The 72,089-nt window shown below is 42.0% G+C and overlaps 2 protein-coding genes across 3 annotated transcripts; both read right to left on the minus strand.

Moving 5' to 3' along the window:
- Window positions 1-430: 430 nt before the first annotated feature.
- On the minus strand, window positions 431-48,785 carry Dhx40 (DEAH-box helicase 40). Of its 2 annotated transcripts, none has more exons than XM_045159253.1 (18): window positions 48,680-48,785; window positions 47,549-47,716; window positions 43,286-43,431; window positions 41,037-41,156; window positions 40,609-40,836; window positions 40,356-40,422; window positions 39,061-39,192; window positions 33,006-33,105; window positions 29,519-29,605; window positions 29,202-29,384; window positions 24,372-24,452; window positions 21,837-21,994; window positions 13,367-13,481; window positions 11,966-12,074; window positions 8,834-8,928; window positions 4,603-4,672; window positions 3,820-4,048; window positions 431-1,934 (listed from the first exon to the last, which is right to left on the minus strand). In XM_045159253.1, the coding sequence occupies exons 1-18, from the start codon at window positions 48,729-48,731 to the stop codon at window positions 1,795-1,797; spliced, it is 2,280 nt and encodes a 759-aa protein (XP_045015188.1). In that variant the 5' UTR covers window positions 48,732-48,785; the 3' UTR covers window positions 431-1,794. The 2 variants fall into 2 exon arrangements, with proteins under 2 accessions (XP_045015188.1, XP_045015187.1); XM_045159252.1 differs by having other exon boundaries at window positions 48,620-48,784.
- A 14,847-nt stretch (window positions 48,786-63,632) lies between these two features.
- Window positions 63,633-63,920, minus strand: LOC123463582 (prothymosin alpha-like). The gene has a single exon (XM_045159738.1). The coding sequence runs from the start codon at window positions 63,917-63,919 to the stop codon at window positions 63,641-63,643; it is 279 nt and encodes a 92-aa protein (XP_045015673.1). The 5' UTR covers window position 63,920; the 3' UTR covers window positions 63,633-63,640.
- Between the last annotated feature and the right edge of the window lie 8,169 nt (window positions 63,921-72,089).

The raw sequence follows: 72,089 nt of genomic DNA on the forward strand, positions 1-72,089 counted from the left end.
AAAATAAAAAAAAAGAGCTTTCACCCACATCTACTTCTAAGGAAACACATTGATAACATATACCTGAGAAATAAAAATGTTGGTACTAAATAATTAAACATTAACAAATTAGCAATACAGGAAATAAGGAAATCATCATGACTTGCCCTCAATTAAAAGCTATGGGTGCCAAGAGTAGAGGTACATGCCTTTAATCCCAACACTCGGGAGGCAGAGGTAGGAGGATCGCCATGAGTTCGAGGCCACCCTGAGACTACATAATGAATTCCAGGTCAGCCTGAGCTAGAGTGAAGCCCTACCTCGAAAAATCAAATAAATAAATAAAAATAAAAGATTTGTTTGTGATTTTTCAAGAAAGTCTTCAAGTTTCTAATTATTGAACTTAGTAAGACCATTTAGATCTAAAGGAAAGAACTGGAAAACAGTTACCTATAGTAAATGTAGAGTTTAATTTTTACACAAAATATCTAAAAACACACTGCAGGGTATGGTGGCATACACATATAATCCCAGTATCTGGGAGGCAAAGTTTAAGGCTATCTTGGTCTACATATCAAGTTTCAGGCCAGGCAGGGATACATAATAAGACCCTGTCTCAAAACAACACTAATAACAATAACAACAAAAGGAAACACTTCAAAATTCACATGTCTTTTGAGCTTTAATGACACTAATAGCTTTATTTAACATTGACTACTATGTGCAAAACACTATGCTAGATGCCATGAAAGATACAAAGGTGAAAAAGATAGTTCCTGCCCTCAAGGAGCGCATAATCTAATGAGAAAGACAGACATACACATAAATAACTACGATACAAGGCAATAAACAAGAGTAGGCAAGTGCTGAGAGTGGCCTGAGTTTAATACTAACTAGGCTCAAGGTTCCGATTTGAAATACTAATGAAGTGTTGGCTGCTTTGAAAAGCCTGTCTCAGGATGGGCATAGTCAGCATTTAAATAGTCCTACCCAAGCAGCTGTAGGCAAGAGACTAAGCCAGGTGGAAGGCTGCTTCAAAGCACTGTCACACCTACATACATGGGCTGATACAAGTATGTAGGAATAACTAAAAAAGAACTTTATATATATAGATATATAGATATATCATCTGTCCTTTGGTTAATGGCTATAGCTACTGCTTTAAACAATATACTTTTATATAAAAAGGAATTTGTATAATCCCAGAAAAAATCAATTTAAGGATTAGGATTAAGTCAAGAAAGAATCCCATAGGCAATTTTATTTACTAATTGATTCTTTTCTCTAAATATCTATAAAGCTTTGTAGCAATTGAATGGTTAGACATCTAAGTATTGCTGAGTAAAAACCTCTCATGTAAGTTCAGCCTTCTGAAGGAAATGGTCACATACCTGATATAACACTATTCTAATAGTAGTAAGAAGGCCTTGAAGAGATTTAAGGAAAATAAACTTTAATGTTCCAATGTAAATGGAATACACGCTGATCAAATACAATTCAATAATTTGAAAAATATCTCAATGACAGCGTTTGATACCAGTTAAGGCCAGTAAAATAGAAGTGAGGAATATTGTATCGTCTTTCATTGGTTTCATGTACCATCACCTATGACTATGTAACCAGTCTTTTCTTTCCCAATCCCACTGGTTGGTACTGATGAGCTTTGATTTATGAACTCCGAGTTACTTTTAGCTCACGGGTTAGTAACAACAGCTGCTGACCACTTCCTCTCGATAATACTGTGTGCAATAACTGGTAAAACAGAAGCACATTTCCTGGCTGCTTTCCTACTTCCTGAATTGGAGGGTTCACTGCTTAGCCTGTTTCCTTCAGTGTGTCACTATGGTCCTGGGTCCTCTGCTGCCTTCTCTCAAGGAAACGAGCCCGTGCATCTGATATGGATTTGTCATCATTTCTTCTTTGCATTTTCTTTAAGACTTCTTTTGATATTCCACCTGAAAACATTACAAATTAAGCCAATAAAACTTTATTCTATTCACTACTATTTATTTATTCTGTTCACTACTAAAAGGGTTTCGAGAAAGAGATACCCTGATTTTTCAACATTAAGAAAAAGAATAAAGAGGAGCCGGGCATGGTGGTGAATGCCTTTAATCTGAGCACTCAGGAGGCAGAGGTCACAAGATCGCTATGAGTTTGAGGCCACCCTGAGAATATACAGTGAATTCCAGGTCAGCCTGGGCTAAAGTGAAACCCTACCTTGGGGGGGTGGGGGAGGAAAGAATAAAGAGGAAAGAGGAAATTTAATTTTCCAAATCAGAGGAAATGGTGAAATCTATGGTCAAAAAGTAAGAACACACAGCTGGGCATGTTGAGCTCAGTGGTAGAATATGTGTAGCAAACACAAGACCCTGGATTCAATCCCCAAGATCACAACAAAAAAAGTGTGTGAAGGCCAACCACCCAGAAACAAACTGGCCCTAATTTCAGCACATAGGGTAGTATTATAATAGCCTCCCTTCCCTTTCTTTCTGCCTCCTTTTTTTTTTTTTTTCCTTTTCTTTTCTCCTTTTTTTTTCCTTGTTTTTTTTTTTTTTTTTTTTTTTTCCTAGGTAGGGTCTTGCTCTAGCCCAGGCAGACCTGGTATTATTCACTCTGTAGTCTCAGGGAGGCCTCAAACTCATGGTGATCCCCCTACCTCAGCCTCCCAAATGCTGGGATTAAAGGCATGTGCCACCATGCCCGGCTCTTCTTTCCTTTTTAAAAAAAAGACAGGGTCTCCTGTAGCCAAGACTGGTCTTGAACTCACTATGTAACTGAGGATGGCTTTGAGCTCCTGAGTCCTGGGATTACAGGTGTGCACCCATAATTTCATGGGCAGTTTTTTACCATTCTGTTTTCCAGTGATGTAAATGAAGATACTATATTGTGAGCCACCATTCTACCTCAAAAAGTTGTATTGGTTTTATGTGAAAGTGCAACTGAATATGACTCCTATTTTGAGTCCTAATAGTTTAGGGGAAAACCCCCCAAAAATGTAAGTTCTGAGGTAATAATTCACAAAATTTTGTAAACAAACAAAAATAGTGTAGGACTACTGGGGGAAAAAAAAGAGAAACAAAAAACAGTCCTAGTAGTTAAGAGTAGAAAGCCTATAATCTCACCACTGAAGTAAAAGGTTTGCCACAAGTTTGAGGCCAGCCTGGTCTACAGGGTGAAATACTGTCCCAAAAGGCTAAAGAGTATGTGGCTATGGGGATTGCTCAGTGGATACAGTGCTCACCACTCAAGTATAGGAGCTAAGTCCCCCAGATTCCACATAAAAAGCCAGAAGCAAACAGGTGTGGTGGCACACTCGGGAGGCAGGGAGGTAGGAGGATTGTTGTGAGTTCAAGGCCACCCTGAGACTACAGAGTGAATTCCAGGTCAGCCTGGACTAAAGGGAGACCCTACCTTGAAAACAAGAACAACAAAAGCTAGAAGCACACCACTGGCAAGATATGAGGAAATTTTCCCAGTATGTTATGGCAAAACAGCAGCAGAGTGGGGCATGGTGGCACACACCTTTAATCCCAGCACTTGGGAGGCGAGGAGAATGGTTTGAGGCCAGCCTGTGACTAGAGAGTGAGTTCCAGGTCAGCCTGAACTAGAGTGAAGTCCCACCTTAAAAAAATTTTAAAAAGAACAAACAAAAACCCCTGCAGCAAAATGAGAACCCACAGAGTTCTACCCTGCATCAAATGAGGTGGAAAAGTAAGAACAACCCAAAAGTTGTCTTCTGACCTTTACACATGCACTATGGCACACATGTACTCCTCACATCAAAGCAATAAGAAAATAAATATAAATTTTAAGTCAGAGTAGAACTGATTCACTTACCCTTCAGCTGGTTCACGTTTTCCTTGTTTGTCCATTTCCTCCTCGCATCTTCCCTCACTTCACGTCGAGCCACACTGCTCAAATCATGTGCATTAAATTCATGTAACTTGGGTAATAAGTCTCTTACCCATTCATAACGGATTGGACACACAATTCTAGCGTAGACTTTGGTGGTAACTAATACTTCATGAAAAATGATCCATTCAAGTTTGGTTTCCTGTTCATGAAGCTATACAAAAAAAAAAAAAAAAAATCATTTAAGATTGACCATTAAGTAACCTATATTCCTATATTCCACATTAGACCAAGCAAACATTAGCCCAAACTCTGAATTAATTCCTGTCAAGCAAGAGACATGGGCCAACCAATACCCTTATAGTTTGATGTAATAAAGATTTTTAATATATAAACATATATATATTTCAAAGTGAAAAACAGAAGACATTTGTATATTACTTATTTGAATATACTTAATGCTACACCTTTACGTATGTCTTCCCTTTACTAAAAACTGTAATTTAAGAATTAAGGATATAGTTCAATGATAAGATGCTTGCCTATTATGTGCAAGGCCCTTCGTTTAAACCCCAGGACTGCAAGGGGAAACAAAGGTATTTGTCTGCCTGACACACACTTGTAATCTCACCACCTCGGAGGCAGAGTCAAGAGGATTGTAAATTCCAAGCTAACCTGGGCCATATAGTGCGTTCCAGGTCAGCCTGAACTATATATTAACATACAGAAACCCTATATCAAAGAAAAAAAAAAGCATAAAGTTCTTACTGCTGAGGAAGGATGAATATGAACTGGGCTTCCTCGCCCATCCATTGTGCAAAATGTTCTTCCAACAGATCTAACAGAGAAAAGCCAAATGATAAAAGACCAAAACAATAAAGCAATGAGGTATGTGGGGGAAAGTCCAATAATGACCAATTAAAGAACAGTCTACAAAAAAGCAGGGTTTTTTTCTGATATTTATTTATTTACTTATTAGAAAGACAGAGAGTGAGAATAAGTGAACCAGGGCCTCTAGCCACTGCAAATGAATTCCAGACACATGCACCACATCTGGCTTACATGAGACCTGGAGAATTGAACCTGGGTCCTTAGGCTCTGCAAGTAAGCACCTTAACCGCTAAGTCATCTCTACAGCCCAGGTTTACTTTTTTCCCCCCCTTTCTAAAACAAAATCACTTTGTGACTCACAAACAGTAATAATAGCAGGCTTAAGGAAGCCATATAGACACCTGGCCATCTTCAAATTCAATACTACTCTTTTAAAAAAATATTTATTTCAAAGAGAGAGAAAAAGAGAAAGAGACAGAGACAGAGACAGAGACAGAGAGAGAAAGAGAGAGAGAGAGAGAGAGAATGAATGAGTGTGCCAGGGCCTTCAGCCACTGTAAATGAACTCAAACTCTATATGCGTGCATCACCTTGTGCAGCTGGCTTACATGGGTCCTGAGGAATTGAACCTGGGTCCCTTGGTTTTTCAAGCAAATGCTTTAACCACTAAACCATCTCTCCAGCCCAAATTTAATACTATTCTTGTGAACTTATATTCTCAAACTTAGCAAGATCCTATCTCAAAAAAACAATTTTTTTTTTTTATTTGTGCGTGTGCATGGGGAATAACAAGAAAGAAAGAGGAAGGGATGGAGTGGGGAGGGAAAGCACACACTTATGGGAGCGCTCTTGCTGCTGCATACAAACTCTAAAAGCGTGTGCCATTTTATGGATCTGGCTTTACATGGGTACTGGAGAACTGAACCCAGTTTAGCAGGCTTTGCCACACAAGTGACTAACTGCTGAGTCATCTCCCAGCTCCTAATGGACTTCTACACAGCTCTAACACCCTCTTTCACTACTGTTCTGAAGAAATGCAGCCATTCATAATCCAGAAGAGATTTAACTGATGGGTTTACAATGTACACTTTAATCATATTTTCATGCTGAAGTATGAGAGCCCATGTTCCATGTACCTAAAAGAAACTCTCAAAGAGCTTAACACTACCATGGTTCTGTGTACCCTACAAAAACTTTTATTTACGAATCAGGCCAAACTGCTCTTGCTGCTGTACTGGCTGAGACTGCTGGGGAGTGATTATCAGGTCTTTGAAGCCTTAGTATTACTTCCTCTGCTGAAGCACGACCCCCCTCCAGTGAGGCAGGACCTGGTATGGGCCCCGAAGCAGAGCCATAAACAGCTATAGGAGAGCTAATAGCAGATGTGAAGCCATGAAGCCATTGCTAGCAGATGAGCTGCTATTGTTGGCCTGGGTACAGCTGTCATCTAACGTGCCTGACTGGCAGCAGAGGCCATGAAGGCAGCTGTGGCTTTGGCTTCGTGTGGCATGGCAAGTACTCAACAGCTGGTTATCTGAGTGCCTAGAATTTCTACACTCTACAGAGTGAGTTTCAGTGATGATGACCTTGAACCTGAGATCCTCCTGCTTCTACATATCACTACACACAACTCTACCAATGCATTTTAATAACACAAGTCAGATAGTCATTTACTTAAGTATAAGCATTTGTCTTAAATAAGTAGTAACATTAATAACCCAACTGTGCTTAAGAGGTTACTTTCAGAACAAGACCTCATGCAACTAATGAGCTTTGACAGTGAGATGTCCCATTAAAAGGTCAAAACTTTTCAGGACTCAGGAGGCAGAGGCAGGCAGGAGGACTGCTGTGAGTTCAAGGCCAGCCTGAAACTATAGTGGATTCCAGGTCAGCCTGAGCTAGAGTGAGACCCTATCTCAAAAACAAACAAAAAAGTCAAAACTGAGGGCTGGAAAGATGGCTTAGCTGTTAAGGTATTTGCCTGCAAAGCTAAAGGATCCTGGTTCAACTCTCCAGGACCCACGTAAGCCAGATGCACAAGAGGGCACATGCATCTGGAGTTTGTTTCCAGTGGCTGGAGGCCCTGGCATGCCCATTCTCTCTCTGCCTCATTCTCACATAAATAAATAAAATATATTAAAAGAAAAAGTCAAAACTGAGATTTAAATAAATAATTGTTTAGCATTCTTTTTTTTTTTTTTTTTCTTAGCCTGTGCTACATGAGGGTCTCAAACTCTTCCTTCTGCCTCCCAAGAGCTGGTTTGTTTGTATTTATTTATTTATTTACTTTTGGTTTTTTGAGGTAGAGTCTCACTGTGGCCTAGGCTGACCTGGAATTAAATAAGTAGTCTCAGGGTAGCCTCAAACTCACAGCAATCATCCTACCTCTGCCTCCCTAGGGCTGGGATCAAAGGAGTATGCCACCACGCCTGGCTTAAGTGCTGGGTGTTTTTTTTTTTTTTTTTTTTTTTTTTTGGTTTTCCAAGGTATGGTCTCACTGTATCCCAGGCTGACCTGGAATTCACTCTGTAGTCTCAGGGTGGCCTCGAACTCACAGCGATCCTCCTACCTCTGCCTCCCGAGTGCTGGGATTAGTGTGCACCACCATGCCCAGCGAGTGCTGGTTTTTAAATAATTTATTTGCAAGGAGAGAGAGGGGAAAGGGGAGGGGAGGAGAAGGAGAGAAGGGTTGTGGCAGGGCCTCCAGACACAGCAAAAGAACTTTAGATAAATGCTCTAGATGCATATGCCACTGTACACCTGGCATTATGTGGGTACTGAATAAACCCAGGTTGTTAGGCTTTGCATGCAAGTGTTCTTTAAAACAAAAAAAAAATCATTCATTTGGGAGAGAGACAGAAAGAAACAGAAATAGAGAATGGTACTCCAGGGCCTCCTGCCACTGCAAACAAACTCCAGAGGAGTGTAGCACTTTGTGCATCAGGCTTTATGTGGGCACTGGGAAATTAGACCAGGGCAGCAAGACTTTGCAAGCACGCCCCTTTAACCACTTAGCCATCTCTCCAGCCCACATATATCAGTTTTCTAATTCAGATTCTTAACTTCAAAGGCTTACCCCTTTTCTTTCTCTCTCTCTCTCTCTCTCTCTCTTTTTTGGTTTTCCGAAGTAGGGTCTCATGTTAACTGAGGCTGACCTGGAATTCACTATTTAGTCTCAGGGTGGCATCAAACTCTCGGCGATCTGCCTATCTCTGCCTCTTGAGTGCTGGGATTAAAGGTGTGCACCACCACGTCCAGCATCTTACCCTTTTCTGTACTTCCTTGCATCAATAGTATTCCAAAAAAATTGTCAAAGTAAGAAAAAAAAATCCTGCCACAGTAATAGCCTAGTTAAAATGTCACAACAAACGGTTTTTGTAGGTGTGGTGTTGGGATTTTTGTTTGTTTGGTTTTGGTTTTTCAAGGTAGGATTTCACTCTGTCACAGGCTGACCTGGAATCCACTATGTAGTCTCAGGGTGGCCTTGAAGTCACAGCCATCCTTCTACCTCTACCTCCCAAGTGCTGGGATTAAAGACTTGTGCTAGCACACCCAGCCCACGTATGCTTGTCATGCACCAGATGAGAAGGCATTACAATTTATTGCTTACCTAGTTGTATCCCCTACTAGATTTAATTAAGTACCATCAAGAATGTCAGGCCGGGCGTGGTGGCGCACGTCTTTAATCCCAGAATTTGGGAGGCAGAGATAGGAGGACTGCTGTGAGTTCAAGGCCACACTGAGACTACATAGTGAATTCAGCCTGAGCTAAAGTTTGACCCTACCTCAAAAAGAAAAAGAAAAAAAAGAATAATGTCAGAAGCATGGTGTACTCATTTTCTCTTTCTCTCTTTTTTTCTCTCCAAACTAAACAAAAGTGAATGAATGAATAAAAAACTCTTGATAGTTGCTTCAAGTGATGATACCCTGTGCCAGACAGAAAGCTGCTCTATATGCACTCTCTTCCTACTCTGCCTGAGCTCCAACACCCTATTTTGGATCACTGCAGCTAGCCTTGTGCAAGTAACAATTATAAAGAGGTGTGTCATAATTAGTATCATCATTACAGATTTTAAATCATACCTTTAATCTTGAATATTAAATAGGTTAGCACTATAGTCAAATACATAACTATTTCTAATCTATCCCTCATGTCCATATTGCTTACCTTCGAGCAACATTTTTGAAATAACCTGCACAAAGACATCGTCGTAGTACTTCATGTTTAGGCCCTTCAAAAGTCTCTCTTGGGAAATCACTTTGCTGTAGAAAGAAAATGTATTCAATGATGAATCTTACAGTACAATTTAAACTAATATTTATTTTTAAAAATTAACATATCAAGAGCTGGAGAGATGGCTTAGCAGTTAAGGCACCCATGTCCCACTCAACATATCCCACATAAGCCAGACACATAAAGGTGAGGCAAGCACAAAGTCGTATATGCCCGTTAGGTGACACAAGCGTCTAGAGTTCAACTGCAATAGCTGAAACCCTGATGTGCAAATTCTCTCTCTCTCTCTTTAAAATAAAAAATAAATTAATTAATTTAAAAACTTAACATATATAAGCTGGGAGTGGTGGCGCACATCTTTAAACCCAGGCCTTGGGAGGCAGAGGTAGGATGATCACCATGAGCTGGAGGCCATTCTGAACCTACAAAGTAAATTCTAGATCAGCCTGAGCTAGAGCTACCTACCTCTAGAAAAAAAAAGAAAAAATTAACATATTAAGCCAGTCATGGTTGCGCACGCCTTTAATCCCAGCACTTGAGAGGTAGTAGTATCACTGTGAGTATGAGGCCACCCTGAGACTCCATAGTGAATTCCAGGTCAGCCTGAGCTAGAGTGTAGTCTTAGGGTTGCCTTGAACTCATGGCAATCCTCCTATCTCTGCCTCCTGAGTGCTGGGATTAAAGACATGCACCACCATGCCTGGCTTTTAAAAATATTTTTGTTTATTTGCAAGTAGAGAGATAAGAGAGAATGAATGGGTGTACCAGGGCCTCTTGGCACTGCAAATGAATTCCAGATGCATGCACCACTGTGTGTTTGGCTTTATGTGGGTCCTGCAGAATTGAACCCAGGCTGTCAGGCTTTGCAAGCACATGACTTTTTCTGCTGAGCCATCTCTCTAGCCCCAAAATATATGCAATTTGATGTATGTCAATTATACAGCATTAAAACAATTTTAAAATATCTTCATTCCGGACTGGAGAGATGGCTTAGTGGTTAAGGCGTTTGCATGCAAAGCCACAGGACACCAGTTCGATTCTCCAGGACCCAAGTAAGCCAGATGCACAAGGGGGTGCACACATCTGGTGTTTGTTCGCAGTGGCTGGATCCCCTAGCTTGCCCATTCTGTCTCTCTCGCTCTCAGATAAAAAATAAAAAAATATTAAAAAAAAAATCTTCATTCCTGCAGCTATACCTTATTAACACTAGGAATCATTCACTGGGGCTGGAAGATGGCAATATTGCAGATGCAAGCAGAAAGGGAAGGTGGTAGGTAAGAACGGGTGATAAAAGTACACCAATAGGGCTGGAGAGATGGCTCAGCAGTTAAGGCACTTGCCTGCAAAGCCAAAGGACCTCGATTCAATTCTCCAGGACCCATGTAACCCAGATGGTCAAGGTGGCACATGCGTCTGGAGTTCATTTGCAATGGCTAGAGGACCTGGTGTGCCCATTCTCTCTCTCTCAAATAAATAAATAAAATATTTTTTAAAAGCCAGGCATGGCGGCACATGCCTTTAACCCTAGCACTTGGGAGGCAGAAGTAGCAGAATCACCACAAGTTTGAGGCCACCCTGAGATGACATGTGAATTCCAGGTCAACCTGAGCTAGAGTAACACCATACCCCGGAAACCCAAAACAAATTAAAAAAAAAAAAAAAGTACGCCAATAAAAAATCATTGCAACAGCCGGGTGTGGTGGCGCATGCCTTTAATCCTAGCACTCGGGAGGCAGAGGTAGGAGGATCGCCATGAGTTCAAGGCCACCCTGAGACTACAGAGTTAATTCCAGGTCAGCCTGGACCAGAGTGAGACCCTACCTCAAAAAACCAAAAAAAAAAAAAAAAAAAAAAAATCATTGCAACAAAGCCGGGTGTGATAGAATACACTTTTTATTCCAAATCTGGGAAGGTAGAGGTAGGAGAATCACTGTGAGTTTGAAGGCAGCCTGAAATTACATAGTGAATTCTAAGCCTGGGCTAGAGTGAGACCCTCCCCCACCCAAAAAAAATTACAGTGTAACATATGTAACCCAAGGTGCTATTCAAGAAAAAGGAGGGCTAGAGAGATGGCTTAGAGGCTAAGGCATTTGCCTGCAGTGTCAAAGGACCTTGGTTCAATTCCCCAGGACCCATGTAAACCAAATGCACAAGGTGGCACATGCGTCTAGAGTTCATTTGCAGTGGCTGGAGGCTGTGGCCCACCCATTTTCTCTCTCTCCCTCCCTCTATTTCTGCCTCTCTCTCAAATAAATAAAAATAAATAATTAAATAAAAAAGAAAAAGAAAAAGAAAAGGGACCCGGGCATGGTAGTGCACAGCTTTAATACCATCACTCAGGAAGCAGACGAAGATGGAATGTCATAAGTTTGAAGCCACCTTGAGACTACATAGTGAATTTCAGATTGACATGGACTAGAAAGCAAAACCCTACCTCAAAAATAAAAAAAAAAGGAGGGGGGGGCTGGAGAAATAGCTTAGCATTTAAGGTGCTTGCCTACAAAGCCAAAGGACTCAGGTTCAATTCCCCAGGACCCACATAAGCCAGATGCACAGGTGGCACATGCATCTGAAGTTGGTTTGCAGGAGCTAGAGGCCCTGGCATACCCATTTTCTCTTTTTTTGTCTCTCTCTCAAATAAACAAACAAATAAAAGTAAAATATTAAAACAAAAAAAGAGGAGCTGAAGATATGGCTTAGCAATTAAGGCACTTGCCTTCAAAGCTTAAGGACCCAGGTTCAACTCCCCTGAACCCATATAAGCCAGATGCACATAGTAGCGGATGCATCTGGAGTTCATTTGTTACAGGCCCTGGCCTGCCCATTCTCTCTCCAAATAAATAAACAATTTTTACAGAAAGAGAGAAAGAAGAAAGAAAAGAAGCTGAAGAGATGAGTTAGTGGTTAAGGCACTTGTCTGCAAAGCCTAAGGACCCAGATTTGATTTCCTAGTACCCAGGTGAACAAGGTAGCACATGCATCTGGAGTTCTTTTACAGTGGCTAGAGGCCCTGGCATATCCATTCTCTCTAAAATAAATAAAAAAAAAGAAAACTACAGCAATCACCTGTTTAAGCTTCCTGATTAGTTCTCGAAGTTGAGCTTCCACACGAAATGCAGAAAATAAGCACCTCCAATGAATCCAGTGTTTTTGGCACCAAGAAGCTGGAGCTCCACTACAAAACAAAAATTTCTTGAGAATATCTTCTGTACATTCTTATTTTATTACAAAACTGGGAACCCATAAACAATTATCTGCTCTTTTAGGAAACCTGTCCAAGTACTAAAAAAGTCATTTTAGGCCAGGTATGGTGGCACATGCCTTTAATCCCAGCACTCAGAAGGCTAAGGTAGGAGGATCACTGTGAGTTCTAAGCCAGCCTAAGACTAATTCCAGGTCAGCCTAGGCTAGAGCAAGACCATACCTCAAAAATAAGTAAATAAATAAAAATAAAATAAAATAAAGGAGAAGAAGAAGATAAAAAATCATTTTAGGAAATTTGAAAAACAATTAGACCGAACATGGTAGCACACACCTTTAATTCCATTACTTGGGAGGCAGAGGTAGGAGGATTGCCATGAGTTCAAGGCCATCCTCAAACTACAAAATGAATTCCAGGTCAGCCTGGGCTAGAGCAAGACCCTACCTACAAAGATGCGGGGGGGGGGGGGGGGAATTTCGTATCAGTTCCAATGATTAAATTTTTAAAATAACTTGTAAACCCAGGTATGGTAGCACATATCCTAGTCGGAAGGCTGGGGTAGGAGGACAGTCATGGGTTTAGGACTAGATTGGGGCTACAGAATGAGTTTCAGGCCCTGCCTCAAACCAATAGTGGTTGTACATGCCATTAGTCCCAGTACTCTGGAGGCAGAAGTAGGAGAATCACTGTGAGTTCAAGGCCAGCCTGGAACTACTACAAAGTGAGTTCCAAGTCAGCCTGGGATACAGTGAAACTTTACCTCAAAAAAATAAAAATAAAAAATAAATAAATAACTTATAAATAGGATTCTTTTCACATACACGAATTAGCGTAAATCTAATCTTTCTTCTGAAGTAGCAGTATAGAAGACAAATTATGCAAAATCATTTTCAGGAAGGGCTTAAGAAGAGAACAAAGAAACCCAAGGGCTGGAATGGCTCAGTGTTTAAAAGCACTTGGTTACGAAACCTGCCTATCCCGGTCTGATTCCCCAGTACCCATGTAAAAGCCAGATGCACAAAGTAGTACATGTGTCTGGAATTCATTTGCAGTGCCAAAAGGCCCTGGTGTGTGTACACACATGCACACACACTCTCTGTTTTAAAAGAAAGAAGTCCAGTATTATACAATTAATGCCTAGTAAGTACATAAGTACCAGTGACCTGATCTAATCTCAGGGATGTTAAAAATACCTTGAAGTCACATAATGAGTGTAAACTAGATCTGCAGATTAAACTGACATTTCCCAGCACACAGCACCATACCTTGATTTGCATTGTTCAAAGATGACAGCTAAAGTTGCAAAGTCATTAAATCCTCCAGCTTTTGCTGCCAGTTCTCTATGTCTCTGTTCTGCTTCCTTCTGGTATTCTGGATCAACTGAAAGGGAAATCAGAGGCAATTAAGATCTACTTTACATTAAATATCTACCTTCACATTGCTAGTGTGCTCAAGTTCATCAAAATTTGCCTCAACTTCTGGGGTGTAATATGGTAGACCTATATTAGTTCTCCTTGGGATGGGGGGGTATTTCTTCCATAACTACTGGTATTCTTTTTCTCTTTTCTTATGTTGTTTGTGAGACAGGGTCTCTATACAGAGCCTAGACTGGCCTGGAATTTGGTATGCAACCTAGCCTGACTTTGAAATTTCTCTACCTCTACTTATAAGTGCTGAGATAAGCATGTGCCACCACACCTGGCTCCTTTTCTTCTTTTAAAAGTATTTATTCAAGCCAGGCGTAGGCACACACTTTTAATCCCAGCATTTGGGAGGCAGAGGTAGGGTGATCACCATGAGTTCAAGGCCATCCTGAGACTACAGTGAATTCCAGGTTAGCCTGGGCTAAAGCATGACCCTACCTTGAAACCCTCCCCCCAGAAAAAAAAAAAAAAAACTTATTCAGGGGCCAGAGGGATGGCTCAGCAGTTAAGGCGCCTTCTGACAAAGTCAAAAGACCAGGGTTCGATTCCCAGTACCCACATACAGCCAGATACACAAAATGACATATGTGTCTGGAGTTCATTGCAGTGGCTGGAAGCCCTGGCATACCCATTCTGTCCCTCTCTATTCTCTCTCTCTGCTTGTAAATAAAAAAAAACATTTTTTTCATAAATTTGAGAGAGAGGAGAGACAGACAATAGGCATGCTAAGGCCTTCTGCCACTGCAAAAGAACTCCAGACGCATGCACCACTTTGAGCATCTGGCTTTATGTGGGTACTAGGGAATTGAACTCAGTCTATCAAGTGGCTTTGCAAGCAAATGCTTTTATACTTTGGTGTTTTTACAAGTTTGGCAACAATACTCCCCTCAACTTATTTGTCATTAAAACTGTATTTGGAATTTACTTTTTCCTTAAAACATTTTATTTTATTTATTTATGACAGGGGAGGGCACAGATATAGAGAATGGGCACACCAGAGCCTCTAGCCACTACAAATAAACTCCAGATGCATGTGCCACTTTGTGCATCTGGCTTTACACAGCTACTGGGGAAATGAACCTGGACCTGTATGCTTTGCAAGCAAGTGCCTTTAATCACTGAGCCAATGCTCCAGTCCGATTTATTATTATTTTTGTTTGTTCTGGAGACAGTCTGGCTGTCTAGAACTCATTACAAAGACCAAGGTGGCCTCAAACTTGGTAGTAAGAGGCAGGAGGATTACTCTCAGTGTGAGGATTATACGCACTCACTACCGCACTTAACCCAAGGGATACTAATTTCCAACCAAAAATATTTCAAGTATGTATTATTCCCCAGGAAGTATTATGCCAAAAGTAAAATTACACTAGACTCCAGCATCTACCCCACTCAAGCTTCCAACACCAGGAGAGATGCCTAACTGTGAGACAGGGGCTACTTCAGAAATCCCTGGAGCCTAGTGTTTTCTGCCACAAAAATATGGAAGCTAGGTATGGTGACATGTGCCTGTAACCCCAGCAATTGGGAGGTTGGGACAAAAGGATCCACTCGAGGCTAAAAACATGCTGACTTGGAGACCCACATCACTAACCTTTCCTTTCTCTCATACCTTCCTTTCTACCAACATTCTCAAAGCTAAAGGAAAAGACAAGAGTATATTGCTTTTTCTTGTCCCAGCATCTTCCCTCAAAAATAACCTAAATAGATGGCCTGGTGGCACATGCCTTTAATCCCAGCACTTAGGAGGCTGAGGTAGGAGGATCACTATGACTTTGAGGCCATCCTGAGACTACATAGTGAATTCCAGGTTAGCCTGGACCAGAGTGAAACTACCTCAAAAAGAAAAAAAACAAAACAAAACAAAACCACCACCACATACACAAAAAATAACACTAAGAATAACAAAGTGGCAAAAAGCCTCAATATCAGAGTAGGTAGAAGAAAGTCTAAAACCATATCACACACACAGTTTTGTTTTGTTTTGTTTCCCCAAGGTAGAGTCTCTACCTTGACAACCTACCTTGAAAAAAAAATTTCCCTCACAGCACAGTGATTCAAAAATACACACACAAAGAGAGAGAGACACAGAGACAGACTGAGACTGACTTTAGTGGGAAAATGGCAAAATGTTAAAATATTAAAAGTTGGGCTGGAGAGATGGCTTAGCAGTTAAGGCACATGCCTGTGAAGCCTAAGGATCCAGGTTTGATTCTCCAGGTCCCACGTAAACCAGATGCATATGGTGGCGCATGCATCTGTAGTTCGTTTGCAGCGGCTGGAGGTCCTGGCGCACCCATTCTCCCTTTATCTTTCCCTCTATCTCAAATAAACAAATAAAAATAAATCTTAAAAAAATTAAACTTGGTACAACAATAAAAAATATAAGAGATTCCCTTTATTATTCCTAAAATATTTCTCTTTTTAAAATTTTAACTTGTGTGTGTGTGTGTGTGTGTGTGTGTGTGTGTGTGTGTGTCTATGTGTGTGCACGCAGGTCAGGGTCACTGGAAACAAATTCCAGATTCTTGCCTCACTCTTTGTGTCTGGTTTACACAGGTGGCTTGGGAATTGAACCTAGACTGGCAGGCTTTGCAAGAAAGTGCTATGAACCACTGAGCCATCTTCCCAGTTCCTTGAAATATTTTTGTTCATAGCAACAGAACAGTACAATACCAAAAGAGAAACTGCTGGATGTGGTGGCACATGCCTTTAATTCCAGCACTGTGGGGCGGGGGGTAGGAGGATCTCTGTGAGTTCAAGTTCACCTTGACACTACATAGTGAATTCCAGGTTAGCCTGGGCTACAAAAGGGAAACTATCTTTGGCAATCCTCCTACCTCTGCCTCCCGAGTACTGGGATTAAAGGTGTGAGCCACCACACTCAGTTTATACACAGGTTTTATAATCTCAGCAAGATGATCCCCTATTATACAACAGTTTAAATGCTCATCTTTTCCTTTCCCAATAGATTTGCCATTTTCATTTGTTTATTAGCTGTCCCCAAATGAGATCCCATGGCCAGCCTTATCTCACACAAACAGATGCCACTGTGCAAGAAGTATGAATAAGAAGACAGAACAGCAAACTAAGTCTTGCTCTAAGTCAGGCTGACCTGGAATTCACTCTGTAGTCTCAGGGTGGCCTCAAACTCAAAGCAATCCTCCTACCTCAGCCTCCTGAGTGCTGACTGGGAGTAAAGGCATTCGCCACCTTGCCTGTCTAATAAAAACATTTTAGCCAGGCATACTGGTACATGTTTTTTAAATATTTTTTTTTGTTCATTATTTATTTATTTATTTGAGAGCGACAGACACAGGGAGAAAGACAGATAGAGGGAGAGAGATAGAATGGGCGCGCCAGGGCTTCCAGCCTCTGCATCTGGCTAACGTGGGACCTGGGGAACCGAGCCTTGAACCGGGGTCCTTAGGCTTCACAGGCAAGCGCTTAACTGCTAAGCCATCTCTCCAGCCCTGGTACATGTTTTTTAATACCAGCTAGCACTCAGGAGGCTGAGGTAGGAGGATCACCATGAGTTCAAGACCAGTGTGGACAAGAGTGAATTCCAAGTAAGCGTGGGCTAGAATGAGAACCCGCTTCAAAAAACAAAAACAAAAACAAATAAATTGAAAATATCACTGGGCATGATGGCACATGCCTTTTACCCCAGCACTGGGCAGGCAGAGGTAGGAGGATTGCCGTGAGTTCAAGGATACCCTGAGAGAACATAGTGAATTCCAGGTCAGCCTGAGCTACAGTGAGACACTACATTGGAAAACCAAAATAAACGAATAAATAAGTAAATAAAATAATAAAAACAAAAACAAACTTGGATTAGAATTAGATCACCTTAACCCAAGTCAGGTGTTTTTTGTGTTTTTTTGTTGTTGTTGTTGTTTTGTTTTGAGGTAGGGGTAGGGTCTCCCTCTAGCCCATGGCCATGTGGTGAACTTCCAAAATTCCTCTGAGAATTACTAGAGACCTAACTAAATGAAGATATATTGCATATGCATGGATAGACCACTCCACATTATTAAGATGATTGTTCTAACTTGATCACACAATCTCAATGAGTTTTTTGTTTTGTTTTTTCGAGGTAGGGTCTCACTCTAGCCCAGGCTGACCTGGAATTCACTATCGAGTGTCAGGGTGGCCTCAAACTCATGGCAATCCCCCTACCTCTGCCTCCTGAGTGCTGGGATTAAAGGCATGTACCACCATGCCTGGCTCGATGAGGTATTTTATAGAATTCAATAAACTGGCTTTACAGTTTATATAAAAATGAAAAGATGCCTAGAGAGATGGCTTAATGGTTAAGGCACTTGCCTGCAAAGCCAAAGGACCCAGGTCAGTTCCCCAGAACCCACATAAACCAGATGCACAAGGTAGCTCACATGTCTGGAGTTCATTTGCAGTGGCTAGTGGCCCTGGTACACCCATTCTCTCTCTCTCTCTCTCTTTCTCTCTCTCAAATAAATAAATATAACATTTTTTAAAATTAAAAAAAAAAGATACAAGCTGGAGAGATGGGCTAGTGGCTAAGGTGCTTGCCTATGAAGCCGAAGGACCCAGATTTGATTTCCCAGTATGTGTCTGTCTTTTACAGTGGCTGAAGGTTCTGGTGTGCCCATTCTCTCTCTATCTGCCGGTTTCTCTCTCTCTCTGTCAAATAGATAAAATAAATTATTATTATTTTTAAGTGCAAATATCCCATATACCCAAAGCATGAAGAGGATAAAAAAAATTAGAAACACAACCTGAGCAGAAAGGCCTAAGAGAGGTCAGGGGCAGAGAGAGAGTAAAGGAAAGGTGGGAGAAGAGTTAATAAAAATCTAAGAGTGTGTGAATAATCTAGATGAACATGGAATAGCAGACTTCAACATAACACCAAAAGCAAGACCCATGAAAGATACAATAAAGTGTATTTCATTAAAATTGAAAACTTTTCTCGGGTTAGAAAGATGGCTTAGCGTGCAAAGCCTAAGTATATATGTATGGCTCTCCAGGTCCCATGAAAGCCAGACACACAAGGTGACACAAGCACGCAAGGTCATACATGCACACAAGGTGGTGCACACATTTGGAGTTTGAATACAGTGGCTGGAGGGCCTGTGCACCAAGTCTCTCTCTCATAAAAAAATACAAAAAAACCCCACACTTTCTCTGTAAAAGGCAATGCCAGTGTAATGAAAAGATAACCTACAGACTGAGAGAAAATAGTTATTACAAAAATCAGGGCTCACCAGGCATGGTGGCTCAAGCCTTTAATCCCAGCACTTGGGAGGCAGAGGTAGGAGGATCGCTGCGAGTTCAAGGCCACCTTGAGACGCCATAGTGAATTCCAGGTCAGCCTGGGCTAGAGTGAGACCCTACCTCAAAAAACCAAAAAATAAATAATACCAGGGCTCAAGCCAGGCATGGTAGCATGCTCCTTTAATCTCAGCACTCGAGAGACAGAGGTAGGAGGATTGCGGTAAGTTCGAGGCCACCCTGAAGCAACATACTGAATTCCAGGGTCAGTCTGGACTAGATTAAAACCCTACCTTGGGATGGGGAAATGGCATAGTGGTCAAGGCATTTGCCTGTGAAGCCTAAGGACCAAGTTCAATTCCTCAGGACCCACATAAATGAGATGCACAAGGAGGTGCATGTGTCTGGAGTTTGTCTGCAGTGGCTAGTGGCCCTGGTGTGCCTATTCTCTTTTTTTCTCTATCTGCCTGCCTCTTCCTCTTTCTCTCTCAAATAAATGAGTAAAATTATATATATATTTTCTACCCTGAAAAACAAACAAACAAAAAAAGGACTGGAAAGATGGCTTAGCAGTTAAGGTTCAACTCTCCAGATTCCACATAACCCAGATGCACAAAGGTGAGACAAACACATAAGGTTGAACATAAGGTGGCCCAAGCATCTGGAGTTCAATACCAGTGGGTGACGCCCTGGCACGCCAATTCACTCTCTCTCCCTGTGTCTCTCTGAAAATTAAAAAATTTAAAAGCCATGCTAGGGCTAGAGAGATGGCATAGTGGTTAAGGTACTTGCCTATGAAATCTAAGGACCCAGGTTCAATTCCCCAGAATCCACATAAGCCAGATACACAAGATAGCATGCATCTGGAGTTTGTCTGATGTGACTAGAGACCCTGATACGCCCATTCTCTGTCTAACTCTTTCTTTCTCTAATAAATAAGTAATAAAATATTTCAAAAAACAAAAACCCCACACACAACTATGTTCATTGCCACTCTATTCACAATAGCTAGGAAATGGAACCAGCCTAGATGTCCCTCAATTGATGAGTGGATAATGAAAATGTGGCACATTTACACAATGGAGTTCTATTCAGTGGCAAAGAAAAATGAAGTTATAAAATTTGTAGAAAAAATGGATGGATCTGGAAAGTATTACACTTAGTGAGGTAACCCAGACCCAGAAAGCCAAACATTACACATTCTCTCATATGGGGATCCTAGCTATGAAGGATTGGGACTTCTATGTGAGTAGGAAGAAAACTCAGTAGCAGAGGCTACTGGAGATTAAAAGAGAATAGAATGGGGGGGGGGGCTTAATAGGATGATTATATATATGTAAGTTAAAGAACAAATTAATGGGGGTAAAAAGGACTAAGTGAGGTCCGGGGAAGAGATTGAGTAAAGGAAGGGTGGAGTGAGGGCTAATCAAAATCTAAGAGGATATAAATAAGTCATATGGCAACCTACTTTTTTGGACAATGGAATACTCAGGAGCCATAGATTGTTACTAGAAAATTTTCAGTGCCAGGAATGAGATACCTTCCAGTTAATTGTTGGCCAGAGAGGTCCCTGATGACCCCCCAAAACTACAGGCCATTGCCAAGGCCCTTGGTTTCCTACCAGGAATAGATGGGAAGACCCTATTGCTGAAGACTCCACATACTTGGACTGTAAGGTGACAGAGAAATCCTGCTGGAGCTGAGCTGAAAACCTCCTCCATGTAAACCAGCTGACAGAAAGTTGGGAAAAAGCCATGCTGCATACAGTTCAATGGGAGAGAGAGAAATCAACAGTGAAGAGACTCAGCAGTGGACACTGCAAGCATTAAATTTGGCCAGACAGGCCAAATGAGCCAACCAGTGCAATAGTGGCACGTATGTTATGGGGAAAACCAAATGCTTTATAATTGTACTGGAGGCCTGCTACATGGGAGGGAATACATCCCTGATAATGAAGACCTACAACAGTGGCAGTCATGAGTCCTAGGGGTGTAATGTCTGCTGCTGTCTGGCTAAATGTATATACTATGCTCACCAAGCTGCCCAGTAAATACTTCTCTTAATGTTAATACCCAAATATTAATGCTACTTTACTTTTGGTTAGAGAACCTTCTAGTCATGAGCACTAGAGGTGTAATGTCTGCTGATGTCTGGCTAAATGTAAAAACTAGGCTCACCGAAATGCCCAGTAAGCACTTCTCTTAATGTTCATACCCATGTATTAATGCTACTCTCACTTCTGGTTAGAGAAGCTTCTCTTCTCAAATGGCAGTGACCTTGGGATGACTCAGAAGGCACCATGGTGCTGAGAAGTGACAGAGGAGTGCTCAGCACTGAAATATGTGTATCACACCTTCCAAGGCTCAGGGTCCACTGTGGAAGAGGTGGCGGAAAGAATGTAGGAGCTGAAGGAAGGGTAGGACTCCTTACAACATGCTCCTCCAGATACAAAATGGCCTGGATATCCATGACTTCACAGTCCTGACACTACCTACACAAGACCATCATAATAGGAAGCAAAGATCACGACATCAAAGTAAGAGACTGATTGAGAAGGGGATACAATGGAGAATGGAATTTCAAAGGGAAAAGTGGGGGAAGGGAGGGCATTATCTTTATTGTCAATAAGAAAATAAAAACAGCATATGGGAGGAGGTCTTTCTTTTTGAAACAGTTCTTCATTATGTAGTCCAGTCTGGCTTTGAATTAGGATCCTCCTGTTTCTGCTTCTGAATAGCTGGGATTACAGACATGTGTCACCATATCTGACAATGAAATTTTTTTTTAAACAAATTTTTTTATTTTTACTTACTTATGAGAGACAGACAGAGGGAGAAAGAGGCAGAGAAGAGAGATAGGAAGAATGGGCCCACCAGGGCCTCTAGCCACTGCAAACATACTCCAGATGCATGTGCCCCCTTGTGCATCTGGCTTATGTGGGTCCTGGGGCATTGAGCCTCAAACCGCAATCCTTAGGCTTCACAGGCAAGCACTTAACCTCTAAGCCATCTCTCCAGCCCTGACAATAAAATTTTTATAAAAAACTCTTTAATAACCTTCTTACCAGGTCTGATGAAGACATTTTCCACAGACAACATTGCTGCTATTGGAAGCAGTAAATCTTCACAATCAAGAGAAGCTGCCTTGATTACTGCACACGTCAGATGTGGAGGGAGAGGAAACTCTACCATAGATAAACCCAATCTTGTCACATGGCCACTCCTTAATAGAAAAAAAAAGTTCTTAGGTCTTACTACTTTGGTACAATGTCAAGGTTCATCATTCAGAATAAATCAGATATAACATAGATAATTAAAAATCACTTCCAGAAATTCAATTCAAAGAAATAAAATACTGTGATCATTGACAGGAGAAGAAAAAGGTAGGAATCCTCTACCATCAGAAGCTTAATAACTCCAAACACTTAACAATGAGGCAGTGGACAACAGTAAACTAGATATACACATGCTACACAGCATATATGATGTCCATGAAGAAATGACACAATGATGACAACCAAACCCTCCTTCATACCACAATCATGAGAACAAGGGCTGGTGATTTTACTGTTTGTTTGTTGGTGGTGGTGGTTTTTCGAGGTAGGGGTCTCACTCTAGCCCAGGCTGACCTGGAATTCACTCAGGAGTCTCAAGGTGGCCTTGAACTCACAGTGATCCTCCTACCTCTGCTACCCAAGTGCTGGGATTAAAGGTGTGCGCCACCATGTCCAGCTAATCTTACCATTTTTATAGAATCAGAAAAAATGCTTGGCATTGAAATGGTATTCATAAATTACTTGTTAAGGAAAAATCAATATTAAACAAATGTTTTATTTTTAATTTCTCTCTTTGCTTTGGTGGATATTTTGTTGTTTTATTTTATTGAGACAGGCTCTCTCAGGCTGAGTTCAAACTACCAATACTCCTTCCTCAACCTCCCAGGTATGTTTCTACATTGTAATGTTTTGAGTTTTTTTTTTTTTTTTTAAGAGGTAGGGTTTCATTTCTCTAGCCCAGGCTGACCTGGAATTCACTATGTAGTCTCAGGGTGGCCTCAAACTCACAGCAATTGTCCTATGCCTCCTAAGTGCTGGGACATTAAAATGTTTAAGTCACAACCATGGTAAATTAAAAAAAAAAAACAAACTGAGGACAAATACAAATTTAAAGGAAAATAATCCAATATTTGTATTATATTATTAATCCAATAAGTAATTTCCTATTGATAAAAGAAAAGAAAGCACGCTTCATGGTGCATGCCTTTAATCCCAGCAATGGGAGGCAGAGGTAAGAGATCTCCATGAGTTCAAGGCCACCCTGAGACTACATAGTGAATTCCAGGTCAGCCTGGGCTAGAGTGAGACCCTACCTTGAAAATCCAAAAACAAATTAAAATTAAAATTAAACAAGGAACTTAGAACCTTATTTAAAAAGAATTCAGAGCTGGAGAGGTGGTTCAGTGGTGAAGGCCAATGACTGCAGAGACTTAACAACCCAGGTTTGATTCTCTAGTACTCACATAACGCCAGATACAAGGTGGCACATGCATCTGGAGTGTCCATTCTCTCTCTGTCTCTCTCCCTTTCTGTCATTCTTCTCTCTATCTCTCTCTGCTTACAAATAAGTAAACATTATTAAAAAAAAAAAAAAAAAGAAAGAAAGGGACTAGAGAGATGGCTCAATGGTTAAACATGCTTGGTTGCAAAGTCTGATGGCCTGGGTTCAGTTTCCCAGATTCCACGTAAGGTCAAGTACACAAAGTGGTACATGGGTTGGGACATCTGCAATGGCAAGAAGCCTCTAGTACACCCATATTCTCTATCAAATGAATAAATTATATTAAAATTAAAATGAAGCGGGTGTGGTGGCACACACCTTTAATCCCAGTGACTTGGGAGGCAGAGGTAGGAGGATCACTGTGAGTTCGAGGCCACCCTGAGACTCTACAGTGAATTCCAGGTCGGCCTGAGCTAGAGTGAAACCCTACCTTGAAAAACCAAAAAAATAAAAATAAAATAAAATAAAATAAAATAAAATAAACAAATGAGCCAGGCATGGTGACACATGCCTTTAATCCCAGCACTCAGGAGGCAGAGATAGGAGTATCATCATGAGTTTGAGGCCAGCCTAAGACAATATAGTGAATTCCATGTCATCCTGGGCCAGAGAGAAACCCTACATAGAAAAACTACATATATCTATTTTTTAAAATTTATTTTTATTTTTGGTTTTTTGAGGAAGGGTCTCACTCTAGCTCTCAGGCTGACCTGGAATTCACTATGTAGTCTCAGGATGGCCTCAAACTCACAGTAATCCTTCTACCTGTGCCTCCTGAGTACTGGGTTAAAGGTGTGCCCCACCATGCCCAGCTCCACATCCGGCTTATATATGTATATTTTTAATGAAAGAAGAATTCAACTAGACAGGGTGTCTCAGTAATCTCAGAACTCAGAAGGCTAAGGCAGGAGGACTACAAATTTGAGGCTAGCATAGGTCATATAGTAAGTTCCATGGCATTCTGAGATACATAGCAAGAACCTGTCACTCACACACACACACAGAGACCTTAACAGTAAGTATGTTTGGGTTGTTGTTTTTACCTGTCAATAGCATCACACTGGTAAAGCTGCTTAAGTGCTTCCAAAATAAGTCTCTCATTAGGTGGATCCAAATAGGGAAACCTGTTTGTTTAAAAAAGATATGAGTGAGCCACTCCTTGAATATAGGATTTTATACATTCCTTTTTTTTTAAAGACTTTTTTAAATTTATTTATTTGAGAGCGACAGACACAGAGAGAAAGACAGAGGGAGAGAGAGAGAATGGGCGCGCCAGGGCTTCCAGCCTCTGCAAACGAACTCCAGACGCGTGCGCCCCCTTGTGCATCTGGCTAACATGGGACCTGGGGAACCGAGCCTCGAACCGGGGTCCTTAGGCTTCACAGGCAAGCGCTTAACCGCTAAGCCATCTCTCCAGCCCTGATTTTATACATTCTTAATGCAAATTTCCTCAGAAAGTGTTTTATTTCTCTATTTTTAACTTTTTTGTTGTTCTTTTTCTTGTTTTGTTTTGTTTTTTTCCAAGGTAAGGTCTCACTCTAGCCAGGGCTGCCCTGGGACTCACTCTGCTCAGGTTGGCTTTGAACTCACAATGACCCTCCTGTTTTCCAAGTGCTGGGATTAATGGTATGTGCTACCATGCCTGTTTTTTTTAATTTTTTTATTGACAACCTCCAGACCTATATATATAATGTACCCTCATCATAATTCTCTCCCAAACTTCCCTATTTCCCTCCTTTCCTTGAAAAAATTCTATCCCAGTCAGCACTGACTTACATTCCTCTCATTCATGACATTCTTCTTGGCTAGCTCGCTAGTACACTCATCATTTCCCCTGTCTTAATCCTGTCTTATCAATTTCATCTACTGCCTTCAGTAGACCACAATGTTTTCAAAACTAAATTTTTATAATACATAGGAGGGAAAAGTGGCTGAAAACTACAAATCAGCCGGGTGTGGTGGTACATTGCTTTAATCCCAGCATTCAGGAGGCAGAGGTAGAAGGATTGCCATGAGTTCGAGGCCACCCTGAGACTCCATAGTGAATTCCAGGTCAGCCTGGGCTAGAGTGAGACCCTACCTTAAAAAACCAAACCAAAACAAAACAAAACAAAAAAAACCAAACAAACTAAAACTACAAGTTATTAAATTGTACCTCAATACGGTCTGTGTATACATACATGTTCACGTTATGTGGGGGGTGGATGCACAGGTCAAAATTTTTTTTGTTAAAAAGGGGAAGTAGCTTTTCTCACTTCCTGGCCATTTTGGCAGTTGCTCTTGGGTGGGGGCCATTCTGTATTGAAGCATGAAGATGGTGGCAGTCATTGCAAAGGCAATGAAAATGTCTCTAGAGCTGATCAAAGTCTAGGCTCCAACCTGTTACGAACAGTAGAAAGTGAGCCAGCAGGATGGCTTACCAGTTTGCCTACGAAGCATAAGTACCCAAGTTTGATTCCTCAATACCTACGTAAGCCATATGTACAAGAAGTTCATCTGCAGTGACAGGAGGCCCTGGCTTGCCCATTCTCTTCATCTGCCTCTTTCTTTCTTCCTCTCTCTCCAATAAATAAATAAAACATATTTTTAAAAAACTATAGTTAAAAACAAAAACAAAAACAGCCAGGCATGGTGGCGCATGCCTTTAATAGCAGCACTTGGGAGGCAGAAGTAGGAGGACCCCTATGAGTTCAAGGGCACCCTGATACTACATAGTAAGTTCCAGATCAGCCTGGGATAGAGTGCGAAAACAAAAACAAAAACAGCCAGGCATGGTGGCGCATGCCTTTAATAGCAGCACTTGGGAGGCAGAAGTAGGAGGACCCCTATGAGTTCAAGGGCACCCTGATACTACATAGTAAGTTCCAGATCAGCCTGGGATAGAGTGAGACCCTACCTTGAAAAACAAAACAAAAAGTATGTGTGGATTACAAGAAGGTGATTCTGATATCTTTAGAAGCATGCCAGAACAGTGGTGAAAAATAAACCATGTACATTTCTCTTTGTAAAACACGCCAGATACTTTTTTTTAAAGGTTTGGTGGGGGGTTCTGGAGAGATGGCTCTGTGGTTAAGAGTGCTTTTAGTTTAGTTGGGTGTGGTGGCACACACCTTTAATACAAGCACTTGAGAGGCAGTGGTTTGAGGATTGCTGTGAGCTCGAGGCCACCTGAGATTACAAAGTGAATTCCAGGTCAGCGTGGACTAGAGTAAGACCCTACCTCAAAAAAAAACAAAAGAAAAGAAAAAAAAGAGTGCTTTTAGTTTAAGCATAAGGGCCTGAGACCTGCCCAAGTTTGATTCTTAGTACCCACACTAAAAGCTGGTGTGTCCATGTACATCTATACCCTATTCCTGTAGGAAACAGAGACTGCAAAGTAGGGAATCATAGGGGCTCACTGACTAGTAGGTCCAAGCAGAGAGAGAAAGACTCCTCAAAGAAATATGTGAATGAACAATAGAGGGGTACCCCCAGCATTCTCCTGTGACCACTGTATACACATGCACAATCAGTACGCACACATCCAAATGCCCACACAGTGCTTACTTCAGCAGCACATATACCAAATGCCCGTAACACCACACTAGACCACAAATACACACACACACACACACACACACACACACACACACACGGGAGAGAGTAGATCAAAATTCTGATACCAGCACTTGGAAGTAGAAACAGGAGGGATCAACTTCAATTTAATGTAAGCCTGGACTAGAGTGAGATCTTCCCCCCTCCAAAAAAAAAAAAAAAAAAAAAAAAAAAATATATATATATATATATATACACATACTATATATTATGCATATATATATTATACATATAATACATACATATATACACATGTAATAAAGGGAGAAGTACATGCAATTATTTTTGCCACATTTGTGTTTTATATATGTATGTGTGTATGTATGTATGCATGTGTACATACTCATTTTATAGTGAGCCATCCAAAACCAAACTACAAATACATCATTTGGCCCACAAAATACTCCAGTATCCATCTCCTGATAGAAGCAGTCTTACATTATTAACATGATACCACTAATGAACATAAGAAAATTAACGTGCAACCAAGCATGAATACATGCATACATATATCCAATGTATATGGTTGTTTTTTTGAGTCAGACTCACTCTAACTCTAACTCAGGATGACCTAGAACTAACTCTGCTCTTTTTTTCTTTTGGCAGAGGGGGGGAGGGGGCTAGGGTTTCAAGGCAGTGTCTTACTTTAGTCCAGGCTGACCTGGAAATCATTATGTAGTCTCAGGGTGGCCTTGAACTTACAGCAATCCTCATGCCTCTGCCTCCCAAGTGCTGGGATTAGAGGCATGTGCTAACATGCTTGGCTGGAACTCACTCTGTATGTATCCCAAGCAGGTCTTGAACTTACCCATCTTCATACCTCAGCCTCCTTTTTGCTAGAATTCTAGAACTGAGCCACCATGGCCAGCATTTTTATATCCATCCATCCATACACAAACACACACACACACACACACACACACACACAAGCACATATTTTTCTTCTTTTTTTTTTTTTTTTTTGGTTTTTCAAGGTAGGGTCTCACTCTAGCCCAGGCTGACCTGGAATTCACTATGGAGTCTCAGGGTGGCCTCGAACTCATGGCGATCCTCCTACCTCTGCCTCCCAAGTGCTGGGATTAAAGGTGTGCGCCACCACACCCAGCTTTTTTTGTTTATTTATTTATTTGAGAGTGACAGAGAAAGAGGCAGAGACAGAGAGAGAGAGAATGGGCACGCCAGGGCCTGCCTCCAGCCACTGCAAACAAACTCCTGACAGGTGCACCCCCTTGTGCATCTGGCTAATGTGGGTTCTGGGGAATCAAGCCTCGAACTCGTGTCCTTAGGCTTCACAGGCAAGTACTTAACTGCTAAGCCATCTCTCCAGCCCCCATAAATATTTTTTTTTTCTTTTTTGTGGGGCAAAGCACCAGGGCTACAAACTTCAGATGCACACACTACCTTGTGCATAGAACTTTACAGGGGTACTGGGGAAATGAACCTGGGCTGGAAAGCTTTGCAAGCAAGATAGTTAAAATAGTGATTTTTACTTTAAGTAAATACTTTGGTTTAGTTGAATAACAACACAAAAACTAGCCTCTAAAAAGGGTTAGTCTCGGCTGGAGAGATGGCTTAGTGGTTAAGGCATTTGCCTGCAATGCCAATGGATCCTGGTTTGACTCTCCAGAACCAGGATGAACAAAGGAATCATGCCAGATTTTTTTTTTTTTTTTCCGAGGTAGGGTCTCACTCTGGTCCAGGCTGACCTGGAATTAACTCTGTCATCTCAGGGTGGCCTTGAACTCATGGCAATCCTCCTACCTCTGCCTCCAGAGTGCTGGGATTAAAGACGTGCGCCACCATGCCCGGCTCTGTCTGCATTTTTCTCTCTCTCAAATAAATAAATAAAAATACTTTAAAAGTTGTTAGAATGAAGCCATGCTATTCTTTTGTCATTGCTTGTGTGTGAGGGTATGGGCATATTCCTGTGTGTGTCTTGCATGCCATGTTCTCCTTTGGAGATCAAAGAACAGCTTCGGGTGTTGATCCTGTGTTCTCCCTTGTGGGAGGCATGGTCTCTCATTGTTATTCACTGCTGTGTTTGCCAAGCTAGTTGGCTTGTGGGGGGAAAAAAAAAATGAACAACCCCCCCCCCGAAAAAATGCAGACACTACAACATAACTCCAGACACATGTGCCACCTTGTGCGTCTGGCACTTACGTGGGTCCTGGGGAATTGAACCAAGGTCCTTTGACTTTGCTGGCAAGTGCCTTAACTACTAAGCCATGTCTCCAGCCCCCCTAGCAACTTTTTTTTTCCCCCTCAAGTTGCTGACATACCTTATGACATCATGTATGGCAAGGCACTTTAAGGTCAGAACTACAGATGTCAAACTAGTTCTTTTAATCTCAGGAATCACATGGTCAGGCATACATTGGTTCCAAAAATCTTTACTGTAAATCCGAAAGCACTTTCCTGTGGCTGTTCTGCCAGCTCGGCCACTTCTCTGTAATGCTTCACTCCTAAAAAACAAAAACCAAAAGAAAGCCCCAAAATGTGTTGTGGGTTTCCCATGTTATTTACTTCCTATCCCCAAACCAAGTAGAAGTTATTTAATCAACTATTCTTTGAACTTAAAGGCTTAACACAGACTTACTTTGAAATCGGAACCACCTCCAGGATGTCCAACCCTAATCTGGGGTTGTGATTTAACTGTTTCACAAAGCCACCATCTACCACGTATCTAGAAGAATGAAAGCAAGTTAAATTTCTATAAAAATAAAGTGAGAATTATTAATTTTTAACCATATTGAACTTTCCTCTATCATTTCATATTATTTCTGTTAAGCACAAATTTTGAGGACTGGAGGGATGGCTCAGCGGTTAAGGCTATTGGATTCCCCAGGACCCACATTAGAGAGATGCACAATGGGGTGCACACATCTGGAGTTCATCTGCAGTGGCTGGAGGTGCGCCCATTCTCTCTCTCTCCCTCTTTCTTTGTCAAACAAGTAAGTAATTAAAAACTAAATATATTTGTAAAAAAAAACTTGAAAATCAATAAACTGTACATGTTGCTGGTGGCAATGTAAGTTTCTCATACACTGCTAGTGGGAATGACAACCAGGATGTTTGGCCAGTTTTCAAAAACCTGAAAAATAGAATTATAATATAACCCAACAATTCCATCCCTAAGTATAGGCCCAAAAATAACTAAAACAATTACTTAAATATTTGTAGATGAATATTCTTACCAAGTATTAAAAGCCAAAAGGTAAAAATTAATGAAGATGTTCATTAAAAACTAATAGACCAGGCTGGAGAGATGGCTTAGTGGTTAAGATGCCTGCCTCAAAGCCAAAGAACCCAGGTTCAATTCCCCAGAACCCACATAAGGCACATACATCTGGAGTTCATTTGCATTGGCCAAAGGCCCTGTTGTGCCTTTATTCTCTCTATATGTACACATATTTGCCTCTTTCTCATTCAAATAAATAAAAATTTAAAAAATTAATAGATCAGTAGATGAAGAAATTGAGATATAATACCATGGAATGTTAACTGAGCAAAGAAAGGAAATAAAATATTATGCTAAGTAAAAGAAACCACACAAACGGGACACATATTGTATCATTCTAATTGCATAAAACATATAGAATAGGAAACACAGGACCCAAAGTAGAACAGTGGGCTAGAGAGAGACCCTATCTCATAAAACCAAAAAAAAAGTAAAACAGGGTGGCTCAGCAGTCAAGGTGCTTGCCCATGAAGACTAATGACCCAAGTTCTCATGTACTAGTTCCCTGGTACTCATGTAAAGCCAGATGCACAAAGTGGTGCATGTGTTTGGAGCTTATCTGTAGTAGCTAGAGGCCCTGGTGCCCCCCATTCTTTCTCTCTCTCCTTTCTTTTCCCCTTCCCCCCACCTGGTATGGTGGTGCCCGATTTTACTCCCAGCACTCTGTATATTACTGTATTTTATTCTCAGACCTTGTGTGTCTGGCTTACATGGAATCTGGGGAGCCAAACATGAGTCCTTAGGCTTTGCAGGCAAGCACCTTAACCACTAAGCAATCTCTCCAGCCCTCAAAATCTAATTCTTTTAGCATACCATTTTAAGGCAATTAAATGGAAAATAAGCCAGGTAAAGTTTGGAATAACAGTTTAAATATAAAAAAGGGGTGTGTGAAGCCGGGCCTGGTGGCGCACGCTTTTAATCCCAGCACTTAGAGGCAAAGGTAGAAGGACTGCCATAAGTTTGAGGCCAGCCTGAGAATACATAGTGAATTCCAGATCAGCCTGGGTAAGAGTGAGACCCTACCTCAAAAAATAAGAAAAATAGGGCCAGAGAGATGGCTTAGTGGTTAAGCGCTTGCCTGTGAAGCCTAAGGACCATAGTTCTAGGCTCAATTCTCCAGGACCCACATTAGCCAGATGCACAAGGGGGTGCACACATCTGGAGTTCGTTTGCAGTGGCTAGAGGCCCTGGCGCGCCCTTCCTTCCTTCCTTCCTTCCTTCCTTCCTTTCTTTCTTTCTTTCTTTCTTTCTTTCTTTCTTTCTTTCTTTCTTTCTTTCTTTCTTTCTATCTGCCTCTTTCTCTCTCTGTCACTCTCAAATAAATAAAAATAAACCAAAAAAATAAATAAAAGGGCGTGTGTATCAACAGCATCAAAAATTTTTTTAAAAAATCTCACATTATGACCATCTGACTGTTGAATGCCTTTATTTGTATTTAGAGCTTCCAGAACTTGACATTATAATAATAGCAACAATCTTTGCTACACACTTTTGAAGAATACTGTGCTGTTCGTTTTCTAGAACTTTTGAAAAACAGCATATAGAATGGATGAAAGAAAAAAATCGACATGATTGTCTAATATATGATATATAGTTTTATAATTTAAAAGAAAAGAAAAAAATCCAACTTAGCCGGGCATGGTGGCACACGACTTTAATACCAGCACTTGGGAAGCAGAGGTAGGAGGATCGCCATGAGTTTGAGGCCACCCTGAGAGACTATATAGTAAATTTCAGATCAGCCTGGATCAGAGCAAGATCATACCTCAAAAAAAATAAAAATAAAAAAAATCTAATTTGGTTATTAAAGTTGAAATTTCCAAGTAATTCTTTACTAACTGTACTCAAAACCCAATAATATAATTGACTACATTCAAAAGCAACTGAGGGCTAGAGAGATGGCTTAGCAGTTAAGGTACCTGCCTGCAAGGCTAAGGACCCAGGTTCAATTCCCCAGGACCCACATAAGCCAGAGGCACAAGGTAGCACATACATCTGGAGTTTGTCTGCAGTGTCTGGAGGCCCTGGCGTGTCCATTCTCTCTCTACATATATCTACCTCTTTCTCTCTCAAATAAATAAATAATGGTATCTTTTAAAAACAACAGAATTTCAGAATTTCGTAAGGTGAAGAGAGAGATTACTACTAGGTAAGATTAGGTAAGAAAAACTACCAAGGGGAGGTGTGTCATAAGGCAATTATCAGACCACCTAAAGTGTATACTAATAATGACAGAGAAGTAGGATTGCCTGAGACCTCTTAAGCATTGCAGGTAATATTAAATTTGAGAAGAATGCTTTAAGTTAAAAGGGATAAGGAAGGCAAGGTATGATGGCACACACTTTTAATCCCAGCACTCTGGAGGCTCAGGCAGAAAGATTGCTGTGAGTTCAAGGCTAGCTTGAGACTACAGAGTGAATTCCAGGTCAGCGTGGGTTAGTGAGAGACCCTGCCTCAAAAAAAAAAAAAAAGAGTGCAAGAGAGCGAGAGAGAGAGAGAAAGAGAGAGAGAGAAAGAAAGAAAGAAAGAAAGAAGGAAAAAGTTAAGCAGAAATTCACTGTGTATCTCCTACTTCATTTCTAGTTCAAAGCAATTAACAATCATAAGAAATTAAAAAGTAGGTGACCAGCACTCAGGAAGCAGAGGTAGGAGGATTGTTTGAGTTCAAGGCCAGCTTGGGACTACAAATTGAGTGCCAAGTCAGCCTGGGCTAGAGTGAGACCCAACCTTGAAAAAATATGTATATAAATAAATAATAATAAAAAGTAGTAAGAAGAAAATTCGTGGAGAACCTGTGACTGGCTAAATGCTTTCCTTTACTGTGAGGGAGCTTTCAAAATTATACCTGATCCCATCTATTGTCAAAGATGTTGCAGAAATATTGGTGGATATGACACATTTCCTAATCCCAGGTGGAGGTGGCAAAAATATTCTCCTCTGCTGATCTAAAATATATAAAGAAAAAGTACTAGTTTACAACATGCACTTGTCAAATTTAACCTTAGAACTCACTTTTTAAAAGTTACGTTTTCTTGACCTCATAAGCATAAAATAGCAAAAACTATTCTTCCTCGTGTTTAACTGAGAAAAATTTTAAACAATTAAAAAGCTGAAGAGAAGCCAGGCGTGGTGGTGTACACCTTTAATCCCAGCACTCAGGAGGCAAAGGTAGGAGGATCGCCATGAATTCAAGGCCACCCTGAGATTACATAGTCAATTCCAGATCAGCCTGGACTAGAATAAAACCCAACCTGGAAAAACAAAACAAACAAACAAAAAAGCTGAAGAGAGCCAGGTGTGGTTTCACACGCTTTTAATCTAAACATTTGGGAGGGAGAGGGAGGAGGATCACTGTGAGTTCGAGACCACATACACTACATAGTGAATTCCAGGTCAGCCTGAGCTACAGCAAGACCCTACCTAAAAAAGAAAAAACAAACAAACAAGGCTGCAGAGATGGCTCAGTAGTTAAAGGCTCTTGTTTAAAAAGCCTGTCTGCCTGGGCTCTATTCCCTAGTACCTACAATGCAAAGTAGCACATGCATCTGAAGTTGGTTTGCAGCACTAAGAGGCCCTAGTGTGCCCTCCCTCTCCCCCACCCTGCTTTCTGTCTACAACTAAAATAAACTAACTAAAAAGAGAGAAGTTTACATAATCCCTTCCCAATACCCTCCTTTATCTCCTCTTTCCCATCTCCTTCTACTGAGCCCCCTCTTCTATCCTACAGATGTCTTTTGCTTGGGGGGCAGGTCTAGGTAGTTTCACTCTAGCCCAGGCTGACCTGGAATTCACTATATAGTCTCAGGCTGGCCTCAAATCGTGGTGATCCTCCTACCTCAGCATGCACCACCACCCTGGGCCCGGGCCCTTCTTTTTTTGCCTTCCTCCATAACAATCTGTTGATGGGCCTATTATGTAGGTCATGTATAGCTCTTGTGAGTTCATAAATATAATAACCACTGGAAGACAGTGCTCCAAAGCTGTCCTCCTTTTTTTTTTTTTTAAGCACAAAGGAAAACGTTTTTAATTTTTTTTATTTATTTACCTTTTAAATTTTTTTTTTACTTTTTGGTTTTTCAAGGTAGGGTCTCCCTCTAGCCCAAGCTGACCTGGAATTCATGATGTAGTCTCAGGGTGGCCTCAAACTTGCACCAATTCTCTGACCTCTGCCTCCCGAGTGCTGGGATTAAAGGTGTATGCTACCACACCTGGCTTGATTTATTTATTTGAGAGAGAGAGTATGGATGTATTATGGGTGTATGTATGTGTCAGGGCCTCTTGCCACTGCAAATGAACTCCAAACTCATATACCATTTTGTGCTTTACTTGGGTACTGGGGAATGGAATTTAAGCTGGCAGGGTTTGTAAGTAACCACCTTTAGCCACTGAACCACTTCCTCAGACCATATAAGGGCACCTTTAAAAAACGAGCAGAGATCTTGAAAATTAGGCCATAGTAAAAAAAAAAAAAAAAATAGGTCCATGGTCTTACATTTAGCAAACATATTAAAAATAAAGTCTTGGGCTGGAGAGATGGCTTAGCAGTTAAGCGCTTGCCTGTGAAGCCTAAGGACCCCGGTTCAAGGCTCGGTTCCCCAGGTCCCACGGTAGCCAGATGCACAAGGGGGCGCACGCGTCTGGAGTTCGTTGCAGAGGCTGGAAGCCCTGGCGCACCCATTCTCTCTCTCTCCCTCTATCTGTCTTTCTCTCTGTGTCTGTAGCTCTCAAATAAATAAGTAAATAAATTTTTAAAAAAAAAGAAAAAAAAAATAAAGTCTTTTTTCTCAGGATAAAGGTCAAGAAGTTTTTACATGTCATAAGCTCATTACATATATTTACATGGTTCTTTCTTCCCTATGTACTTAAAATGTTAAGATCATAGGGCTGGAGAGATGACTTATCTGTTAAGGCACTTGCTTGCAAGACCTTAGGACCAAGGTCCCGCATAAGCCAGATGCACAAGGTGGAACATGTGTCTACAGTTCATCTGCAGTGGCCCTGGCATGCCCATTCTCTTTCTCTCTAATTAAAATAAATAAATAAAAATTAACATTATACAATTCCATACTTCCAGGAAGCTTTTGTGGGGATGAGGCAAGGTCATTATCATATGGCTTGTACAATGTAATAATACAAAAAGGTATAAAACATCCACAGCAAAAATATATGCTAACTAAAATTAGTGAACTTTGAGAGTAGTTTACAGGTAATCAGACAAACAACACAAGCCACTTACAAGGAGAGGGGGGGAAAAAAATCAGATTGGCCTCAGATTTCTCCACAGCAACATTCAATACCAGAAGACAACTGGACAATGTCTACAAAAGTTCTAAAGAAAAGAAAATGTGACTCAAAGACATAAAACCCGGCCAAGACATAGTATAAATATAAAGCAAATGACACATACTCTTAAACAGAAAAGAACAATTGTCACAAGCTCTTCTATTAAAAAAAAAGGTGGGGGGTGCTGGAGCCAGGCATGGTGGCACACACTAATACCAGCACTCAAGAGGCTGAGGCAAGAGGATTCATTGAGTTCGAGGTCACCTTGAGACTACATAGTGAATTACAGGTCGGCCTAGACAGAAACACTACCTCAACAGCAAAAAGGCACTGGAGAGATGGCTTAGTAATTAAGGTGCTTACCTGGGAAGACTCAGAACTCAGGTTCAATTCCCCAGTACCCACATAAGCCAGAAGCATAAGATGGCACATGCATCTATAGTTCATTTGCAGTGGCTAGAGGCCCTGGCATGCCCATTCTCTCCTTCACTATCTGCCTCGTTCTCTCTCGCTCTCTCAAATAAATAAATAAAAATTTAAGAATATTAGGGCTGGAGAGATGGCTTAGCAGTTAAGGGACATGCCTGCAAAGCCTAAGAACCCAGGTTCGATTCTCCAGGTCCCATGTAAGCCAGATGTACAAGGTGGCACATGCATCTGGAGTTCACTTGCAGTGGCTAGAGGCCATGGAGTGCCCATTCTCTCTCTTTCTCACTAATAAATAAAAATAAACCTTTTTTTTGTTGTTTTTTTTGAGGTAAGGTTTCACTCTAGCCCAGGCTGACCTGGAATTCACTACGTAGCCTCAGGATGGCCTTGAACTCCCTGTGATCCTCATACCTCGGCCACCTGAGTGCTGGGATCAAAGGTGTGCGCCACCACGCCTGGCTTAAAAATAAATCTTTAAAAAAGTTTAAGATTAAAAATTAATAAATAGGGCTGGAGAGATGACTTAGTGGTTAAGGTGCTTGCTGGCAAAACCAAAGAACCCAGGTTCAATTCCCTAGTACACACATAAAGCCAGATGCTGAAGGTGGTGCATATGTCTGGAGGCCTGGTGTATCCATTCTTTCTATCTATCTGCTTCTTTCTCTCTCCTATCTGTGTCAAATAAATAAATTAAACAAATAAAATTTAAACAAATAAATAAAGAAAGAAAACTATAGCCAATCTAAAATAAACAAAGTACCTCCCCAAAATGAATGACTGCTGCTCTCACAACCCATAACCCACATCCCTATGGAGAATACCAGCAATCCCAGTAAGGAGGGCCCTCAGCAGAATGGGGGAAGGAGGGATAATGATACCAACATGTGTTCATACAAAGTAAGTCCATACTTAGCAATAATAAAAAAAAAGCATCAGGGCTGGCTTAGTGGGTAAGGCGCTTGCCTGCAAAGCTAAAGGACCTAAGTTCAATTTCCCAGGACCCTCATAAGCCACAAAAACAAGGTGATACATATGTCTAGAGTTAGTTTGCAAGCTGAAGGCCCTGGTGCGCCCATTCTCCCTATCTGCCTCTCTCTCTCTGCTTCTTCCCCCCCCGCCTCAAATAAATAAAGAGTATTTTTAAACTTTATTTTTATTTATTTGAGAGCGAAAGAGGCAGAGAGAGGGAGAGAGAGAATGGCTATGCTAGGGTCTCCAGCCACTGCAAATGAACTCCAGATGCATGCACCCCTTGTGCATCTGGCTTACATGAGTCCTGGAGAGTCAAACCGGGATCCTTTGGCTTTGCAGCCAAATGCTTTAACTGCTAAGCCATCTCTCCAGCACATAAAAATATTTTTTAAATATTTTGGGTTTTTTTTTTGAGGTAGGGTCTCACTCTAGCTCAGGCTGAACTTGAATTCACTATGTAGTCTCAGAGTAGCCTCGAACTCATGGCAATCCTCCTACCCCTCTGCCCCCGAGTGTTGGAATTAAAGGTGTGTGCCACCACACCCAGCCTAAAGATTTATTATTTATTTATTAGAGACCTGGAGAATCAAACCTGGATCCTTACACTTCTTCGCAACCTAATTATCCAGGACCCATGTAAGCCAGATGCACAAGAGGGTACATGTGTCTGGAGTTCGTTTGCAGTGGCTGACGACTGTGGCACACCCATTCTCTCTCTCTCTCTCTCTGCCACTTTCTCTCTCAAATAAATACAAAGATTTTTTAAAAATGTTGTTAGAGTGCTGGGCATGGTGGCGCACGCCTTTAATCCCAGAACTTGGGAGGCAGAGATAGGAGGATCACTGGGCGTTCGAGGCCACCCTGAGACGACATAGTGAATTCCAGGTCAGCCTGAGCTACAGTGAGATCTTGAAAAACCAAACTAAATTAAAAAAATAAAAAAAATGACAGCTGTAGAGATGGGTTAGCAGTTAAGCACTTGCCTGTGAAGCCTAAGGACCCCGGTTCGAGACTCCATTCCTCAGGACCCACTTTAGACAGATGCACAAGGGGGCACATGCGTCTGGAGTTCATTTGCAGTGGCTGGAAGCCCTGGCGTGCCCATTCTCTCCCTCTCCTCTCTCCCCCCTCCTTCTCTCTGTCTGTTACTCTCAAATTAAAAAAAAAAAAATGAACAACCAGGCACAGTGGTACATGCCTTTAATCTCAGCACTCAGGAGGCAGAGGTAAAAGCATCACTGGAGTTCAAGGCCAGCCTGAGACTACATAGTAAATTCCAGGTAAGTCTGAGCTAGAATGAGACCCTATCTGGAAAAACAAAAAAGAAAATGTAATAAAATTTAGGGGCTAGAGAGATGGCTCAGCACTCAGTATTGAGGAGCCAGAGGTAGGAGGATCACTGAGTTTAAAGCCAGTCTGGGACTACTGAGTTCCATGTCAGCCTGGACTGGAGTGAGACCCTAACTCGAACAAAAAGAGAGAGAGGAGGAGGGAGGGAGGGAGGGAGGGAGGGAAAATCCACTGTGTTTAATCATAGACATATCTGGATATATGTAATTAGAAATTCTGGGGCAACCCAAATTAACTGGCAATGACACTACAATTGGGAGATCAAAGCCCTCATTTCCAAAATTCCTCTCTGCTGAGAGAGTGAAAGACGTTCGTTTTTTTGGTTTTACGAGGTGGGGTCTCACTCTAGCTCAGGCTGACCTGGAACTCACTATGTCACTTCACAGTGGCCTTGAACTCACCTCTGCCTCCCGAGTGCTGGGATTAAAGGCGTGCACCACCATGCCTGGCAGAAAGGTTCTTTAAAGTTACTGTCAAAAGATTTCAAACAAAAATCAATTCTCTAAGGCCAGAGAGATGGCTTAGTGGTTAGGCTGAAAAGCCTAACTAACCTTGGTCTTGGTCCAATTCCCCAGTGCCCACGTAAAGCCAGATGCACAAAATGGCTGGAGGCCCTTGTGTGCCCATTCTCTCTCTCTCTCAATGCTTGCAGATGAATAAATAGTCAAGAAAAAAAAAATTATCTCAAGGGTAATGATGGCTCTCTTCATGTTCTATTTAATGATCTAGGTGTCAGTTACAAAGAGGAGGTAACTTTGTGAAATTTTTCAACCTAAACACTTAAGATCTAGATATGTTTTCTGTATAATAATTCAATACAAAGTTCTTAAGACTCAGTCATGTTTTTTCTACTAGTGAGGAATTACCTGTTGTCATAGATCCATAACATGGCAAAATCAACAAGCCATCTAGGGTAGTATCTTGTACATCATAGTCATAATCAACAGACTCTGCCATTTGAAAAAGTAACTCACAACTTTTTTCAATTTCAAACTGGCCTGAAATGAGAAGAACAGGAAAATTAATTTAAACATAAAATGATTCTAGACTAAAATTATTTTTACCCAGTATTTTAAATCATTCATTTATTTGATCTAAAGGAGATAAACACATAAAATGTACCAAATCTCAACAATAAAATTCAAAGAACTATCAGTTTTCAAGGGATTTAAATTTCTAAAGAAATAAAATTTATCATTTTCAAGCCTCTTATGCTGTCAATGCAGAATTTAAGAAGGCTAAATTATTCACACATGTGAAGCTAGTCCAGGAAATATCGAATTTAGGTACATTTCAAAATATCTAAGCTAACTTCCAAAAAGCAAAGAGATGCTTTAATGTTTAATGTCTCACTGCTGCCATCATTCTATAGCAGAGTAGGAGATAAGCAATGAAATGGCGACTCACTCTCCTAGTAGGCTGTAGCTACATAAAAAGTTACAGTCTGGGATTTAACTGTTCTATTTTTGATCTCTAAAAGCTGCTACAGGCTATTACATGGAGTCAATACTCTATGAACAAAGGATCATTTCACCACTCAAAGAAATGAGCTGATGAAATGTTATTTGAAATAAGAGAATCATTCAGATATGAGTGTTTAGTAATAAAAACAACACTTTTATCAGTTAATTTCCTCCTACAAAAGGGTTGGTGTTGTTTACATATATTTACTGCCAAGCTTGACATTCGGCAGACCTTTTATCTAAAACTTGTCAGATAATCATGAAAAATAAGGCAACAGTTGAGAAGAAATGACATCTCCAGAAGACACAGCTCTCTACTCTGGTGCCACATTCCCAGCTTACAAATGGAAGACATTAGCCGGGCAGAGTAGCGTATACTTGCTCTCCTAGAACAGCCAAAAGCCCGGGCAACATATCAAAGCTGTAACTAAAAAATAAAAGTCATTTTATTTATTTATTTACTGAAGTTCATTTGGGTTTTCTGTTGCTGTTTTATTTGTATGTATGTGTATGTATATGGGCACACCAGAATCACTTTTACCAAATGAACACCAGACACTTGGGCCACTTTTTGCATGTGGCTTTACATGGGCACTGGGGAATCAAACCTGGGCCAACGGGCTTTCTGAACAAGTGCCTTCTTGCTAAGCCATCTCCCCGCCCTAGAAGACATTTTTAGTGTATATGCCAATGCTCACCAGTCAGAAAAACTAAGATGTCTCCAGCCATTTCATTCAAATGGATATCCATGGTCACTTTCACAATCTAAAGCAAAAAACACAACCATAATATGCTGGTGCAAATGTACTCACTTCCCTGCTACACAAAAAAGTTACATCGGTTTTCAAGAGTTCCAGCACCCAAGAACACTGTCAATGAAAGAATAAATTACCAAATTCTCAAAGAAACTAAACAGACCCAAAAAGATACAAAAATCATGCCATGTAATACCGCTTGAATATATGCAGTGTTTTCTCTGTCTCGTGGACCAATCAAATTGCAGAATTTCTCTCTGACTGGATAAAGCCTTCCAGGTATATCAAATATTGGACAATTTCCAAAGAATGCAGAGAGCTTGGCTAACTCCATAGTTGCTGACATTACCACCACCTTTAAATGCTCCTTCCTGTTAGGAGACTTCTCCTGAAATAGCTTCTTCAACAAGCCAAATAAGATATCCTAAAAGAAAATAAAAGTCTAGTAAGTCATATATGTGTACCCAATAGCTTATTTAAATAACTTATTTAAAATATATTGCTATTCTAACCCAGGAATTTCTATTTTAATAGTAAGAAGTGATTCTCTGTATAACAAAAAGCTATCCCAAAACAGCTTCTACTTGTTTATATATATTAAAATAAAAACATTAAAATACTTACTGTAGTTAAAGTTCTTTCATGAGCTTCATCTAAAATAATGACACTGAATTTGGTAAGATTTGGATCTCCCAGAATATGCTTCAGTAAACATCCATCAGTCATGTATTTGATTGCTGTTTCCTAATGTTCAAATAGTAACATACATCAGCTTATAACATCACAAGGACCCAGGCTCAATTCCTCATTACCCACATAAAGCCAGATGCACAAGGTGGTACAAGCATATGAAGACTATTGGCAGTGACTAGGGGCTCTGATGCACCAATTCTGTCTCTCTAATAAATAATTAATTAAAAAAAAAAAGACAGTCTAAGCTGAGCATAGTGGCGCACACCCTTAATCCCAGCACTTGGCAAGCAAGGGTAAGAGGATTCCCGTGAGTTCAAGGCCACCCTAAGACTACATAGTGAATTCCAGATCAGCCTGGGCTAGAATGAGACCCTACCTCAAACAAACAAACAAACAAATAAAAAACACTATCTAGTTGGAAAGGGATTCAGTGGAGGGGATACAAAGGAGGAGAACAAAAAGAGGATGGTAGGAGGGGATTATGATCATGGTAAATTTTATCTATGTATGGAGGTTTTCAATAAAATGTTTTTTAAAAAAATCTTAGAGCCAGATATAGTGACACATGCTTTTAATCCCAGCACTTGGGAGGCAGAGGTGGGAGAATCACTGTGAGTTCAAGGCCAGCCTGAGCTGAAGTGAGACCCTACCTCCTAAAACAGAACAACAACAAACAAAAAATCTTAAGTTTGGGAGCCAGGTATGGTAGCTCATAATCCCAGTATCTGGGTTACAGAGTAAATTCTAACTCAACCTGAGCTATAGTGAGATCTTGTCTTCAAAAATAAATAAACCTTAGCCTTGGGAGATGGTTCGATCAGTAAAATGTTGCCACAAAGCATGAGCAGTCTGGTTCCCCAGAACCCATGTTAAAGTTAAGCAGTGACAGAGGCCTGCAATCCTAGTGCTGGGTAGGTGAAGATAGGGGATCCTATAGGCTTGGGGTTAGCCAGTCTAGCTGCATTGGTGAGCTCAGGTTCAATGAGAAGACCCTATCTCAAAATCTGAGATGGAGGGCTGGGCATGGTGGTGCATGCCTTGAATCCCAGCACTTGGAAGGCAGAAGTAGGAGGATTGCCATGAGTTCAAGCCACCCTGAGACATCTGGCTTACATGGGTGCTAGGGAATCAAACCAGGGTCCTTTGGCTTTGCAGGCAAGCACCTTAACTGCTAAGCCATCTCTCCAGCCCCATTTTAAAAAAAATTTATTTTTAAAGCCGGGAGTGGTGGCACATGCCTTTAATCTCAGCTCTTGAAAGGGAGAGGTAGGAGGATCGCTTTGAGTTTGAGGCCACCCTGAGAACACAGAGTGAATTCCAGGTTAGCCTGGGCTAGCATGAGTCCCTACCTTGAAAAAACAAAAACAAAAGATGGAAAGTGATTGAGAAAGACACTCGATGACAACCTCTGGCCTCCACTCACACACACACAAGTAAGTGTGCATGCCTGCCTACACATGTACACCCAACACAGATAAACATGCAAAAAAGGGAAACATAATAAACTTTTTCACAATGTATGAAAATACCATAATGAGCCCAATTACTTTGCATGCTTGAAAAATAATCTTAAGGGCTGTAGAGATGGGTTAGCCTGAAAAGTCTAGGGACCCAGGTTCAATTCCCCAGTACCCACATAAGCCAGATGCACAAAGTGGTGCATGCATCTGGGATTCATTTGCAGAGGCCCTGGTGCAGCCATTATAAAAAAAGTGAATTAGGGCTGGAGAGATGGCTTAGCGGTTAAGCGCTTGCCTGTGAAGCCTAAGGACCCTGGTTCGAGGCTCAGTTCCCCAGGTCCCACGTTAGCCAGATGCACAAGGGGGCGCACGCATCTGGAGTTCGTTGCAGAGGCTGGAAGCCCTGGCGCGCCCATTCTCTCTCTCTCCCTCTATCTGTCTTTCTCTCTGTGTCTGTCACTCTCAAATAAATAATTTAAAAAAACAGTGAATTAAAGTAATCCTTCAAAAATGTCAGGTATGGCAGCATACACCTATAATCCCAACATTTGGAAGGCAAAGGTAGGGTATAACAAATTTGAGGTCAGCTTGAACTACATGGTGAGTTAAGGACAGCCTGAGCTACATAGAGTGGCCTTGTCTCTAAAAAATCAAAACAAAGCCAAGGGCTGGGAATTTACATTTATAGTACTTTAAGAGAATACCAAAAAAGTTTTATACCTTGGAGCTACAATCATCAAAACGAACTTGGTATCCTACTTTAGATCCCAAAGCACATTTCATTTCTTCAGCAACCCTCTGAGCAACTGATATGGCAGCCACTTTTCGTGGCTGAGTCACACCAATCATACCATGTTGTGAAAACCCTACCAAAACCAGAAATAAAAAAAAATGTTAGCAATTGCTTCTTCCTACTGTAGTGAAATTATTTGTCAATACAAATAGGATGCTTCCAAAAGAAAACAATACACATTACTATATTTAAAACACAGAAATTGGGCTGGAGAGAAGGCTTAGCAGTTAAGGCACTTGCTATGAAGCCTAAGAACCCAGGTTCAATTCCACAGTACCCACATAAGCCAGATGCACAAGGTGGTACATGCATCTGGAGTTCATTTGCAGTGGCTAGAGGCCCTGGCATTCCCCCCCCCCCATAAATAAATAAAGTTTTTTTTTTAAAAAGCACACAAAGGGCTGGAGAGATGGCTTAGCGGTTAAGTGCTTGCCTGTGAAGCCTAAGGACCCCAGTCTGAGGCTCGATTCCCCAGGACCCACGTTAGCCAGATGCACAAGCGGGGTCTGGAGTTCGTTTGCAGTGGCTGGAGGCCCTGGGGTGCCCATTCTTTCTCTTTCTCTCTCTCTTTCTCTCTATCTGCCTCTTCTCTCTCAAATAAATAAAATAAATAAATAAAATATTTTTTAAAAGCACACTGAAATCAAAGTATTAATTTAAGAATATATATTCATAATCATTCTAACTATATGCATATTTATTTTAATTAGGCTTGAAGTTTTCAATTTTCCAGGTATCTGGAAACTTATTTTAAGAAAAAGCCAGGTCTTTCAGCAAGGAGGCGGCTGTAGAGATCTGCCTGTGAAGAACTTCCAGTGACCTTTTCTGTACCTTCCCACCTTCCAAGTCTCCTAAAAAATGAGCCAGGTATGGTAGTGTATACCTTTAATCCCAGCATTTAGGAGGCAGAGGTAGAAGGATAGCTGTTGAGTTCAAGGCCAGCCTGAGACTACAGAGTGAATTCCAGGTCAGCTTGGGCTAAAGTGAGACCTTACCTTGAAAAAAAAAAAAAAGTTTGATTCTCACCCCATCCTCCCCCAAAAAAGTAACCCAGGGTCTGGGGAGATGGATCAATGGTTAAAGGAACTTTTTTATAAAGTCTGCCAAACACAGTTCAATTCCCAGCACCCATGTAGAGCCAGATACAAGATGGCACATCTATATACCTGTATACATGCAGGAATAAATATGACTTTTTTTGTTTTGCGAGGTAGGGCCTCTCTCTAAATTAGGCTGGCCTAGAATTTGCACAGATCCTCCTACCTCTGCCTTCTGAGTGCTAGGATTAAAGGCATGCACAACACACCCAACTATGTTTTTTGGGGGGGTTCGAGGTATAGTCTCACTGTAGCCCAGGCTGACCTGGAATTCACAATGTACTCAGGGTGGCCTCGAACTCAGAGATTCTCCTTCCTCAGCCTCCCGAGTGCTGTGATTAAAAGCATGTGCCACCACGCCCAGCAAATAAATATATATATATATACACATTTTTTTTTTTTTTTGGTTTTTCGAGGTAGGGTCTCACTCTGGCCCAGGCTGACTTGGAATTAACTATGTAGCCTCAGGTGGCCTTGAACTCACGGTGATCCTCCTACCTCTGCCTCCCAAGTGCTGGAATTAAAGGCGTGCCACCACGCTCTGCAAATAAATAATTTTTTAAAAAGAGCCAGGCACAAACTGGGCATGGTGGCACATGCCTTTAACCCCAGCACTTGGGAGGCAGAGGTAGGAGAAACACCATGAGTGAATTCTAGGTCAGCCTGTACTAGAGTGAAACCCTACCTCGAAAAACAAACAAACAAACAAAGAAACAAAAAGACCCAGGCATGATCATGATAGAGGCTACAGTGTACTGCACAGTGAAACTGACTCAAAAATTTTGTTTTAAGCTGTGTGTGGTGACACATGCCTTTAATCCCAGCACTTGGGAGGCAGAAGTAGAAGGATCACCATGAGCTGGAGGCCACCCTGAGACTACATCATGAATTCCAGGTCAGCCTGAACTAGAGTGAAACTCTACCTAAAAAAAAAGTTTAGTTTTTAAAAAATTTTATTTATTTATTTATTTGAGAGAAAGAGGGGGGCAGATATATATGCATACACAGAGAGAGAGAGAGAGGGGGGGGGAGGAAGGGAGGGAGGGAGGGAGGGAGGGAAGGAGGAAGAGAGAAAGGGAGGGAGAGGGAGAGAGAATGGGCATGCTAGGGCCTCTAGCTGCTGTAAACGAACTCCAGATGCATGTGCCACCTTGTGCATCTGGCTTACATGGGTCCTGGGGAATTGAACCATGGTCCTTTGGCTTTGCAGGCAAGTGCCTTAACCACTAAGCTATTTCTCCAGCCCTTTCACTTAAAAAAAAATATTTATTTACAAGGAGAGAGAGAGAAAAGACTGAATGGGTGCACCAGGGCCTCCAGTCGCTTCAAATGAACTCCAGATGCATGTGGCAGTTTGTGCATCTGGCTATACGTGACTAATGGGGAATCAAATCCAGGCTGTTAGGTTTTGCAAACAGGTGCCTTAACTGCTGGGCCATCCTTCCAGCCCGATTTATTTACGTATTTGGTTTTTTGAAGTATGGTCTCACTCTAGTCCAGGCTGACCTAGAATTCACTATGTAGTCTCAGGGTGACCTCAAACTCACACTGATCCCCCTACCTCTGCCTCCTGAATGCTGGGATTAAAGATGTGTGCCACAAGGCCTGGCTTTTTTTTTTTTTTTTTTTTTTTTGGTTTTTGGTTTTTCGAGGTAGGGTTTCACACTAGCCCAGGCTGACCTAGAACTCACTATGTAGTCTCAGGATGGTCTTGAACTCATAGTGATCTTCCTACTCTGCCTCCGCCGGAGTGCTGGGATTAAAGGTGTGCCCCACCATGTCTGGCAATGCCTGGCTTTTTAAAGTATTTTATTTTTATTTATTTGAGGGGGGGGGGAATGAATGGGCATGCCAGAGCCTCCAACTGCTGTAAATGAACTCCAGATGCATGTGCCACCTTGTACATCTGACTTACATGGATCCTGGGGAATTGAACCTGGGTTCTCTGGCTTTGCAGGAAAATGCCCTAACCACTAAGAAGTCTCTCCAGCCCCTTTTATTTTTAATTTTTTAAAATGGTTTTATTTATTTATTTATGAGAGAGATACTGAGAGACAAAAACAGAGAGAATGGGCACACCAGGGCCTCAAGCCAGTGCAAAGTAACTCCAGACCACCTTGTGCACCTTGTTTACATGGTTACTGGGGAATCAAATCTGGGTCCTTAGGCTTCACAGGCAAGCACCTTAACCACTACATCATCTCTCTAGCCCCTGTGTTACTTTCTGTATGAATCATATCCAACATAATTTTTCTCTTTGCCAGCCTCACTACAGAAAGCTTTGTCACACTGATGGGAAAGAAACTTAATTGGTAATTTGTTAGTTAGCCTGGTGCTGGCAGAACCAGGGAATAAACATTTACCTGATAAAAGTTCTAGAGAAAGAAACAAGAGATAATAACATCAGCAAATTCAAAGTGGAAAAACAGCCAAGTGTGATGGGGCATGCCTTAAATCCCAGCACTGGGAAGGCTGAGGCAGAACTGCCGTGAATTTAAGGCCAATCTGAGCTAGAGTGAATTCCAGATCAGCCCGGGTTTGTGTGAGACCCTGCCTCAAAGAAGAAAGGGCTAGAGAGATAACTTGCAGTTGGGGCACTTGCCTGCAAAGCCTAAGGTCCAGGTTCAGCTCCCCAGAACCTACGTAAGCCAGGTGCACATAGTGATGCATGCATCTGGAGTTCATTTGCAGCAGCTGGAGACCCTGGTGCGCTCATTCTGTCTCTTTCATAAACAAATAAGCAAAATAAAAAATATTTAAAATATTTTAAAAAGAAAATGAGAATAAAAAGGAGGAGGAAATAGCAATAAAGAAATAGTATGTCCCAAGAAACTGATGAGACTGTATAATAAATGGGCATTTACATAGTACAGCAGTCTTATTAGCCTTACAGAAAGTAATTTTGTTTTTTGGGTTTTTCGAGATAGGGTCTCACTCTAGCTCAGGCTGACATGGAATTCACTATGTACTCGAACTCACAGAGATCCTCCTACCTCTGCCTCCCGAGTGCTAGGATTAAAGGCGTGCGCCAGCACACCCGGCAAAAGAGGGTATTTTAAAAATACTTTCAGCGTTATCCTCAAGTAAAATTACCTGCTTCATAAAGGTATTTTGGGAGTTGAGTTGTTTTACCACTTCCTGTATTTCCAGTAACAATAAGAAATGAATTGTCCCTTACAGCCTGAATAAGCTTTTTCCTTTGTTTCTGAATAGGAAAAGTTGGAGTAGTTCCTCCCTCTTGTGATGTGCATCCTTTCTCTTCTGTAATAACACAGAACAATTTGTAATTAAAAAGAAACCTGTGAAAATGTAATAATGCCTCAGAACTGAAAGGAGAAAGGTAAGAGAATTATATAACTGGCAGGAATCAATCGACCGCTTTTCAGTTAAACTACATGCGTACAATTCACAAGTGAAAGTTTACAAGCCGAGAATAAGTTTTGCAAGCAAGCGCCTTTAACCAATGACCAATCACCCCAGCCACCGACCCCCCCCCAGAATAACTTCATAGCTAAATCAAACTTGATTGTTAATGCACATCTCAGTGCACTTGAGAAAAAGTCTACAAGGCAATTGGTGTACACGCACGCACACACAGACACACCCCCACAGAGAAGTACAAAACCAAATCTCATTAAATAGACCCAAACCAGGAACACGGCAGAAAAAAACTCTCAGCTGAATTAGAAGCCACCTGTGTTTGCTTCTGATTCATGGTTCAAGTTAGGTCCCTGTTCAGAGTGACTGATATCCCAGAAGGCCAAGTGGTGGGTAACCATGGAAACTGGCTCCTGGAAACTGGCTCCCTTCATACCATACCCAAAGGCAGGCTGGCGGCCCGAAGAAGGGGAGGGGGATGAACGGGTAGAGAACAAAGGCTTTGCGGGGCTATTGAGGAGCAGAACGCATCTCGGCGTTGGGGGTTCACTTTTGGGGGCTCCCCCCTCCCTACCAGCAGGGTTTTCACCCAACTTGGGTTTGGGACCGCCCCCCTCTGAGCCAAAGCGCTCATTGGACGCAAAGTTCGCCCGGGGCTTGGAAGACCAAGAGAACAGCGTAGCCTCCTCCCCTACTCGCCCCCGCCGGCCCCGGGTAGACTTTTCTCCCCCTCCAGCCCTCTTGCCGTAACTCCCGCCGGCTTCCGAGGAGTCCCGCGGACCGCACCTCTGTCGGCGACGGGAGCCGCCGAGGGCCGCTCTTCCTGGAGCGCTCCCGACCGCTCACCTTCCTCCTGCCGCCTTGGCGCCCTGCCCGCGACGGCGGGAAACCGGGACATAGACCTGGCCCGGAGCGGAGCGGAGGTGAGCACGTCCAGCGAGGTGAGGGGATGGGAGGGGACCGGCGGGGACGCGCCCTGATGACGTCGAGGTGTTTACTTCCGCGCGCGCGCTGACGTGGCGCGGCCGCCTGGAGCCGCGAGGCCGGAGCGCCGCCGGGGCCCCGCCCCCTCCCACACCACACGCCGTTCCCGCCGACGGCCACGTGGGCTCGGCCTGGAGCCGCGAGGCCGCACCTGAGCACGGGTTTTCCCCGAGCGCCACGGGGCACAGCGACACCTCTTTGCTGTGCCACCGCGTGCCTGCAACCCGACCTGCCTCACACACCTTTGCCAAGAGTTGCAGCCATCATGCCACAGCGTGACCTCGGGCAACCGGCCCGACTCTGTTTCCTGATGCTGTAACGCATTTTTCAAGATGCACAGCCACACTGGTGCCGGCCAAACAAGTAGTTTTGTAGTTTTCAAAACTTAGGTCACAAGCCGGGCGTGGTGGCGCATGCCTTTGATCCCAGCACTCTGGAGGCAGAGATAGGAGGATCGCTGTGAGTTCAAGGCCAGCCTGGGCTAGAAGTGAAACACTACCTTGGAAAAAAAAAAAAAAAAAGCCAGGCATGGTGGCGCACGCCTTTAATTCCAGCACTAGGGAGGCAGAGGTAGGAGGATTGCCATGAGTTCAAGGCCACCCTGAGATGACATAGTGAATTCCAGGTCAGCCTGGACTAGAGTGAGACTGGAGTTAAAGGCATGCACCATCACGCCCGACTTACAAATATTTTTAAAGATTAGGTCTTGGCTCAGAAGGCTTCATGGTGCTGGGAAGAAGTGACAGAGGAGTGCTCAGCACTGAAATATCTCTATCACACCTTCCAAGGCTCAGGGTGCATTGTGGAAGAGGTGGTGGAAAGAATGTAAGAGCTAAAGTAAGGGTAGGACTTACAACGTGCTCCTCCAGACAAAAAATGACCTCATAGTGTCAGACACTACCTACACAAGACCATAATAATAGGAGGAAAAGATCATGACATCAAAATAAAAGGAGACAGAGGAGGAGGGGATATGATGGAGAATGGAGTTTCAAAGGGGAAAGTGGGGGGAGGGAAGTCATTACCATGGGATATTGTTTACAATCATGGAAGTTGTTAATAAAAATATATATTTAAAAATTAGGTCATGGCCTAGAGATGTGGCTCAGCAGTTAGAGACACCTGCAAAGCCTGCCAACCTGGGTTCTATTCCCAGCATCCAAGTAAAGCCAGATGAACAAAGTAAAGCATGTGTCTGGAGCTCATCTTCCAGGGGGCTAGAGGCCCTGTGAGCCCATACACTGTCACTCTCTCACTCTCACGCACATGTTCAAAACTTAAGTCAAGCCAGGTGTGGTGGCACACCCCTTTAATCCCAGCAGAGGCACAGGTAGGAGGATCACTGAGAGTTTGAGGCCACCCTGAGAATACAGTGAATTCCATGTCAACCTGGGCTAGAGTGAGACCTTACCTTGATAAAACAATTTTTAAAGGGGGGGTGGTGCTGGAGAGATGGCTTAGTGGTTAAGGCATGTGCCTGCAAGGCCAAAGGATCCCAGTTTGATTTTCCAGGACCCACATAAGCCAGATGCACAAAGAGGTGCCTGCATCTGGAGTTCGTTTGCAGTGGCTAGAGGCCCTTGCATGCCCATTCTCTCTCTTTCTCTCTCTCTCTGTCTGTCTCCCTCCCACCCTCTTTCTTTCTCTCAAATAAACAAATAAATAAAATATATTAAAAGAAACTTAAGTCACCTGTGTTGTTTCATTTCTTTCATAGAACCCTGCATCTTAAAGTATTTTATTTATTTATTTATTTGACAGAAAAGGAGGGAGAGAGAGAGAAAGAATGGTCACACCAGGCACTCCAGCCACTGCAAACTCCAGATGTGTGCACCCCCTTGTACATCTGGCTAACATGGGTCCTGGGGAATCAAACTGGGGTCCTTTGGCTTTGCAGGCAAATGCCTTAACTGCTAAGTCATCCCTCCAGGCTGAACCCTGTACTTTAATTTATTTGCATATTTCCCTTCTCACCAACTGGACAGGAAAGCACCCAAAAGTCTTAACTTCATTTATTTTTATTTTTTGGTTGTCCAAGGTCAGGTCTCAGTCTAGCTCAGGCTGGCTTGGTATTCACTATGTAGTCTCAGGGTGGCCTCAAACTCATAGCAATCCTTCTACCTCTGCCGCCCAAGTGCTGGGATTAAAGGTGTGCGCCACCATGCCCAGCTATTTTATTTATTTTCTAATGAACTCCAGATGCATATGCATTTGGATTATGTGTGGACTGGGGAGTTGAACCTGGGTCCTTAGGCTTCACAGGCAAGTACCTTAACTACTAAGCCATCTCCCCAGCACAGCCCTAACTTTAGATTACCATTGTATACCCAGAAACTAGCAACAGAGTCAAGAAGGGCAATCAGAGCTGGAGAAATGACTTAGTGGGTAAGGTGCTTGCCTATAAAGCCTAAGGACCTATATTTAACTCTACAGTTCCCATGAAAGCTAGACACACAAAATGATGCAAGTGCAGAAGGTGGCACACTTGTATGGAGTTCAACTGCAGTGGCTAGAGGCCCTGGTGTGCCAATTCTCTCTCATAAAAAAAAAAAAGGCTGCCTCGCTGGGCGTGGTGGCACACACCTTTAATCCCAGCACTCAGGAGGCATAGGTAGGAGGATCACCCTGAGTTTGAGGCCACCCTGAGACTACATAGTGAGTTCCAGGTCAGCCTGAGCTAGAGTGAGACCCTACCTTGAAAAAAAAAAAAAGGGCAATCAATATTGGTTGAATTTTCTGGGTAGATGGATGGATAATTTATCTCCTTTGGAATTGAAGTCATGTTCAATAGCTGCATATTCCTTGGAAACCATAATATCTGAAAAATTCCATTGACACCAGGCATGGTGGCGCACACCTTTAATCACAGCACTCAGGTAGATGAATGGGTAATTTATCTTCTTTGGAATGGAAGTCATGTTCAATAGCTGCATATTCCTTGGAAACCATAATATCTGAAAAATTCCATTGACACTGGGCATGGTGGCACACATCTTTAATCACAGCACTCAGGAGCCAGAGGTAGGAGGATTGTTAAGAATTCAAGGCCACCCTGAGACAACATAGTGAGTTCCAGGTCAGCTTGAGCTAGCGTGAAACCCTACCTTGAAAAAAAAAAAAAAATCCACTGATAAACACCATCTAAAGTGAGGTGACTTTTTAAGTAAAGGTATTTTGGAGACTTGGGATATAATTCAGTGGTAAAGTAATTACTAGTCTGTGAAAAGCCCTAGGTTCAATTGCCAGTACAATATACATACACACACAATTTCTATAAGCTACATGAAGGGCTGTAGAAATGGCTTAGTGGTTAAGGCAGTTGCCTGCAAAGCCAAAGGACCCAGATTTGACTCCCTTTATATATGTAAAACCAGATGTACAAAGTGCCACATACTTCTGGAGTTTGTTTGCATTGGTTGGAAGCCCTGGCGTGTCCATTCTCTCTCTCTCTCTCTCTCTCTCTTTCTCTTTCCCTCTGCCTTTCTCAGTTTATCTCTTACTCTCAAATAACTAATAAATAAAATAAAAAGCTATATGAATTGTGAATTGAAGGCCAGCCTGGTGTACAAAATGATATCCTATCTCAAAAAGGAAAAAAAAAAAAAAAAAAGGAGTGGCCAGGGAAAGGGCTCAGTGGATAAAATGCTTGTGGTGAAAATGTAAGTACCTGAGTTTGAATTTCCAACACTCACCTGTAGCAGCTGTCTTGGTGCACCTATGGCAAGGTGGAAGGCAGTGACTGAAGAGTCTCTCAGAAACCAGCGGGCCAGCTAACCTGACAAACACAGTGTGAAAATGAGACACACAGCCTCAAATGAGATGAAAGGCTAGGGCCAACATCCTGAAATTGTCCTCTCATCATACTCACATACACCAAAAAAAGAGAGAGAAAGGCTGGAGAGATGGCTCAGCAGTTAAGGCGTTTGCCTCAAAAGCCTAAAAACCTGGGTTTGATTCCCTAGCACCCACGTAAAGCCAGATGCATAAGGTGAAGCATGCATCTGGAATTTGTTTGCAACAGCGAGGGGCCCTGGAACACACATTCTCTGTCTTTCTTCTATATCTTTCTGCTTGCAAATAAATAAATAAGATATTTTAAAGATATATTTTATTTATTTAGTTGGGAGAGAGAAAGAGGCAGAGAGAGAGAGAGAGAGAATGGGCGTGTCAGGGCCCCCAGCCACTGCAAACGAACTCTAGATGCATGCACCACCTGGTGCATCTGACTTATGTGGGTCCTGGAGAATTGAACCCGGATCCTTTGGTTTTGCAGGCAAATGCCTTAACCACTAAGTTGTCTCTCCAGCCCAAAGTAGTTTTTAAAAAAGAGCCATGCATAGTGGCACACACCTTTAATCCCAGCACTCAGGAAGCTGAGGTAGGATCACCATGAGTTCGAGGCCAGCATGATAATGAATTCCAGTCAGCCTGGGCTACAGTAAGACCCTACCTTGAAAAACCAAAAGAGAGAGAGAGAGAAAGAAGAAAGGAGGGACTAAATAGGGATAGAAACGATGAAAAGAGGAAGAAAGAAAGAGCCAGGAATGATGGCACATACCTTTAATCTCAGCACCCAGGAAGCTGAGGTAGAAAGGTTGCTATGAGTTTGAGGCCAGCCTAAGACTACATAGTGAATTCCAGGCCTGTACTGTAGTGAGACTCTACCACAAAAAAAAAAAAAAAAAAAAAAAAGGAGTGAGGGAGGGCGCTGGAGAGATGTCTCAGTGGTTAAAGCGCTTGCTTGCAATGCCTGACAGCCTGTGTTCAGTTCCCTAGTACCCACATAAAGCCAGCTGCCAAAAGTGGCACATGCATCTGGAGTTCATTTGCAGGAGGCCCTGGTGTATCTTTCCTTTCTCTCTCTGTCTAGATAGATAGATAGATAGATAGATAGATAGATAGATAAAAGATGATAGATAAATAGTTTTAAATACTTAATGAAAAAAGTGAAACAAGCAAGGGTGCTGTTTTCCTGGTGAACCGGATACCAGCACAAGGGTGAAGGAGAGCAACACAGAGAAAAATCAACTCCTACCAAATCAGAGAGCCAGAGACCCAGAGGCAGCAACACCTCATCACTGAAGCAGACCAAAAATGAACCCAACATGGCTCACAGAAATTTTGTGGAAGAGGGGGCGAAAGTCAGAGCCACATGTTGGGTCATGATATGCAGAGACATTTATCCTACCCATAACTGTGGGCTAACCCCACAATGCACAACCCATATACCTCAACAAGGAGGGGCCAAGGGGAGGGGGTAGGTCACAGATGAGCCTAATAATGGTACCAAACTGACTGTATTTGCTGAATACAAAACCAATTAATAAAAAAAAATTTAAAAAAAAGAAAAAGGGGTTGGAGAGATGCTCAATGGTTATAGCACTTGCTTGCAAAGTCTATCAGCCTGGATTCAAATCCTCAGCCACTCATGTAAGGCTGGATGGGCTTTCATTTGGAGAGTGAAGAGACCCTGGCAGGTCCACAGATACATGCTGATAAATAAATTTTTAAAAATTTAAAGAGAGTCAGGTGTGGTGGTGCACACCTTTAATCTCAGCACTCCGGAGGCAGAGGTAGAAGGATTGCTGTGAGTTTGAGGCCACCCTGAGACTCCATAGTGAATTCCAGGTCAGCCTGGGCTAGAATGAGACCCTATCTCAAAAAACAAAAAACAAACAAAAAAAAAAATGAACAAAATTTGGGCAGATCTTTTTGTAGTAGAACCTGCCAATTTTGTAAGTACAGTCAACAATAACAAAATATGAACCGTATTATTTCTTGGATATTTTGTTGTTATTGTTGTTGTTTCTCGAGGCAAGGTCTCATTCTAGCTCATGCTGACCTGGAACTCACTCTGTAGGCTTAGGCTGGTCTCAAACTCATGGTCATCCTCCTACCTCTGCTTCCTGAATGCTGGAACTAAAAGCATGTGCTACCACACCTAGCTTTTTTTAAGACATTTTTAAAGATAGGGTCATTGTATAGCCCAGGCTAACCCTCATGGCCTTCCTGCTTCATTCTCTCAAGTGCTGTAATTACAAGTATGCCCCATAATATCTGGTTTCGTGCTGTTAAAATTAACCAAAACAGTACCAACCGAAGTAATTCCAAACTGTCACCTCACCATCAACTCACCGTTCCTATTTTCTGACCAAGTTTCAAAGATAAAATGTAAGGCTATTAGAATCAAAGACAACTTTAAAATGTACACATGCCAACTCCTTTAAAATGGAACTGATCAACAACTCCTTCTAAAATGCAAGTTTATCAGATTTTGAATGATACAAAATCAGGTACAGCCTTCTAACAGCCTAGATATTTAAAATAATAGCCCTAGTAATAGAATGTTTTAGGTTTCTCCAATGTACTAAGGCCTCCACTGAACCTTCTGCATGCTATTGGGAATTCAAAATATTGCAAATCAGACAAAAAAAAAAAAAAAAAAGCAAAAACAGAGTATTGGCAAGGAAGGCATTGGTGATACAGTATTTCACTACAGATACAATACAGCTGTATCAGTGACATAATAAGCCGCTTTCTGGGCTGGGAAGATGGCTCAGGAGTTAAAGGTACAGGCTTCTAAGGTCTTCCCACTAGGGTTCAGTTCTCCAGTACCCATGCAAAGCCTGATGCACAAAGTGGCACATGTATCTGGAGTTCGTTTACAGCAACAGGAGGACTGGTGTACCCATGCTCACTCTCTCTCTCCTCCCCACTCCCTTCTCCTTTTCTCTCTCTGTCTCTCTCTGATGTTGAGGTAAGAGGATCACAGTGAGTTTGAGGCCACCCAGAAGCTACATAGTGAATTCTAGATCACAAATCAGCCTGGGCTAGAGCAAAACCCTACCTGGAAACAAACCCCACCAAAAAAAAAACACAAAAAAACAGAGAGCTAATTTCTAATTTATCACCTGGTTTTTACACAAGTGAAGGAAGTCTAAAAGACATGCCCAAGCTGACAAAGAAAATAAAGAACGTTAGAACTCAAAATCATACTAATCACCACTATACTGTAAAGGGAGATTGAATGATCTAGATATTGGTACCCAAATAATAAATTTTCTTCAATGTTTGTAACTATTATAGAACTGGCTCCATTATTTCTTATTAGTATTTTATTTATTTGCAAGGAGAGAGAGAGAATGGACATTAGAGCCTCTAGCCATTGCATATGAACTCCAGACACATGCACCACTTTGTGCATCTGACTTTACCTGAGTTACTGGGGAATCGAACCCAAATCATTAGGCACTGCAAGCAAGCGCCTTAACTGCTGAGCCTTCTCTCTAGCCCTGACTGCATTCTCTTACGAGCACCACCTAATGAAGGTCAAGAATAAACAGGGGCTGGAGAGATGGGTTAGCGGTTAAGACACTTGCCTGTGAAGCCAAAGGACCCAGGTTCGACTCCCCAGTACCCACATACACCAGATGCACGTGTTTACACATGTGTCTGGAGTTCATTTGCAGTGGCTGGAGGCCAAGGTGCACCCATTCTCTCTCTCCATTTTTTTTTAAATTTATTTATTTATTTGAGAGCAACAGACACAGAGAGAAAGACAGATAGAGGGAGAGAGAGAGAATGGGCGCGCCAGGGCTTCCAGCCTCTGCAAACGAACTCCAGACGCGTGCGCCCCCTTGTGCAATCTGGCTAACGTGGGACCTGGGGAACCGAGCCTCGAACCGGGGTCCTTAGGCTTCACAGGCAAGCGCTTAACCGCTAAGCCATCTCTCCAGCCCTCTCTCTCTCTCTCTCTCTCCATTTTTTAAAACATTTTATTCATTTATTTATTTGACAGAGGGAAACAGGCAGAGAGAGGGAGAGAATGGGTTCGCCAGGGCCTCCAGATGCTGCAAACAAACTCCAGATGCATGCACCACCTTGTGCATCTGGCTTACATGGGTACTGGGGGATTGAACCTGGGTCCTTTGGCTTTGCAGGCAAGCACCTCAACCGCTAAGCCATCCCTCCAGCCCTCTCCCTCTCCCTCTCCCTCTCTGTCTCTGTCTCTGTCTCTGTCCGTCCGTCAGTCCGGTCTGTCTCTCTCTCTCTCTCTCTCTCTCTCTCTCTCTCTCTTTCTATCTATCTCTCTTCTTCTACCTACCTCTTTCTCTCTCAAATAAATAAATAAAATGTTAAAAAAGAATAAATAGTATAAGCCAATAATGAAGGAAAATATGTACAAAGCCCATAAGATGTTTAAATTGTGCTCTTTACAACCAAGGACATTTGAATCCTGTTACCATTAATAACCACGTGCTTAAGGCTATTCCATGTTGGAAGATTATTTCCTGCCCAATGAGCTTGCAAATTACAATGTCAAACAAAGCACAAATACAGAATAAAAATGGAAAGTATATGGGTTGAATTTAGGTGGAAAGGTCAGTGTTCCCAACAATATTAAATGTTTTTTCTACTTACCTTTGAGTTGTAAAAATCTGAAATAAAAGGTTTTTGAAGAAGATTGAGCCAGGCCTGTCATGCATACCTTTAATTCCAGCACATGAAGCTGAGGTAGGAGGATCAACATGAATTTGAAGGTTGTGTGGGGCTACAAAGTGAGTTCTAAGTTAGCATGGACTAGAGAGAGACCTGTTTTATAAAGACAAAACATAAATAAAGAAATATAAAAAAAAGAAGTATGAATTTCACCATACTGCTATTGCTTCATGAATACTCCTCAATAATGTTCTTGAACCCAAGCAACCTGTTGTTGTTTTGTTGTTTTCTGAGGTAGGGTTTCACTATATATATATAGTCCAGGCTGACCTGGACCTTAGTCTGGAGTTCTATCCTGGCCTAGAACTGACAGTGATCCTCCTCCTACCTCAGCCTCCTAAATGCTGGAATTAAAGGTATGCACCACCATGCCCAGCTCAAGCAACCTATTTTTTGAGCATCTGAGGGTTAACTGTAATGATTATAAATATGAAATAGCATAATCAGGCCATCTTCAGGGAAAAATATAAGAAAATATAGAACCACTGCTATATTGGTCAAAAGTAATACATGAGGGCTAGAGAGATGGCTTAGTGATTAAGGCACTTGCCTGCAAAGCCAAAGGACCTTGGTTCTATTCTCCAGGACCCACATTAGAAAGATGTACAAGGTGGCACATGCATCTGGAGTTCATTTGCAGTGACTGGAAGCCCTGGTGCACTCTTTCCCTCTCTCATTCTCTCAAATAAAATATTTTTTTGTTGTTGTTTTTTTTGAGGTAGGGTCTCACTGTGGACCAGGCTGAAATGGAATTCACTATGTAGTCTCAGGGTGGCCTCAAACTCATGGTGATCCTCCTATCTCTGGCTCCTGAGTACTGGGATTAAAGGTATGTGCCACCACACCTGGCTTAAATACTTTTCTAAAAAATACATGAAAGGCTGGAGAGATGACTCAGTGGTTAAGACACTTGCTTGCAAAGTCTCACAGCATAGGTTCAATTCAATTCCCCAGTACCCATGTAAAACCAGATGCACAAAGTGACGTGTTCATCTGGAATTTATCTGCAGTGGTAAGAAACCCGGGTGCACCCATTCTCCTTCTTTCTCTCTCTCCTTGAAAATAAATAGCAAAATACTTTTAGCAAGGTGTGGTGATGCACACCTTTAATCCTAGCACTTGGGAAGCAGGGGTAGGAGGATCTCCATGAGTTCGAGACCACCCTTAGACTCCATAGTGAAGTCCAAGTCAATCTGGGCTAGAGTGAGACTCTACCTCGAAACCCTCCCCCCCAAAAAAAAGCTTTAAAGGAAAATGTAGTCAATGAATTATTGGGATACAATTGAAGAATGTTTAGGAACATTGAAATACAGGTTTGACAAAGGAGAAATAAGTTCACATTTTGAGAAAAAAAACAGAACTAGATAAAAGTGGCATTATAAATTTGCCATTATAATTATAATTAAATTTAAATTTATAATTAAAATTATAACTATAATTTTTGGCAAATTTGAATCCAGAAATACTAATCTGATTCTATGTGTTTTTTCCCTTTTTTCTTTTCTTTTTCTTTCCTCTCTTTTTTTCTCTGAGGTAGCGTCTCACTCTAGCCCAGGCTAACCTGGAACTCACTCTTGTCTCAGGCTGGCCTCAAACTCACAACTATCTTCCTATCTGCTTCTGGCGTGCTGGGATTTAAAGGTATGCACTACTACACCAAGACCTCCCCTTTTTTCTATCTCATTCTAAAGTGAGGGCCTTTCTTCCTTCCCTTCCTTCACCAAAGCAGGAACAAAGATCCAAGGTCATTGTTGACCAAAGGGCCAAGCTAGATCCCCTTGTGTTTGCTCAACATACTATTTACTTCATCTCTCTGATGAAAACAGCTGGGTCTTGTTAGAAGGCAGAGCGAGGGGAGAATGTAATGAGAAACAGGTTGACAGAAGGCTTAAGAACCCTCAAAGTGGGCAAGAGAAAGGATGTTATGTGAGAAAGTTCTAATGGAAGAAATTGAAGAAGAGAAGCCATCCTCAAGTGTAGCTCTTCTCCTTTTAAAACAAGTTTGGAGGGCTGAAGAGATGGCTTAGCAGTTAAGACACATGCCTGCGATGCCTAAGGACCCAGGTTCAATTCTCCAGGTCCCACATAAGCCAGCTGCACACAGTGGCACATGCATCTAGAGTTCGTTTGCAGTGGCTAGAAGCCCTGGCACGCCCATTCTCTCTCTCTCCCTCTGATTGTAATAAATAAATAAAAATAAAATCTAAGAAAAATAAAACAAGTTAGGAGCCGGGGAGATGGCTCAGTGGGTAAATCACTTGCTACAAAGCATAAGGGCCTGAGTTTGGAAACCCAGCAACCATGTAAAAGTTGGGTAGAGTGGTACGCATCTGTGGTGGTTTGCTTCAGGTGTTCCCCATAAACTTAGGTGTTCTGAATGCTAGGTTCCCAGCTGATGAAGATTTGGGAATTAAAGCCTCCTGGAGGCAGTGTATTGTTGGGGGCGGGCTTATGGGTGTTATAGCCAGTTTCTCCTTGCCAGTGTTTGGTACACTCTTCTGTTTGCTATTTTCCACCTGACATTGGCCAGAAAGTGATATCCACCCTCTGCTCACGCAATCGTTTCCCCCTGCCATCATGGAGCTTCCCCCCGAGACTGTAAGCCAAAATGAATCATTTTTTTCCCCAGAAGCTGCTCTTGGTCGGGTGATTTCTGCCAGCAATGCAAACCTGACTGCAGCAACATCTATAATTGCAACTCTGGGGAGGTGGAGGCAGGCAGGACCCTGGGACTAGACTAACTATAAACTCCAGGATCTTTGACTTAACTTAGATACCTGATATCATCCTCTGGCTTCTTCACACTTGTGAGAGCACATCCACACACATGTGCATACATACTACACTCACATATGCAAAAAAAAGTAAAATAAATAAAATATAAATTGAGCTGGGCATGGTGGCTTACACTTAAAATCCAGCACTCAAGATAAGGAAAACGATTGCCAGGAGTTTGAAGCCAACTTAGGCTAGAGAGTAATTTCTAGGTTAGCCTGGGCCAGAATAAAAACCTGCTTCAAAGAATCAACAAATAGCCTAAACTGGATATGCTGGCACACGCCTTTAATCCCAGCACTGAGGAGGCAGAGGCAGATGGATCGCTGTGAGTTATAGGCCACCCTGAGACTACATAGTGAATCTCAAGTCAGCCTGAGCTAGAGTGAGACCCTACCTCAAAAAAAACAAAAAAACAAAAGTAGCCTATGTAATCTCAGCACTTGAGAAGAGGATCAGGAGCTCAAAGCCAGTCTCAGCTACATAGTGAGCTTGCAAACAGCCTGAGCTACCATGAGATCCTGTTTCTATCAATCAGTTGATAAATCATAGGGAAAAAAAAGGGGGGGGGCTTGAGAGATGGCTTAGTGGTTAAGGTACTTGTTGCAAAGCTAAAGGATCCAGGTTCGATTTCCACAGGACCCACATAAGTCAGATGCACAAGGTGGGACATGCATCTGGAATTTGTTTACAGTGGCTGCCTCTCTCTCTCATAAATAAATAATTTTTAAAAATGGGCTGGAGATAGACACAAAATGGCCTGGATATCCATGGCCTCACAATGCCTGACACTACCTGCACAAGACCAATCTCAGAGGAGGAAAAGATCATGACATCAAAATTAAAAGAGAGACTGATTGAGATGGGGAGGGGGTATGATGGAGAATGGAATTTCAAAGGGGAATGTGGGGGGGGGGTGGAGGCTATTACCATGGGGTATTTTTTATAATCATGGAAGTTGTTAATAAAAATTTGGAAGAAAAAAAATGGGCTGGAAAGAGCCCAGTGGTCAAAGGTACTTGGTTGCAATGCTTGAAGACCCAGGTTCTTTCCCCCAGTACCCAGGTAAAGCCATATTCATCTGGAGTTTGTGTGTAAGAGGTCCTGATTTACCCATTCTTTCCCTCTCTCTCTCTCTCTCTCTCTCTGTCTGTCTCTCTCTGAAATGAATAAATATTTTAAAAGTTTATGATGAATTTGTTACTTAGTACTACTGGAGACAGGGAGGTGGTTTTTGCATTCTAAAAAGAACATAAGCATAAAGAAATTAACTTTTTAGATGAAAATAGTCATAAAAAGTTGAGAATTTGCTGGGCATGGTGGCACATGCCTTTAATCCCAGCACTTGGGAGGCAGAGGTAGGAGGATTGCTGTGAGTTCGAGGCCAGCCTGAGACTAGATAGTGAAGTCCAGGTCAGTCTGAGCTAGAGCAAGACCCAATCTTGGAAAACAAACAACAACAACAAAAAGTTGAGATTTTTCAAGTACATTGCACATCATTATTTTTTCTACTAATTTGCCAAGGGATATTGGCAATTTAGAGATTTGGAGGAAAGTAATCAGATGACTGGATCATAGAATTAGGGATATTTTTAAATTTTCTGCCTCCAAATAAAAAAAGAGATGCCGCCGAGCGTGGTGGCGCACGCCTTTAATCCCAGCACTCGGGAGGCAGAGGTAGGAGGATCGCCTTGAGTTCAAGGCCACCCTGAGACTACAGAGTTAATTCCAGGTCAGCCTGGACCAGAGTGAGACCCTACCTCGAAAAACCAAAAAAAAAAAAAAGAGATGCCATTTTCAATCATTTTGTTTCTTCCTTTTCTTTTAATTTTTTATTTATTTGTTTGAAAGAGAGAGAGGGAGAGAATGGGCATACTAGGGCTTCCTGCCACTACAAACAAACTCCAGATGCATGCGCCACCTTGTGCATCTGGCTTACTTAGGTCCTGGGGAATAGAAGAGACGTCCTTTAGCTTTGCAGGCAAGCACTTAATGGCTAAGCCACCTCTCCAGCCCTCTTTCAATTTTTAAAAAATATTTTTATTAAGCCAGGTGTGGTGGTGCACTCCTTTAATCCCAGCACTAGCTAGAGTGAAACCCTACCTCAAAAAGCAAAACAAAAAACAGGAACAAAAACAAAAAACTCTTTTAGCTATCCAGATATTAAAATTTAAGCCAGGGGCTGGAGAGATGGCTTAACGGTTAAGCGCTTGCTTGTTAAGCCTAAAGATCCCGGTTCGAGGCTCGATTCCCCAGGACCCACGTTAGCCAGATGCACAAGGGGGCACAGGCATCTGGAGTTCGTTTGCAGTGGCTGGAAGCCCTGGCGTGCCCATTCTTTCTCTCTGTCTGTCTGTCTGTCTCTCTCTCTCTCTCTCTGCCTCCTTCTCTCTGTCATTTAGAAAAAATAAATAAAAATAAACAAAAAAATTGAAAAAAATTTAAGCCAGGTGTAGCAGCGCAAGCCTTTAATCGGGAGGCAGAGGTAGGAGGATCATCGTGACTCCAAGGCCACCCTGAGACTACATATTGAATTCCAGGTCAGCCTGGACTAGCGTGAGACCCTACCTTGAAAAACCAAAAAAAATTTAAGTAAGTACCGCGAGTCCAGTCACCAAGAAGACATTAAATCACTCATTAATATTATTTTATTGGAGTCAGATGTGGTGGCACATGCCTTTAATCCCAGCACTCGGGAGGCAGAGGTAGGAAGCTTGCCATGAGTTCAAGACCACCCTGAGATTACATAGTGAATTCCAGGTCAGCCTGAGCCAGAGTGAGACCCTACCTTGAAAAATCAAAACAACAAAAAACAAACAGATATTATTTTATTGGAAGGTTAACAGAAATTGAGATATATCTATTTATTGTCAATGAAAATTGACACCTTACATGCATGCATATATTCTTTTTTTTTTTTTTTAAGAACAACTCAGCAAAATAAACACATACATCAAGCAGGCCAAAAAAATAAAATAAACAGCAACTGCATAGACAAAAAAGGAAAAAAAGAAACCTTTTATCTTTGGCCTTTTTAACCATCTCATACAAACCAACTACTTGTAGTACAGCTAGGTGCACACACAAAAAACAGTTGCTGGAATGCTCGGAATAAGATTGCTTTTTTTTTTTTTTTTTCCTCCTTTGAGATTATAATGAACATGGTCACACCACAGGTAAAGTCAGAAGTAGGACAGAGAACGCTCTGAAGGCTGGTCTGGTCATCCGTTATCATTAAAAATGGCTGACTCCTAACAGTATGTACAAAAATATAAAATGTAAGTAAAAAATACAAATTTTCCTTTTAAAGAACTTTTAAGAAAAAAAGCAGGGCCTCGGAAGTTTTGGTTTTCTCCTCCCCAGTTGCAAATTCTCTTTGTGGTTTTGGCGGGGAGGTGAAGAGCGTGTCACCTGCGGGCGGCGCTGCCCGTGGCTGGCGGGCGGGCGGCCTCTCTACTCCAAGGTGACCACGGTTAGATCCTGAGACGGGAAGTGGAGGGCGAATAGGTCACGGTGGCCTTTTTTCAATAACTTTTCCTTCTTTGCTGTCTAGTCATCCTCATCGGTCTTCTGCTTCTTGGTATCAACATCATCATCCTCATCATCTTCAGCTGCCCGCTTGCCCGTAGCTGCCTCCGCCTCCTCATCTTCATCTCCATCCTCTTCCTCCCCATCACTTTCTTCCTCCTCCTCCTCTTCCTCCCCACCTTCTCCTTCTTCATCTACCTCATTGTCAGCCTCCTGTTCTGCCTCCTCCACGACTTCCTTCTTTTCCTTCAAATCCTGGGTGGTGATCTCGGAGCTGGGGTCCACAGCCGCGTCTGACATGGTGGGGCGCCGGTGAGCCGGTGCCGCGGGCGAAAGAGTTCGAAGACTCGGGCGAAAAGGCTGAAAAGGCTGCCGGAGTCCGTGGCCAGAGAGACGGAGGGAAGGCAGGCGGCCGAGGTGTCTGCGGAGAGACGGAGCCCAGGAACAATGCGAAGATGGCTTTTAGGGGCAGCCTGTCTATATTCTTTTTTAAAATTTTTTTAAATGCAAGAGTGGGAGCAAAGTGAGTGAGCGAATTGGCCTATTGGCCTGCCAGGGCCTCCAGCCACTGTAATCAAACTCCAGATGTGTACACTACCTAGTGCACATGTGCGACCTTGTGCACACGTGTTACCTTGCATCTGGCTTATGTGGGGCCTGGAGAGTGGATCATGGGTCCTTAGGCTTCGCAGGCAAATGCCTGAACTGCTAAGCTATTTCTCTAGCGCACATATATTCTTAAATTTTTATTTAAAATTTATTTCTTTGTGTGAGAGACAGAGTGAAAGAAATGGAGAGTGGGAGAGTATGGATGTACCAGGGCCTCTTGCCACTGCAAACGAACTGGAAATGCCACTTGGTGAATCTGGCTTTGCATCACGGGTCTTGGAGAATTGAACCTGGGCTAGTAGGCTTTATAAGCAAGTGCCTTTAACTGCTGAGCCATCTCTCCAGCCCCACATATATTCTAGTATTTTTTACTTCTTTTTTTAAACTTTTTTGAGGTAGGGTCTCAGTCTAGCTGAGGCTGTCCTGGAATTCTGGGATTCACTATATAGTCTTAGGCTGACCTTGAACTCACAGTGGTCCTCCAACCTCAACCTCCCAAGTGTTGGGATTTAAGGCATGCACCACCATGCTCAGTCCTCACATACATTCTTGAACAAATGTGTAGAATTCTTACTAATCCATTAGTAAAATAAAGCCTTTCCCAAATGAAAGCACTACATTTATTCCAGCTTTCTATGTATTCACTCATTTATTCAGCAAATGTTAAAATATGCAATCATTTTATGAATACAAAAGTAGCCATACAGAAATAAAAATGTAAAACATACATGGTTATCATGTTCAATGAGATTGCATGCAAGAAAGGGGTTGACATTTTTTTTTGTTTGGTTTTTCCAGGTAGGGTCTTGCTATAGCCCAGGCTAGCCTGGAATTCACCATGTAGTCTCAGGCTGACCTGGAACTCAAGGCAATCTTCTTCCCTCTGCCTCCTAAGTATTGGGATTAAAGTTGTGTGCCCAACTGAGATGAAATTTTTGAGGGGAAAAAACTAAAATGATAAAGCCAGGTGTGGTGACCCATGCCTTTAATCCCAACTTGAGAGGCAGAGGTAGGAGGATCACCATGAGTTCGAGGCCAGCCTAAGAATACGTAGTGAATTCCAGGTCAGCCTGGGCCAGAGCGAGACCCTCCCTCAAAAAAGAAATAACTAAAATGGTCAGGGAAAGCTTCTTAGAGTCAGTGGCACTGGAACTGAGCATTGGAAGTTGGCAGATTCCAGAATATGCTAGGGAGAGATCAAAGATACAGCAAAATACTCAAAGGTACTAATGGAGAGATAAAGATACTATTAATTATGAACTGTTGAGAAAAATGCAAAATTAATATCCTGTCTCTGTAAGTCTTTCAGTTGCCTGAAGGTGGCAAGCTGGGTTTATTTGAGAAACTTCAGCATCAACATTATTTGAAAGGAAATGAAACATTACTATTTCTCTGAAAAAACAAACTCTCATTGTCAGTTAGATCATAAAAACAAAATTTAAAAAAACATTGAAACGTAAGCATGCACATAAATTTTACACATATTTCTTACTAATTATCTTAAGGCACATGGAGTTTTATATTACAACTGCTTTTCATTCTTATATTTTAATTTTTATTGTCTATTTATTTCTTGGTTGTGATACAATTTCATCACAGAAAAAAGGACTTATTTATACTTGTAAGTTTTGCTATTACAGTCCATGATAAGCACTGTGAAAAGTCAGGAAGTGGTCAAGTTTATTAAGGTATAATTTCCAATAAGTATGTTAACATATGGTTTTATCACTTTTGGCAAGTACATATGGTTGTGTGACCACTGCTATATAATAGGACTTCATTACTTGATGTTTATATTTGAGACAGAGTTTCACTAAGTAGCCCTGGCTGGCCTGGAACTCAGCATATAACCCAGGCTGGCCTCAAAATTGCAATGATCCTCTTGTCTTCACCTCCTGAGGGTTATGATTCCACATGTGATGTTTCCACATCCATCATCTGGCTTCATCACTTTAACACATTCCTTTGTCTCTCTTCACCATCAAATCATTCCTTCACCTGATAAGCACTTATTTGCTTTTTGTCTGTAGTTTTTCTCTCCCACAAGTCATGTGGATGGAATCATATGGTGTTATACCTTTTGTGGTCTGATTTCTTTTTTCTTTCTTTTTTTTTTTGAGGTAGGGTTTCACTCTAGCCCAGGCTGACCTGGAATTCACTATGTAGTCTCAGGATGGCCTCGAACTTTCAGCGATCCTCCTACCTCAGCCTCCCAAGTGCTGGGATTAAAGGCATGTGCCTACCACGCCCAGCTCTAGGGGTCTGGCTTCTTTCACACAGCATAATTGCTTTAAGATTCACCTGTCTTGTCATGAATATCAATAGTTTCATCCTTTTTATTTAGTAATATGCCATTGTATGGATGTAGGACAATTTGTTAGTTTATTAGTTGTGAAACACTGATATTATTTGTAGCTTTGGGTGGTGATACAAGATACATGAAGGCATTATAAACCTACAAGTATAAATTTTTCTTAGTAAAAATCTGTTTTAATTTCTCTTAAATAATATTTGAAGGGAATTAGTAGATCAAATGACAAATGTTTATTTATATTTTATTTTTAATTTTTTTATTTATTTGCAAGCAGAGAGAGAATGAGAGAGAACAGGCAATGGGCACACCAGGGCCTCTAGCCACTGCAAATGAACTCCAGACATATGCACCACTTTGTGCATCTGGCTTTATGTGAGTGCCTGGAAACTGAACCCAGGCCATCAGGTTTTGCAGGCAAGCACCCTTAACTGCTGAACCATCTCTCCAGCCCTTGTTTTATTTTTTGAGTGAGGGTCTCACTCTAGCCCAGGCTGACCTCAAACTCATGGTGATCCTCCTACCTCAGCCTCCTGAGCGCTGGATTATTTTGAGACAGGGTCTTATGTAGCTCAAACTGGCCTCAAAATTACTATGTAGAAGCTGAGCATGGTGGCACACGCCTTTAAACCCTGCACTTAGGAGGTAAGAGGATCACCGTAAGTTCGAGGCCACCCTGGCACTACATATTGAATTCCAAGTTAGCCTGGGCTAGAGTGAGGCCCTACCTGGAAAAACCAGAAAAATAAAAAATAAATAAAATTGCTATGTAGAGCCCAGTGAGATGGCGAATGCCTTTAATCCCAGCACTTGGGAGGCAGAGGTAAAAGGATTACTGTAAATTCAAGGCCAGCCTGAGACTATATAATGAATTCCAGGTCAGGCTGGACTAGAGAGAGAGAGTGAGACCCTACCTTGAAAAAAAAAACAAACAACAAACAAATAAAATAAAGATCCTAAGCCGGGTGTGGTGGCTCATGCCTTTAATCCCAGCACTTGGGAGGGAGAGGTAGGAGGATCGCCATGAGTTCAAGGCCATCCTGAGACTACATAGTGAATTCCAGGTCAGCCTGAACTAGAGTGAGACCCTGCCTCAAAAAATAAAAAAATAAAAAAAAAAAAGATCCTACCTAGAAACGAAACAAAACAAAATTGCTATGTAGCAGAGAATGACCTTAAACTACTGATCCTCCTGCTTCAACCACCCAAGTGTTTGGATTTCAGGTATTACATCATGACTTTCAATAAATGTATATTTATAAGAAACTACCAAATGTTTTCCCCAGTACCCATGTAAAGCCACATGCACAAAGTGGCACATGCATCTAGCAGCAAGAGCCCTGGAATGCCCATTCATTCTCTCTATCTTTCCTTACAAATAAGTAAATCAAATATGTTTTTAAAATATGAATCAAGTGGAGGAATAAGCCATCATGAAAGAGATCAGGAACCCCACCAAGTAGGAAAAGTGTGCCATTACACACTAGGAAGGATTGGAAAATCTGAGACTATTAAATGAGTTTAAAATTATTATTTTGTTCTAGCTTTTGTTTTTGAGGTAGGGTCTCACTATAACCCAGGCTGACCTGGAATTCACTATGTAGTTTCAGGCTGGCCTTGAACTCACAAAGATCTCCTACTCTGCCTCCCAAGTACTGGAATTAAAGGCATGCACCACCATGCCCAGCTGACTTTTAATTTATTAAAAATATTTTTAAAATAAAAGTAAACACAGGACAAGAGAATATTGAGCCAGACGTGGTGGTGCATGCCTTTAATCTCAGCACTCAGGGAAGCAGAGGTAGGAGGATCCTTGTGAGTTCAGGGCTAGCCTTAAGACTACATAGTGAATTCCAGGTCAGCCTGGGCTAGAGTGAGACTCTACTTTGGAAAACCAAAATAAATAAATAAATGTGGTATATACTTGTAATCCAAATCCTTGGGAGGTAAATGCATGAGGACCAGGAGTTCAAGGCCAGCCTGAGCTGCATAGTGAATTTGAGGCTAATCTGCACTACATGAAACCTGTTTCAAAAGCAAAAGTGAGGGCAAATATAAAAATAGATTGGCAGTACTGATAAAGGGCATAAACTTGAAAATTAAGTTCTTGGGAGCTGGAGAGATGACTCAGCAATTAAGGCATTTTTATTTATTTTATTTTTTGGTTTTTCGAGGTAGGGTTTCACTCTGGCCAACGCTGACTTGGAATTAACTATGTAGTCTCAGGGTGGCCTCAAACTCATGGTGATACTCCTACCTCTGCCTCCCGAGGGCTGGGATTAAAGGCGTGCACCACCACGTCCCGCAATTAAGGCATTTATTTGCCTACAAAGGCTCTCAGATTCAATTCCTCAGTACCCATGTAAGCCAGATGAACATGGTGACGCATGTGTCTGGAGTTTGTTTGCAGTGGCTGGGGACCAAAAAAAAGTCGTATTGTTTCAGACAAAATTAAGTTCTTGTTCATTTTATCATTGTGAAAAATATATTTGATAATCATGAATATCATAGAAGATGGAAATCATCTAAGGGAAATGGATAAAATAAATAATAAATGAGCATATATGCAATAACTATAAATAAAGCTATATCTCAGAATTATGTAAGCCTGTAAGAAAATCACATATACTTGCTGATATTTTACTTTTTTTTTTTAATTTAAGAGCGACAGACACAGAGAGAAAGACAGGTAGAGGGAGAGAGAGAGAATGGGCGTGCCAGAGCTACCAAACTCTGCAAACGAACTCCAGACGCGTGCGCCCCCTTGTGCATCTGGCTAACGTGGGACCTGGGGAACCGGGCCTCGAACCGGGGTCCTTAGGCTTCACAGGCAAGCGCTTAACCGCTAAGCCATCTCTCCAGCCCTGATATTTTACTTTTAAAAATATTTTTAGCTGGGTGTGGTGGCACACGCCTTTAACCCCAGCACACGGGAGGCAGAGGTAGGAGGATCGAGGATTGCTGTGAGTTCAAGGCCACCCTGAGACTACATAGTGAGTTCCAGGTCAGCCTGGACTAGAGTGAGACCCTACCTCAAAAAAACAAAAAAAAAAATTTTTTTTTAAAAAATTTATTTGTAGGCAGAGAGAAAGAGAGGCAGAAACAGAAAGAGATAAAGAGAATATGGGCACACAAGGGCCTCTTGCCACTGCAGACAAACTCCAGATGCATGCACCATTTTGTGCATCTGGCTTTACATGGGTACTGTAGAATCAAACACAGGCTGTCAGGCTTTGCAAGCAAGTGTCTTTAATCCCTAAATCATCTCTCCAGCACCAGCCTGCTAATATTTTATCTCTATCATAAACCCTTACGTAGGAGGTGCTGAGAAGTTGGCTCCCTGGATGAACATTGGACTTCAGATTCCAAGCACCCATGTCAATGCTGGGTGGGCCCATACTGGTGAGGTAGGGATAAAGGATCCTTAGGTAAACTGACTGGCTAATCTAACAAAACTAGCAAGTCCTGGGTTCAAGTGAGAGACTATGTCTTAATAAATAAGGTAGCGAGCAATAAAGGAAGATGCCTGACATCAACCTCTGCCTCCCACACCCCTGTGCACACATGTGCATGCTGAGAGGATCAAATTTGGTCCAGTTTACAGCTAGGCCTCAGTTTCAGTTCCTGGAGAAGCAGGCAAGACTTCTGGGAAAAACCAGGAGCAAAGGGTATGCCCAAGATGGTGGGCTCCAGGGGCTGAATCAGTTCCTGGAGACATGTCCAAACATACCCAGACATGTCCCTTTCACGCCTTTCACAACCCTTTGGCGCCTTCTGCCCCAACCAATCAGAGATGTACAACTGTAGCTGCTGCTTGCCTAGCCAATCATTTAAAAAGATTTCCTAACCTGCCTGGAATTCCCCTAGTTGTGCTTAAAAGGAGCCTGCATGCTCCTCTCAGGGCTGCCATTTGGTATGAATGATTGACCCCTGCATGCTGGCTGATTCCATAGAATAAACTGCTGTTTGTTTTTACATACTATTTACATCTGGGGTCTTTCTTCAGCAATTCTCAGACCCTTACACATGCAAACCTGCACATATATGACATGTGAACACATATATACACACCACACCACACACACATGCCTGTGTAATAAACCAAAATCTCTACCTTACTAGAAAAGCAATCTTTTATTTATTTATTTATTTATTTATTTGAGAGCGACAGACACACAGAGAGAGAGAATGGGCACGCCAGGCCTCTAGCCACTGCAAACAAACTCCAGATGTGTGCACCCCCTTGTGCATCTGGCTAACATGGGTCCTGGAATCGAGCCTTGAACCGGGGTCCTTAGGCTTCACAGGCAAGTGCTTAACCGCTAAACCATCTATCCAGCCCTAGAAAAGCAATCTTATTACATTATATTTTCATTTATTTATTTGAAAGAGAGGGAGAGAAATGGAAGGAGGAAGAGAAAAAAAGAAACCATAGGCATGCCAGGACCTCCTGCCGCTACAAACAAACTCCAGACATATGCACCACTCTGTGCATCTGGCTTTACATAGGTACGGGGGAATTGAATCCAGACCATCAGGCTTAACAGGCAAGTGTCCTTAACCACTGAGCTATTTCTCCAGCCCAAATATTCCCTTTTAGTCCTATAATAAATAAAGGTTAATTGGCAGGTTTGGTGGGGGGGGGCTTAGTCCAACTTTAACACAGTAATTGTTGAGGAGAGGCAGACACAGATGGGTAGGTGAGCCTGAGACAGTGATCTTGGCTCCCCACTGACCTCCTACCTTCCTGAGATCCCTGAGAAGGAGCACAGAGCTTTGAAAGAGACTGCGTAAACAAAGAGGCTGCAGTGTGGACAATAGGTAGTCCCACCCATAGGCCCCAGTGAGGGTGCCAGCATGCCTGCCAAAACATTGCTACCTTAAATTAAATGTAAAGTTTGAGGGCTGGAGAGATGGCTTAGCAGTTAAGGTGTTTGCCTTTGAAGCCTAAGGACCCAGGTTCAGTTCCTCAGTACTTACATAAGTCAGATGCACAAAGTGGAGCATGCGTCTGGAGTTAATTTGCAGTGACTAGAAGTGCTAGCATGCTCATTCTTTGTCTCTCTCTCTCTCTCTCTCTGTGTTTATGTGTCTGCCTCTCTCTCTGTCACACACACACATAAATAAATAAAATGTAAATTTAAAGTTTGAGTTGGTTTTGTTCCCCCCTTTTCCTCCTCCCCCAGCCTTCACTATAGAGGCAGGGGAAAGCATGCAAGAAAAATTATGTCCTTCATAGAAACTTAAGAGCAGCTGGACGTGGTGGTGTGCACCTTTAATCCCAGTACTTGGGAAGCAGAAGTAGGAGGATTGCCTGAGTTCGAGGCCACCCTGAGGTAGAAGGATCACTGTGAGTGCGAGGCCACCCTGAGACTACATAGTGAATTCCAAGTCATCCTGGGCTAGAGTGAGACCCTACCTCAAAAAGAAAAAGAGGGAAAAAAAGAAAAAGAAAAAGAAAAGAAAGGGCAATAATTTATTTGCATATTGGAATTAAAATGTGAGTAAATTTCTAACCCACTGTATACATTTATACGATTATTATTCCAG

The sequence above is a fragment of the Jaculus jaculus genome, chromosome 9 (assembly GCF_020740685.1).
Source record: "Jaculus jaculus isolate mJacJac1 chromosome 9, mJacJac1.mat.Y.cur, whole genome shotgun sequence".
Classification (NCBI taxonomy): Eukaryota; Metazoa; Chordata; class Mammalia; order Rodentia; family Dipodidae; genus Jaculus; species Jaculus jaculus.

Coding starts and splice junctions, on each gene's coding strand:
- Dhx40 (XM_045159252.1), bottom strand. CDS start 48,731: ATGTCCCGGTTTCCCGCCGTCGCGGGCAGGGCGCCAAGGCGGCAGGAG. Junction 43,432..47,548: donor AAAATACCTTTATGAAGCAG/GTAATTTTACTT, acceptor TGGTTTTGGTAG/GGTTTTCACAACATGGTATG. Junction 1,935..3,819: donor AAACGTGAACCAGCTGAAGG/GTAAGTGAATCA, acceptor TAATGTTTTCAG/GTGGAATATCAAAAGAAGTC.
- LOC123463582 (XM_045159738.1), bottom strand. CDS start 63,919: ATGTCAGACGCGGCTGTGGACCCCAGCTCCGAGATCACCACCCAGGAT.